The 69,739-nt window shown below is 40.3% G+C and overlaps 2 protein-coding genes across 4 annotated transcripts in view; both read left to right on the forward strand.

Annotated features, from left to right (window-relative positions):
* Positions 1-33,823: 33,823 nt before the first annotated feature.
* Positions 33,824-59,148, forward strand: paxbp1 (PAX3 and PAX7 binding protein 1). Of its 2 annotated transcripts, none has more exons than XM_061962494.1 (18): positions 33,824-34,255; positions 35,411-35,530; positions 40,178-40,390; positions 40,572-40,793; positions 40,875-40,975; positions 44,919-45,142; positions 45,373-45,562; positions 47,573-47,696; positions 48,248-48,350; positions 48,442-48,557; positions 48,637-48,836; positions 48,912-49,059; positions 54,769-54,890; positions 54,967-55,043; positions 55,104-55,170; positions 55,239-55,385; positions 55,461-55,615; positions 58,650-59,148. In XM_061962494.1, the coding sequence occupies exons 1-18, from the start codon at positions 33,946-33,948 to the stop codon at positions 58,768-58,770; spliced, it is 2,760 nt and encodes a 919-aa protein (XP_061818478.1). In that variant the 5' UTR covers positions 33,824-33,945; the 3' UTR covers positions 58,771-59,148. The 2 variants fall into 2 exon arrangements, with proteins under 2 accessions (XP_061818478.1, XP_061818479.1); XM_061962495.1 differs by having other exon boundaries at positions 35,414-35,530.
* A 4,032-nt stretch (positions 59,149-63,180) lies between these two features.
* slc7a1a (solute carrier family 7 member 1a) overlaps positions 63,181-69,739 on the forward strand; it is a 51,857-nt gene continuing 45,298 nt past the window's right edge. The window contains exons 1-3 of one of the 2 annotated variants that reach the window (XM_061962492.2): positions 63,181-63,373; positions 66,956-67,039; positions 67,359-67,412. The gene's annotated coding sequence lies outside the window, so the exon portion shown is untranslated. The remainder of the gene's footprint in view (positions 63,374-66,955; positions 67,040-67,358; positions 67,413-69,739) is intronic. The other variant, XM_061962491.2, reaches the window with a different exon arrangement.

A 69,739-nucleotide genomic window follows, 5' to 3' on the forward strand; every position in this document is an offset into this window, starting at 1 on the left:
CATGTTAGAATTTGGTGTTTGACTACGACTAAGGCGAGAATAGTGGAACTCCCCGCTGGATTCTTTATCAGGGTACATATTTTAATGAGGCGTGCACAGACGGAGACAGGAAGCGAGGTCAGCTTTAAACACGGCGATTAGCAGTTCAAAGAGAACAAGCGGGAGTTTCATCTACCTCTCCTCCTCTCGGCCTTCCCTCCGCTCGCGCTCGCTTCCTCTCATCTTCAAACGAGCTGGGTGGAGGGTGACGGATCGCCTCTCCTGGGTCCACCTACAGGGAGCATTGAAGACAGGAGGTGTAAGGCTTGAGGAAAGCTTTGTTGCCTGCTTGCTCGCTCCTCTCGCGGGGCGCTGATTAAATCAAGGGCCTGGTGTGAGGCCTTCTGCGCATCCTACGCCATGTGTGGACCCCCGCTTGGCCAGGAGCTGTTCTGGAGAGACTATAAAATGTCATCAATTTTAATTCTAGTTTCCCCCCCAGGGCACATTTTCTCCTTATGCAGGACAAATAAATCCTTCAAAGAAATCTGGTACCTGCCCTGAATCCTAAGCAGGCGCTGTTAGCCATGCTGCATATCAAGTGTAACATCAGCATGGAGTGTGATGCTCTGCTACAGTTAGACATGAGCTCAGGGCCGCCGCAAGGATGAAGGAAGGAAAAAGGGAATTCATTTTAATGAAATTGATGTCATTAAATGATGATAAATAAATGGAAGACATCGCTTGGTCTCGTTGCAATTTGCATACATGTTTCTGCTGTTGAAGTGATTGTTAGAGACTCGACCTGCGTCAGAGGTCTGTTCGTCTGGAAGATTTCACAAGCATTTATTAAAACAGGTAAATGTCACAGCCTTGGTGTCACTCCTGCAAACAGTCTGCCGATTGCCTACGTACAGGGGGGGGGGGCTTGACCGATTCGTGGGGGGCTAAGAAAATAATTGATTTTCATGACTTCGGTTCTCATTTTTCCAATAAAATCAGTTATGATACACCGCACAAGCATGTTCGATAAAAAGTAGTTTTCACTGAATTTGACCAAAATAATATTTTAAGAAAATAGGTAAGCCTTGCGCAAGCGACAATGGCAAAAAGGTTTCACGTGCAAAGGTGACACATACAGTGCCTGCTAATAATCAGACAATACATCCAAAACGTGACAAAAAAAAATAGTTATCATAAAAAAATTTAAAAAAAGTTATCATCACGCATATATGTATTGTTGCATTTGAAACAATTGTATTGTTGATAATAGAGGTAATTATTGTTATTATTCATTATCTATAGTGCTATTTCTATTGGTATTTGTATTTCTCTATTTGTAGTGTAATATTGCTCATTGTCATTTCTGTATTATTAATATTTATTTCACTCACTGATTCTTTGCTATCACTTTTACTATCATATTTGTAAATATCCTATTTGCTGATGTACTGTTGTTGTTGTTGTTGTTATTGTTGTGTTTGCTGTTGTTGTTGTCTCTCTGTCTTATCCCCCTCTTGTCCCCACAATTTCCCCCTCTGTCTTCCTTTTTTTCTCTTTCTATCCCTCTTGCTCCGGCCCGGCTGCACCAAATATGTTATGGTCTTGGTCAAGGGGGGGTGACCCCAGGATGCAGAGACGGGAGACAAGGTGGAATTACAAAAATGAAAACATTTAATTAGACAAAAGGAATAACTAAGGGCGATGGGGCAGAAGCGCACACCATGTAACCTGGACAAAATAGGTTCCTCAGAGGTCGGCAGGAGAAAAGGCCAGGGTGTACTGAGCAGGGCAAGAGTCCAACAAAAGAATCCCCTTTACCTCAGGGGGGCTAGGAAACAAACACAGAAGAGGTTAGGGAATTCAGGACTAAGTAGCGACAACGTACCAGGTCTGGTGAGGTGAAGCAGACGCATGCACGAAAGAGGTTCAGGATACATTAACCGGCAAGGCCAAGCTGTCAGTGACGAGACTAAATACTGGCGGGCTAATTGCGAGCAGGTGTGCCTCAATGTCCGCCCCTCACCGAAGACGAATCACTGAATACACAGGTGCAGACAAAGGAGAAGGCAGGATAAAACTAAAACACAACAAAATATTAATATAAATCTATTTAATAAAGTCAAATACAAATAAGGCAACAAGAGAAGTATCCCACACTTTTATTTTGTAAAGTAAATCTGTACAGCCGATATGGGCATTCACATCAACTATATGATTTGCCTGAGAAGCTGGACAGGACAAAAAATAAATAAAAAATTAAAAAACGTGACATCAAGTGTCTTTATCAAAATACATAATTAATGAAAACAGACAACTATGCATTGACAATATTGTTTCGGATCACAATATAATACGTATTAATAGTGACATTATTATTAGACCTGTAGGCTAAAATGCTGGGAGGGCTCAACTGGGGCTAAACAGATTTCTAACAGGCTGAAACCACCCCCTTGCCCCGGTGTAGCGCCGCCCCTGCTTAAGTAAGCAGGTGCTTCCAAAGGCAAATCTTTGTAAAAGTGAGCCCTGATCAAGGATTCTTTACTCGCTTTATAGTAAAAGAACAGATAAGTCCAATCGGTCAAGAGTTCACGAAGGTGCGGGCCAGGCCAGCCAGGGCTATCAAGGAGAGGAATTTGTGTCAAAAGCATGTCTAGCTAACTAGAATTAATACTATAATTCAAAAATATTAATATCTGAGGACAGTTCCCTCTTTTTAAGAATTTAACGTTTGTACAATTAGAGGAGAGCTTGAACTTTGAGTTGCACAGTCATCATTCTTTCGTCTGCCCAGGTGATTAGAAATAACCAAAACATGCATCATTGTCTCCAAAACAATAGATAGCAATAGTAGGCAGAGTAAGGTGGAATACTTAAGCCAAATTAAGTTTAAAACAAAAGGGTGAACTTGGACTTAAGTGAACCCTTTTGTTTTAAACTTGCTTTAACATTCTAACATGATCATTTTTGGTTTTAGATATTCAGAGGCCTTGTAATGGCCGAGAAGGGTCACAACAACCTACAGCCACAACACCACAACACAAAGGCACAGCACAACGACATAATGTTGGCAGCGGGGCTCAGGTGGTTAGGTTGTGGGTTTGATCCTCAGTCCCACTGTGACCATGTCGAAGTATCCTTGAGCCAGATACTGAAACCCCAGTTGCTCATGATGCTACGTCTTAGTAGGTGAATGCGGTAATACTGTCAAAGTGCTTTGAGTACCTCAAAGGTAGAAAAGCTCGATACAAGGAAAAATAATTTAGCATAAAGCCTCTAGCATAAAGGCACAACACATAAACATTAGGCCACAATACAACAACATTAAGCAACAACATTAGGTGACAACATTAAGCGACAACGGAAGTGACAGTGGACCAAGTTTTGAAGAGGGGCTGAGTGGCTGAGGCAGAAAATTCAGGAAGTTTTGATGGACCAAGTTGGAAAAGTAAATGAAAGTAAACTGTTGTGATCTATGGGGGTATTCCAGAAAGCAAGCTAACTAAAAACTCTGAGGACGTAAACACTGAGATGAGCAGTGACGTGCGGTGAGGTTGATGGCTGGTGAGGCACTGACTTCATCACAGTCAGATTTACAAACATATGAACCCTAAAGAGTATCTTATTCACCGTTTGATTGGCAGCAGTTAACGGGTTATGTTTAAAAGCTCATACCAGCATTCTGTCCTGCTTGGCACTCAGCATCAAGGGTTGGAATTGGGGGTTAAATCACCAAAAATTATTCCCGGGCGCGGCGCCGCTGCTGCCCACTGCTCCCCTCACCTCCCAGGGGGTGAGCAAGGGGATGGGTCAAATGCAGAGGACAAATTTCACCACACCTAGTGTGTTTGTGACAATCATTGGTACTTTAACTAAACTTAAAATTTACACATACAAACTGTAGCACACAAAAAAGCACATTTAATTAAAAAAACTTTATTATGGTCTTACCTTTACTTATAAGTGCGGGAACAGTGGTGTTCGTGTTAGAGGAGTTGTGAATGAATGAAATATGAAATCCGTGCTGCAGTCTGCAGGTGTACCTAATGTTGTGTCCCTGCAGTCGTTCACGGTTCCTCCGGCGCGAGCATTGTTGTTTTTGCACTTTTTGGCTTCTTGTTAAGTGACTTTTTTTGGGTGGATTCGGTCTTGCACGTGGAGGGTTTGTGTGTGGGCTTTGGTTGGTGTGGCGCTCTCGTCGGGGGGTGCATTCTGCGGCGGGGGTGCATTAACCGGCACCAGGAGGCGGGATTACTGCGAGCCTCACACAGTGCGTCTTCGCAGCAGTTTTATGATTGCTAAGCACAAGAAATACGTTACACACATACAGTTGTTGACAAAATACACTGTACATTATATACCTCAGCTAACTAAACTATGGAAATGTATAATATAATTCATATAGCAATACGGTCTCACTGCACAGCAGGCCAGCAGTTAGCCGAGTCCACAATCCATGTTGAGGCACAACTCAGTGACGTGCCTCAACTGGCTGCTGATCACCGCACCGTCTCTTCTCAGTATTTGAACGGCAAATGTGAAAATTCAGCGATTTTGAATAAAAATAATCTAAAACTGGGGAAGTTAAATGGAAAATAACTTTATAGTATAATCACTGAATACATACAACAATTTAATTAATTTTTTTTCTTTTTACATTTTTTTTCTTTCCATGATGGCAGGTGAGGCTTTCCTCAAGCCAGTGACCGCACGTCACTAGAGATGAGAGTAGGTCAAACTCAACACAATATTCCAACTACTTCCATTCTCGTGTATTACATACAATTGTTTGAGCAAAACAACGTCAATAGGACACAATTGGCTAAAGAAAAGCAAAAACTACTACTCATTTCAATTCTTCTGTGTCCAGGGAATTATTCCCTCAGTTTGCAAACATAACAAAAACCACAACAAAAATGATTTAAAAAAAAAACAACAAAAAAAACAATATCGACCTGATCCCCCTAGTATTGATCATATACTGACACTACCTTTGGTGTCTACACCACAAATTTATGAATCGAACCACCATTACAAGTTATGTAGACCACAAGGAAGTGTATTCAATTTCGAAAAAAAAGATAATAATATGACCCCTTTATGCGCCCTATAATCCGGTGCGCCTTTTGTATAAAAAAAAAAAGACCTGACTATACAGAGCATCTATGAGCAGGCAGTTAGGAAAAAAGCTAAGAAAATTATTTCCAACTCACAACACCCACTCTTCCCTGAATATGGAACCATGCCATCAGGGAGAAGACTCCGGGTCCCACTATGCAAATCTTACCGCCTTAAATTATCATTTGTCCCAGCCTCCATTAAGCTGACCAACAATGTGCAATAGAATGTTAATACATAGGTTAGCACTTTTTTAGCACATAGCACTTTAGCACATAGCACTTTAGAACTAAGCACTTTAGCACACAACACTTTATCCATGAGCTCTAGTGCAATGCACACTGGTACTTTATCTTTATCTCCATACTGTAGATTGTATGCCTACATCAAAGTGCCACCTATGTCTATCAAGCTCCATGTTCTGATGTTTAAATGTTAGTTGTATGGTTGTGGTTGTGTCTGTGCTTGTGTTTTTGTTCTGTTGTTTTTGGGTATGTTAAGAAAGCAATGATGCACTGTGCCCAAGACAAATTTCCCTGCGGGGACAATAAAGTTGAACCTTGAACCTTGAACCTTGACTAGACCGGCTCATCGGCAGTGCGCCTTATAATCCGGTGCGCCCTATGGTTCGGAAAATATGGTACTATTAAACACACCCATTGCCATATAATTCTGCAAAGTGTAAAAGATGGAGAGATTTCTTTGTACGTAATTATTTTACATTAGACATGCACAGAATGTACTTGATTATTTCTCAGAGGCTAAATAAATAAAAAAGCATCTTTAAGTTGATCAAAATTGCTTTTCCTTTTACCTTTTTTCTTTGAGAGCCTCTTGAGTAATCCCCAGTTGTCAGGTTGCTCTTGGCAACTCCCTGCTTGTGCTCTTTATATGCGGCAGAGTGTACCGCAGTATGGTGCAGGAAGCTGGCATGAGGGCCCTGCAAAAATGTAAAAAAAAAATTTAAAAAAAAGATTTAAAAAGTAAAACATCAGGTGAGGGCGGGGGGGACTATTGTGCACATTTTAAGTCTTGCAGAGCAGCAGCAAGTGATTGCAAAGCCAGAGGTGTCGTTGTAGTGGACTTGACATGAGGGGGTAACATATTCAAGGAGTTATTCTTCTGTAATTACTCTTAAATCAAGGGTGGGAGGCTTTTGGCTAGTTTTGGGAGAAGACAACTCCCTCCTGTGAGTGATTGCTGGGCCACAGGTCCTCATTGAATGCATTCAGAACATTTATCTTTGAATGTAATCAAGCATGTGAAGCATCTAAACTTAGACTGAGTGGGGAGGGAAAGAAAAAAAAACCCTGAAGGAATGTCTGAAGAGAGAGACGCACTGGGAAGAGTCAGCACGGCGAAGCAAAGTTGGAGCGAAAAGTCGATACAAGGTCAAGCCTGTATCTTTTTTTGTACATGTGATACACTAATGAGCAGTCAGATGCAATCATAAATTAGAGGAAACTTGCTGAAAGTGTGGAAAAACGTTCATTTTAATGTGCTCTCATGAGGATTAAGTAGAAAATATTTCAAAAAGTTATTACTCTACATCGCTTTTTATTCATCCGTTCCAAAGTAGAGGTGTCCCGATACAAACTTTTTCACTTTCATACCGGATATTGGAGCCTTGAGTATTGGCCGATACCGATATTCATCGATATTAGCACAAATATTATTACATACTTTTATCATTGTGTAGTGTTCAATGTTAGAAAATGTTTAATCAAGTGAAATTACTCAGAGAACAATGGTAGTTATACAAAAACACTAACCTTATGACAGACGTATGCCGTCCTCAAATTGAAGTGGAGTGGTAATTTGTTTTTGGCAGCACCTGGTGGTCACAATAATTAATTACATTAAGCTCATGCATATGTTTTGTATTTCTATTATTGATGTTATTGTTAATATTGCTATTAATACTGTTGTTGTTGTTATTTTTCAGGTTTTCTGTATGTCTTCTCAATTGCTCTGTAAATTTAGTATTGCAAAACTGGGATTGAGTTGTTCTACATTTTTATTAGACCGATTAACATCCTGTGTGGTTAATGTAAAGTATAAAAAAGGTTAAAAATAAAAATAACCAGATACATTGATAATTATGCTCATGACGCATTAAGTTGAATGATGCGGACACAATTGTTACTGGATACATTCTAATATGCTTCTGCATTGGAGACTTTGTATGTGTAAGTAATATGCAACTATATTTATTTGATGCTTGTTTATATTGAACAATGTCGTGTTTTAGACTGCAATATTGTTCAATTAATATGTTTAGCACGTGTGCTATTGTGTGCTTAGCTGTGGTGTAGCAGCTAGCTCATAGCCTACCACGTTTATCTTTTGTAAATGACTTCACTGAAATACAACAAAAGAGCAACTTTGTGTGCTTATTGGAAGCATACTTGCCAACCTTGAGACCTCCGATTTCGGGAGATGGGGGTGGGGGGGTATTTGAGGTGTGGGGGGGCGGGTTTGGTGGTAGCGGGGGTGTATATTATAGCCCGGAAGAGTTAGGGCTGCAAGGGATTTTGGATATTTGTTCTGTTGTGTTACGGTGCGGATGTTCTCCCGAAATGTGTTTGTCATTCTTGTTTGGTGTGAGTTCACAGTGTGGCGCATATTTGTAACAGTGTTGAAGTTATTTATACGGCCACCCTCAGTGTGACCTGTATGGTTGTTGATCAAGTATGTCTTGCAGTCACTTCCGTGTGTATTTGGAAGCCGCATACAACATGCGACTGGGCCGGCACGCTGTTTGTATGAAGAAAAAGCGGACGCTAAAGACAGTGCCATCACGGCACGCCCTTAATATTGTTGTCCGGTTGAAAATCGGGAGAATGGTTGCCCCGGGAGATTTTCGGGAGGGGCACCGAAATTTGGGAGTCTCCCGGAAAAATCGTGAGGGTTGGCAAGTATGATTGGAAGACATGTAGATGTTATCTGACTGCCCATTTTTCCACAAGTAAACACGCTGCAGGGCTGCTTGTATCGGAGCTTGTTTCTGAGGTTTTACGACATCATCCCATTAGGGGTGGGTATCGAATTCGTTACTTTTAAAGGTACCGACCGAAGTCCGTCGGTACTACTGGGTATGAATTCATGTAAAATTAAAAGGTGCCATATTTCGATACCTTTGTTGCACGAGACGTCACGTCCATTTGCAAACTCACATTGGCTCAAGCACCTCAAGCATTCAGAGTGGAGTCAGCCAGATTGCCTAGAGGCAATGTTACAATTTTGAGCAAAGCAAGAAGAAGGTGCTCAAAAGTAGTACGGCGCCCCTTTTCAAAATGCGCTAGCTCGATGCTAATTTACATTGGATTTGCCATAGACATTTGCTTTAACGAATTTACATGGCGTCACAAAACCTCCAGATAGGATTGCATACTTTTTGCTAATATTGAACTTATGTCCGATATCAATATTGAATTGGGGCACCACTATAAAACTGAATCGCATAAAAACCAAAACATTTCCCATAAAAAAACTATGTAAATTCAACTACACCGTTCCAGTCAGACACCCCAGAATTAAAACAAAGCACATTTTATAAAAAAAATATTTTTGTAACAATGTGAAACGCATTTAAATGACGAATGAAATTGATAAAATAACATTCAACTTAATTTTTACTTTTATCGAAGATTTTTGACAACGATGAACAGCAATTGGTACGGTCGGTAAGCACTATATTAAAGTGTTTGGCTAAATTTAATGGCAGTGTGGTGCGTTCAGTGACACTCTGGAAACACAGACGCTAAGGCTCTCATTGACTATTACTGTATGCTACAACTTTGTTTCTATGGTGGGTTGTTTACAGCCGTACTCAGTTTAAAAAAGCGCAGAGACTGAGTCACTAACGCGATTCATCGAAAACAAAGACATTTGTGGGGTGAAATATTTGCGTAAAATCGAATCACACTAAAACTGGGGCATATGAAAAATAAGGTACCACTCTGTATTAGCTTTATACAGTAACAAGGCATTTTCTTCTACTATTATACAAGAGTATATATCAATAAAAGAGACACATTTTTAAGGCCTCCAGTGCAAAAATAAAACCTGTAATATCTGCAAATGCAAAGAATCAGAAAAATATATTGTGTTTACTTTAAATATTAAGGGATATGAATTCAACTATAAAATATGTTTTTCCAAATGATTTATTTATGATTTGTTTATTTATTTTTATGTTGCTACTGTATAAAATGTATTATTTTATATGTTTTATTTTGTAGTTATTTACTTAATTAATTATTTAAATATATGTCTTAGCTTTCAATGGTTTAGCATCAGAATAATTTCAGGTTTTTGATTCTAACAATAAAGTGAGCTCAGATGTACCGGTAACTGAAATACATTTGAATGAAATTGAATCAAATAAGCGCTGCTTCTTCCTTCTCCTTTTTATTACATTGTGGAAAATGTTAAAATTGTGCAAACGTGATGTTTGACTTAAAATAATAATATTAATAATGATAACAACAATAATAATAATAACTACAATTTGCAATCCGGTAGAAATTGCGTGTGAATGCCCCGCCAATACGGGTGAGTGAAACTGAAATGCTTGAATGTCCAGGGTGAGTGGAGTGTGTGGATGTTGGAACGGATCGATTGGGTTGAGAAATGTGGGATATAGAGAGGTTTTGTATTTTGCCCATTCATTTTCAATGGGGGAAAATCCTGGTAATTTCGGGTAATCAGGGAAATTTCAGAAACGGGAAACATGCTGACTTGATAGTCCAGGGTGAGTGGAGTGTGTGGATGTTGGAACGGTTCAAATAGGATGAGAAATGTGGGATGTGCAGTCGATTGTATATTTCCCATTAAATGTTAACGGGGAGAAAATTACTGGAAAATGCAGGAAAACCGGGAATTTGGGGAAAGGGAAAACAAGTTTTGCGTTCGATATATGGGAAGAGTAATGTGGGTGGATGGTTTAAAGGTCGGAATCGGGTTTAAAAAATGCTAAACTTTTTGAGAATATAGGGCATTGTATAACTATGAATACATCCAGTCATTTGAATTGGAAGTTCCTGGAAATTTAGGAATTCCGTGAAAATCTGAATTTTTTTAAGATATTGATACTAGCACAATTGTCCTAGACCAGGGGTCGGCAACACAAAATGTTGAAAGGGCCATATTGGACCAAAAATACAAAAAACTAATCAGTCTGGAGCCGCAAAAAAATAAAAGCCATATTACATACAGATAGTGTGTCATGAGATATAAATTGAATTAAGAGGACTTAAAGGAAACTAAATGAGCTCAAATATAGCTACAAATGAGGCATAATGATGCAATATGTACATATAGCTAGCCTAAATAGCATATTAGCATCGATTAGCTTGCAGTCATGCAGTGACCAAATATGCCCGATTAGCACTCCACATAAGTCAATAACATCAACAAAACTCACCTTTGTGCATTCATGCACAACGTTAAAAGTTTGGTGGACAAAATGAGACAGAAAAAGAAGTGGCATAAAACATGTCCTAGAAAGTCGGAGAAAGTTATATAAGTAAACAAACTACAGTGAGTTCAAAGACCGCCAAAATTAGTAAGACAAAACGGCGCTCGCCAAATACTTGAATCAGTGAAGCATGTTTAATATAAACAGTGTGATTTATAACAATTAGGGAGGTTTGTGTCATGTTTGTCCTCCTACAGAAACCATATTAAAACCAAAAATATTTTTTTTCCCCCTCATCTTTTTCCATTTTTCATACATTTTTTAAAAAGCTCCAGAGAGCCACTAGGGCGGCGCTCTAGAGCCGCCTCTAGAGCCGCGGGTTGCCGACCCCCGTCCTAGACGATATGAACAGGTTGGTGTTGGAATTTTTGGAATCGGTTGAAAAATGTTGACGTAATAACAGTTTGAATTGAGAATGGGTATTTCGGAATTCGTGGAATTTCTGGAAAACCGGGAATTTGTACAAAAAGAAAATAGGGAAATGTTTTGTCCGAACTAAAAGGAATGTTTTGAAGGTGGAATGATCAAAAACGGTTGAAAAATGTTGACTGCGAAAACTTTCCAGGAAGAGGTGAAAATATGGCTCTGAGAAACCGGGAATTCTGGGGATTCCTGGAATTTTTTTGAAATTGGAAAAAGATAGTTTGATTGTCCAAGGTGAGTGGAGTGTGTGAATGGTTGAACGGTTCGAAACGGTTGAGAAAGGTGGGAACTGCGCAAGTTCGAAAAAAGGCCTATTCATTTTCAATGGGAAAAATGACGTGGAAAAAACAGGAATTCTGGGTAATCCCGGTTGCGTCCGTACGTTTTGAAACTCTAACGATTTAGATTGGATGAAAACTGTGACGGAATAATAACAATAATAATAATAAATAAATAGTTTTTTGGGTGTAGAATTTTATAATAATAATAAATAAATGAAAATAGAATAAATTGTCTAAAAAAGAGGGGTCATGTCATATTTTATACACACGAACCAACAGGTGGCACCACAACTGAGAAAGGCAAAGCTTTTCTTCCTGTCACTCACACACATCATGGACCTGGAGAGCTGCAGCTGTGACACAAAGACCTGACGGAGAAAAATGGTCTCAAAGGCAAAAAAAAAGCGAGGCGTTCTAATGCTAATTTTAAGATAATAGTCATCAATGATGTGATTGCCATGTTGCTCAGAAATATGATCTACCTTTTTAGTGCAATCTGCTATTTCACTCTTATTGAAAACCTGATTCAGTTTGTTTTAAAGAATAATTCCGCAGAAGAGGAGTGGTCTTATAATCAGGTCACTGGGATACAACTAGATTGTGTCAATACCAAGCTGTTCTGCGAATGAAGTCAAATGTATGAATAATATTAGAATACATGAAATTGAATACGATTGACAATGAAGCTTAATTGGAATTCATCGGTTGGTAATTTTTGCATTTAGCTATTGAACTATGTCGCCTGGTGTGCTGGGGGGGGGGGGGTGTAGAAGTCTACAATAATACGCTAATTAGTTTGGCTCATGCTGGAACTCTGCTAGACTTCCTCCTTGTTCATATTCCAACCATCCACATTAAAAAAAAATTTTTTTTTCCCATTTTCTCTCGGAGTAATTCTCTCCAACAAGTGTCTCTTTCGGTGAAGCAGCCCCCGCTCCCCCGTGCTGCCGAATGAGAGCTAACTCCTTCAGCGCTAATCTCAAGGCCATTATGAACATTGGCGGGATGAAAGGACGGTAAGGGAGTGGATGAAAAAAAGCAGGGAGGCCCCCCCCCCCCCGCTCCCTTTGCTGATGAAGGAGTTTCGAGGATGTTTGTGGTGATCATCAAGGATAAAACAAACCCTCCTCTCTGCTGTGCTCTCCAAGACGACAACAGTTGGCGAGCAGCTCGTTGCCATTCACACCGGTCTCTCTTACACACAAACACGCGCTCCTACAGACGTTTGAGTATGGCAGGAAATGAATATTTAAGCACGGTGCCGCAGGTGGAGAGAGCCGCAGCCATTTCACCAGGCTTCTTCTTGAGCGCATCATTTATTTACCAGTTCAAGAGACTTCAAAGTGGGTTTTAACGTCATCGGGGCGGGTTTTTCCTTTTTGTTTTTTTGTGTTTACCTCCACTAGGTTCTTTTCTAAAACATGCACTTAATCGGCTTTGGTGAGCGAACTGATGCAATCATTTAGTCGACTTGAAACAAACCGGATTTTATACAGCTATACACTAATTTCAGTAATCCATACCCAAGATTAGTGATGGGTAAATGGCGCCTCAGTGAGTGTATTGTCCACTCACTAACTGTATTGACGCTGCACGGATACTGTGTTTCATAATGGTCTTCTGCCATCTGCTAGGATTAAAAATCGGCATTACATTTGACATGCAAATAAAATAAATAGGGCAGCACGGTGGAGGAGGGGTTAATGCATACTTGCCAACCCTCTCGGATTTTCCGGGAGACTCCCGAAATTCAGCGCCTCTCCCGAAAACCTCCCGGGACAAATTTTCTCCCGAAAATCTCCCGATTGAGTCCGCTAACCCACAATATAAACAGTGTACCTGCCCAATCACGTTATAACTGTAGAATGATGGAGGGCGAGTTCTTGGTTTCTTATTTGGGTTTATTGTTGGGCAGTTTCATTAACGTCCTCCCAGCGCGGCAACAACACACAACAGCAGTCACGTTTTTGTCTACCGTAAAGCAGTTCGTCTGCCGTAAACAGCAATGTTGTGACACTCTTAAACAGGACAATACTGCCATCTAGTGCATTTGATGAAAGCACTTTTGTGTGTCCCACACAGCAATGCATCATCAGAGAGGGTGTTCAGCATGGTTAGAAAAATAGTGACAGAGAATAGAACAAGGATGGACAATTCAACCCTTAACTCAACAATGAGTAGATGAGTGTTATGTGTGTGTATATGTGTAAATAAATGAACATTGAAATTCAAGTATTTCTTTTATATATATATATATATATATATATATATATATATATATATATATATATATATATATATATATATATATATATATATATATATATATAATAAAATAAATATACATTTATAGCTAGAATTCACTGAAAGTCAAGTATTTCTTATATATATATATATATATATATATATATATATATATATATATATATATATATATATATATATATATATATATATAAGAAATACTTGACTTAGTATTTCGTCAAGTATTTCTTGACGAAATACTTGAAATACTACATCTCCCGAAATCGGAGGTCTCAAGGTTGGCAAGTAGGGTTAATGTGTCTGCCTCACAATACAAAGGTCTTGGGTTCGATCCTGCGCTCGGGATCTTTCTGTGTGTAATTTGCATGTCCTCCCCGTGACTGCGTGGGTTCCCTCCGGGTACTCCGGCTTCCTCCCACCTCCAAAGACATGCACCTGGGGATAGGTTGATTGGCAACACTAAATTGGCCCTAGTGTGTGAATGTGAGTGTGAATGTTGTCTGTCTATCTGTGTTGGCCCTGTGATGAGGTGGCGACTTGTCCAGGGTGTAACCCGATTGTAGCTGAGATAGGCTCCAGCACTCCCCGCAACCCCGAAGGGAATAAGTGGTAGAAAATGGATGGATGTATGGATAAAATTAATAATTAGCAAATAGTTTGTTGGTTTTTTCAGACAACCTCAACAAATATAAAATGAGCAGCTCTGCTCAATGAGTCAAACAATAAACAGAAAAAGAACATTTACCTTATTTGTAGGGATGTCCGATAATGGCTTTTTGCCGATATCCAATATTATTCCAATAATATTCCAATATTGTCCAACTCTTTAATTATCGATACCGATATCAACCGATACCGATATCAACCGATATATACAGTGGTGGAATTAACACATTATTATGCCTAATATAGACAACCAGGTATGGTGAAGATAAGGTACTTTAAAAAAAAAATTTTAATAAAGTAGAATAAGATAAATAAATTAAGAACATTTTCTTGAATAAAAAAGAAAGTAAAACAATACAAAAACAGTTACATTGAAACTAGTAATTAATGAAAATTAGTAAAATTAACTGTTAAAGGTTAGTACTATTAGTGGACTAGCAGCACGCACAATCATGTGTGCTTACGGACTGTATCCCTTGCAGACTGTATTGATATATATTGATATATAATGTAGGAACCAGAATATTAATAACAGAAAGAAACAACCCTTTTGTGTGAATAAATGTGTGAATGAGTGTAAATGGGGGAGGGAGGTTGTTTGGGTTGGTGCACTAATTGTAAGTGTATCTTGTGTTTTTTATGTTGATTTAATTAAAAAAAATTTAAAAAAAATTAGAAAATTAAAAAAACAATACCTATAATACAAAAAACGATACCGATAATTTCCGATATTACATTTTAACGCACAGGCCGATATTATCGGACATCTCTACTTATTTGGCAATATTGCATCAAAGGCGATGAGGTGGCGACTTGTCCAGGGTGTACACCGCCTACCGCCCGAATGCAGCTGAGATAGGCTCCAGCACCCCCCGCGACCCTGAAAGGGACAAGCGGTAGAAAAATGGATGGATGGATTCATCAAAGGTTTCCCAGAAATATAATAATTTTTCTTAGTTCCGTCATCCCCCTTGCAAGTCTTGTGGGTGGTTATGTGTCCTCCATCCCATCCATTTTCTACCGCTTATTCCCTTTGGGGTCGCGGGGGGCGCTGGAGCCTATCTCAGCTACAATAACATGTGTATATTACTATATACTGTATATATAATATGTAAATATTACATATATGTTGTATTTTATATTGCTACTATGGTACTATATTAGTATACTTAATACCTGCATTATCCTTTCCATCCGTACCCTTTCCATCCTTTGAAACTGAGCTACTGCGTGGAACAATTTCCCTTGTGGATCAATAAAGTTTGTCTAAGTCTAAGTCTAAGTCTAAGTAAGGATCCTAACATCAAATTGTGGCTGTTTTCTCCTCATAACTGCAAAAGGACTTTAATCTAATGACTCACAGTATTTCTTCATCATATCAAAGCAGGTGCAAAGTTATTTTCCACTGAATACAGTAGTTAGAAAATATCACACTTTATATATATTACTATATCACAACATAACAGATCTATTCAACTGGCAGCCCGCGGGCAACATTTGGCCCGCTAAGCTTATAAGTTGACCCGCCGAACATCACCTAAATAGGCTTGATGAAACCATTCAAAACAATGTTGCTCATGAATGCAGTACTCCCACCACCCCGCAGGGGGCGACAGCAAAGCATATGTGTCACAATGAAGCAGCAGTAGGTGAATAGAACAAGATGGCACTATCGATCTTAAAAAAATAAAAATAAATCCGGAAAATCTTACTTTTAACAGTGACTGGACAACAAAGTATGAATGTATTGAAATTGCCGACTTAAATATGTCTTTTGTATTCGTGGTCGTGTTGATTTTGGCTGTTTATCTCTGGTAATCATAACTGGTTAAATGCATGTAGCGCTGAATTTGACCAGCAGAGAGCGGTAAAGCTACACCTTAGGTTTAATTGGGTTGAGCCACATGTGCGCAATTTTTGCTGTGTGCATTAACACTAAAGCTTCTATTTTATTTATGTAACTGTGGAGGGGGGCGTGGCCTGCCGGCCTGCCGTAGAACGGGGTGTGCCAAAACCGGCCTCGAAGACAGCGACGGGTGAGTACATGGCCCAGGTGGGCCTTGTTATTTAATCACCTTTCGCCTTTCTTAGCAGCAGCCGGATTGAGACACGGTTGGAGTTGGAGTGGGAGCCAGAGAGAGAGAGAGACACGAACACAGAGAAAGATATTCTGCTGGAAAGCAAAAGCCTCTCCACATTGATGAAAATAAAACAGTGTTATACCCTGAATTACGGGCTCTCGTGACAGTGCGTGGTGGTCTGAAGAATCCACTAGAGGGCAACCTCTACAGTAACAAACACAATGGACATTACTAATGTAAATTCACAATGGATGTTATACTTTTGTAAAATTTATATTTTCAGTCATACAAAGTCTTACAACGCTCAATAAAGAAAGACATATCAAGAAATAAAACTGAGTGAGAAAAATAATTCAAAAGAAAGAACAATAATCATCAACAAAACGTAGCTTCTGTTTATTCATGCTGTCAACTATCTGTCTAGCTGCACATGCTGGAAATCAATAGCAAGGGCAAAATAATTATTTTTTTTACACTGCAGTGCGAAAGCTAATGTGTTTACTTTGTAAATAAATAAACTCAGTCTCAAAAGAATATAACCTGCGGAGGCACTTTCTAAAGAAACTTTGATGTTCGGCCCCTAAGACCTTGGGCTCTAAAAACTGCGGCCCACTTCATTATGTAGTTGAATAGCCCTGCTATGTAAATATATAGTGCTTTCGTAAACAATGACTCAGCAAAAAAGAAAGCCTACCAACACATACCACAAAGTATCCCACAACGCATTGTGGGATACTTTGGCAAAACCATTGACTACACTGTTAGCTGACTTTTATTTACAAGATGGAATGCATAAAAAACAAAAATTTAGTTTCCCTTTAAATAAAGTCCAAAACCAAAGGGAATAGGGAGGAAATGGGAAAATCATATCAATTCCCATCCCGAATGAACAGTGAGTAAAAAGCGGAGCAATTAGAGGATCTGAATATCTGAATATGCGGGACATTGAGACAAAAACGGAAATGTAATGACTTAGTGGGGGGTCGCCAATCCGTCCATTGAATAGCCACTTTTTGTTTTAAAACCACTCATCATGCAAGCTTGCTAACATAGCTGTAATGTGTATATTTTTGGTAAAGATTTTCACCGAAAACCAAAACGAAATAAAACCGGAGCGGATGAGGCCCCAAGTACTTCTGTATATGTCAAAGTTGTACAGCACATGCTTGTTGGATACAAATATCTGGTGTAGTCGTTCAGGAAAGGTTAGAGCATTAGACTTAGGCCATGTCTACACTAAGTCGTTTAACCCCTTAAAGGAATAATTATTTAGCCCCAGCCCCGTTTCAGCCACACTAAACCACGTTTAAGGTCCCTCTCCTCGGACAAATTTTTACACGGGTAAATCAGCCGTGTAATTCTTGAATCTCCGGCTCTTAGCTTTGTATGGACTCATTGATCGTTTACAAACTGAGTTTGGAGAGGAAGTGACGCCAGAAAGACCACGCCCACACAGGAAGTGACGTCAGAAAGAATGCGCCACAGCCAGCTTCATAATAAAGCGGTTTCGTAACTCGAAGCTAACCACTGGAAGTATGAAGGCGAGTCATCCAGACATTCCCGTGTTTCTTCTTCTTCTACGTGTACAGACGCTTGTGGAAATCACACATGAATACCTTAAGAGAAAGCGATTGCAGCTATTTCGCATACAACACTTCTCAGACGGCAAGACAACTTTCCAATGTCTGGCCAAGTCAGCTGTGATGCTACTTAGCGAAAAATTCCGTCCATTTGTCGAAGGAGAGACAATGAGAATGCGAGCTCCTGTGGATGTGATAAAAAAGGTAACGTGTGCTTTGTATTACCTGACCGTCGAGGAAAACGGCGAATGCATTTGTACTGGCAAAGCAGACTGCATCAGTTATTGTCAACCATGTATGTCGCAGACTCAATGTCTCGGTCCAGAGTATATAAAGTCAAAAAAAACTAATGGACAATGAAGGTGAAGGCAAAAGAGTGAGGAGTGTCCTGACCAGATATCTAGATCCCGAGATTGGTTGTTGTAAAATGTTCTTTATCACATTGTTTACGTGTCTAATAAAGATTTGATTAATTAATGATGTCTCAGGTGTGATTCACTACAATAGGGCCCCACAGCACACTGGATTCCAGTTCATTGAAATACCACAACACTGGATATTGTTCAGATAAGTTACATTTAAAAACGTGCACACAAAGCAACACTGGAGGTGACTACGACGTGTGCATTTTCCGCGCATGCGTATTAGGTCACGTTGCGCCGGAGGACGGAGAGGGGAGGGGGTCTTAAACGGTGGCATTGTTGTGTGTGGACACAGATAAGGTTAGGTGTGATTTACCCTGCATAACCTTATCCGGCTTAGTGCCGTTTATTGTCATTCAAATTATAACTTCACAGTACAGATAAGAATGAAATTGTGTTGCATTAGCTCATTGTAGTGCAGGATAAAAGAGCAGCATCAGGTATTTACAGAAGGAATGTTGCATTTACCAAAATAAGGTGCAGAATAGCATGAGAAATAATGTCTAAATTGTAGAAACTTCTGCACAATAGATGTACAATATAAGTTAAAGTAAAAAAGTTAAAGTACCAATGATTGTCACACACACACTAGCTGTGGCGAAATTACCCTCTGCATTTGACCCATCACCCTTGATCACCCCCTGGGAGGTGAGGGGAGCAGTGGGCAGCAGCGGTGGCTGCGCCCGGGAATATTTTTTGGTGATTTAACCCCCAATTCCAAACCTTGATGCTGAGTGCCAAGCAGGGAGGTAATGGGTCCCATTTTTATAGTCTTTGGTATGTCTCAGCGGGGTTTGAACTCACAACCTACCGATCTCAGGGCGGACACTCGAACAACTAGGCCCCTGAGTAGGAAGCACGCATTTTGACAAGCAGGTTGAAAAAGATCCACATGTGACTCTCTCTCCTCAGTGTCCTTTTGCATTGTTCAAGAGAGCTCTGACACAACATGCTCATTTTCCATAGAGAGAGGACACACAGAAGTAGCCCAGACGACCGCTGTGCAAGCCCTTTTTATTTTTTCTATCCCAATGTTTCCTTTGCTCGTGTGTACAGTGTGAGCTATCAGCGTCCTTGCTGGACCCATATTTCTCTTTCTGCGGGACTCCTTCACTGGGCGAGATGTGCAAGAAATGTGGCTCCTGGTGATTAGACTTTGATGCCACCTTGACTGATAGTTGAGGGAGGAAGGTGAGGAGCTATAGGACAGTGGAGGGGCTCTTGCTGACACAGTCCTTTACTAACACAACTTTCTTATAAAGTCTTTGCTCACTCTCATGGCCACAAAAGCAGTGTTTTCCCATTTGGCTTTGAAGCACAAGTGACTGTGCTTCAGGAATTCTCTCTTCATACAGTCATTGGCCGGTCAACTACAGTCAGTGTATATTTTTACACTGCTTTGTGGCCAGCGTTCTTTGTTTTAGTCCTGCAAAAATCTACCTCCGTTGGCATATCACACAGTGTCTAGCGTTTTCTTCTAAGCCCAGCCTTCAGAAATTCCAGAATCTTAAACCTCATTGGTCATCTTTCCAGTCACTGCTCATCCTTGTCCACATAAAGTCTACCACAGTCTGTGTATATTTACATTGTGCTGAGGCTCGAGTTTCTGTTCAAGTTTCTGCATGGTAAGAGCATAGAGCTAAAACCATTGGTCGTCTTTTCAGTCCCTATTCATGCAGCCATTGGTCGGTCTACAAGGACCACAGACAGTTTTATCTCTGTCTGTGTGTAGTCTTACATTGAGCTATACCTTGTCTTTCAGTTGTAGTCGCACCCTCTTACAAAGTCTGAGGGTAGAGAGTCTCTACAACCATTGGTCAGATTTTCATGCACTGTTCATGCAGTCACTGACCAGTCTACTGGTAAGGTCTACCGCAGTCAGTTAATTCCTACATTGCCCGGTGGGTTTTGTTTCAGTTTTTGTCCACACCTCCTGCGTAGTCAAGCTGATATTATATATCCCTTATTGGCCGGCTTTACAGTCACTATTCATCAAGTCATTGGCCTGTCTACGTATATAGTCTTACATTAAAGGTGTGGCTTGCATTTCCGTTTTTGTCTCAATGTCCCGCTTATTCAGAGACAAGAGACTCTCTCCTCTAATTGGTCCGACTTTTAGTCACTGTTTATTCGGGGTGGGAATGGATAAGATTTTCCCATTTACAATTCCACTTTCGAGTCTGCTTAACGATTCGGTTCTTTAACGGTTCTCTTATCGATTCTTATTTAGAAAAAAAGAGAACAAAAAGGTGGATTAGCATCAAATGTATTTTATTTAGAGGTAACATGACCTTACAAAGCAGCACGGTGATACAGTGGTTAGTGCATGTGCCTCACAATGCGAAGGTCCTGAGTTCGATCCTGGGCTCGGGATCTTTCTGTGTGGAGTTTGCATGTTCTCCCCGTGACTGCATGGGTTCCCTCCGGGTTCTCCGGCTTCCTCCCACCTCCAAAGACATGCACCTGGGGATAGGTTGACTGGGAACACTAAATTGGCCCTAGTGTGTGAATGTGAGTGTGAATGTTGTCTATCTGTGTTGGCCCTGTGATGAGGTGGCGACTTGTCAAGGGTGTACCCCGCCTTCCACCTGAATGCAGCTAAAATAGGCTCAAGCACCCCCCGTGACCCCAAAAGGGACAAGCGGTAGAAAATGGATGGATGGATGACCTTATAAAGCCAACAGTGAGGTCTTAAAGGCCTACTGAAACCCACTACTACCGACCACGCAGTCTAATAGTTTATATATCAATGATGAAATCTTAACATTGCAACACATGCCAATACGGCTTAGCTTACTAAAGTGCAATTTTAAATTTTGCGCGGAATATCCTGCTGAAAACGTCTCGGTATGATGACGCCTGCGCGTGACGTCACGGATTGTAGAGGACATTTTGGGACAGCATGGTGGCCAGCTATTAAGTCGTCTGTTTTCATCGCAAAATTCCACAGTATTCTGGACATCTGTGTTGGTGAATCTTTTGCAATTTGTTCAATGAACAATGGAGACAGCAAAGAAGAAAGCTGTAGGTGGGAAGCGGTGTATTGCGGCAGGTGTTGTGCCGGATAACGCACCCCCACCGTAGAATGCACCCCCTGACTGTTGTGCCGGATAACACAGCCGGTGTTTCATTGTTTACATTCCCGGAAGATGACAGTCAAGCTTTACCATTGGCCTGTGGAGAACTGGGACAACAGAGACTCTTACCAGGAGGACTTTGAGTTGGATGCGCAGACGCGGTACCGTGAGTACGCATGCAGCTGCGGCTTCCAAACATTTGCCCGTACGTGCGTGCCGCTATGTGTATGTCACGTACGTAACTTTGGGGACTTTGGGGAAATATATGTGCTGTATGAACTTTGGGGAGGTGAACGGTACTTTGGGCTTTGGGATTGAGTGTGTTGTGCAGGTGTTTGAGTTGTATTGGCGGGTTTTATGGACGGGAGGGGGGAGGTGTTTGTTATGCGGAATTAATTTGTGGCATTATAATTATAAGCCTGGTTGTGTTGTGGCTAATAGAGTATATATATGTCTTGTGTTTATTTACTGTTTTAGTCATTCCCAGCTGAATATCAGGTGCCCCCCGCCTCTCACAGCGTGAATCGCTCCCACTGCCCTCTAGTCCTTCACTCTCACTTTCCTCATCCACAAATCTTTCATCCTCGCTCAAATTAATGGTAACATCTACATTAAAATATTTAACAATAGTTTGTCATCTTCCTAGAAAATATAATGGTGAAACTCAAAGTATTAGAAATGTTTGTTTTGATTTACAAGGTGAAACTATAATAAACATAACATGCAACCAGGGCCGGCCCGTGGCATAGGCCGTATGTTGTGAAAAAACTACTCAAGTACTGAGTAACTGATGAGTAACATACACACACATATCATATATATATATATATATATATATATAATATATATATATACATACAGGGCCGGCCCGTGGCATAGGCCGTATAGGCAAATGCTAAGGGCGCCGTCCATCAGGGGGCGCCACGCCAGTGCCACAAATGTTGGAGAAAAAAAAAAAAGTTGGTATTATTATTTCTAAATACGGTGCGCCCCCTCCCTTCCCGTATCATGACTCTTTTTGGACGTCACCACATCAAAAAATCAACACAAGATGTCTAAACGGCCAAAACTGTCAGGTGCCCAGGGAAGAAAAAAGAGAAAAGAAGAGGAGGAGAAACGAGAAAAGACAGAGGTAGCAAGTAGGTAACGTTAGCCTACATGAAATTATTTGTCTGTTACAGAATGTGATAGTAACCTGGCTTTTTAGCATTAAGCTAATGTTACATGAGTCGGCAATTGCTAATCAATAAATAGCTAGTTCTGTTTTAACGTCGGGTTAATATTGTGGAGGGGGCTAAATTGTTATGGAAAATAATAATGTAACGTTAGGTAATTACAGTACTCCCACCTTACATTCCTCTGGGACATTTGTATTAGATATTTTAAGCAGGTGTTTTTTGTTTACATTGTTATTGCCTTCTGGTTAGCTAATGTTTGCCCTGCAGGTAATAGTCACTTTTCCACCCCTTTATATATTAGGTATAGTTGTAAGTAAAAAAAAAAGGTCAAAGACAAAGCTATTCGGTTTCTTGTGAGTATTTACACTTCACTGCCGATGTGGGGGGGGGGCGCCACCTAAAATCTTGCCTAGGGCGCCAGATTGGTTAGGGCCGGGCCTGCATGCAACTCAAGATATTTCTTACTTCTTCTTTTGATGTACTTTTGATGATTATGGCGCACAGCTTATGAAAACCTTGAATTTAAAATCTCAGAAAATGTTGGGTTTTTAAAAACTACAAGCTACGATCATCAAAATTATGACAAATAAAGGCTTGACATATCACTTTGCATGTAATGAGTTAATATCACATATTAGTTTTTAACGGGAAGTTGATTTGCTGATATGAAAGGACTTTTACACAAAATGTAAATGTTATGAGTTTCACATGCATAATGGAAATGGCTAAGTGACAATGTGGTTGCAGGAAAACATGCAACTTTTCTCTGACTATAATTACATATTCACCTCTTAAAAGTCAGGAGCACTGTGTTAAATGGGTGCAAGCTTTTGACCACAAACTTATTCTCTGCTTGTGTGTCCTGTGTGTACTGTTCCCTGCCGTGGTGAAAGGAGAAGCTATAGCCCTGGGTGGCAAATGGAGCTAGTACTTACTGCCCACCTTGAAGCCAGTCAGAATCTGTCTCTCGTCTTGCTCATCTGAATGCGAAGGCATTCATTTAAATTTAACAAATAATAGCGCTAACATTATACATAGTGAGTTAGTACTTGTTGCATTTACAGCAGATTACGTGCTAGTGTTACTTACGCTGCGATGAGATCGGTTTAAAAACGCATTCATTTATAATTATTTGCATTCATTTACAGTGTTGGGACTAACGCGTTACAAAGTAACGCGTTACTGTAACGCCGTTAGTTTCGGCGGTAACTAGTAATCTAACGCGTTATTTTTTATATTCAGTAACTCAGTTACCGTTACTACATGATGCGTTACTGCGTTATTTTACGTTATTTTTTATGTAGTATCGGCTAGAAACTGAGGATCTGATCGTGTTTTATGGCAGCGAAGCAGAGACGTGCTTCTGATTCTTCCTCTGCGCTCTCTGTGTGTGTGTGCGGGTGTGGGGAGGTGAGGGGAGGAGAGGGGGGTGCGCAATACAATGTAAACCGTTGGCCAACAAAAAAGTAACCACAGAACACTATACGACTATACGGTATAGTGTTCTGTGGTTACTTTTTGGTTGGCCAAGCGGACGTGACGGCAGGCTGTCCTCACTCCGGTCCGCACGGAACTGGAGGGGCGTGCCTTAAGTCCGGCTGGAAATCGGGAGAAATTTGGGAGAATGGTTGTCCCGGGGAGAGGCAAGTATGAGATATTCTCACTTCTTTTCTTTTGTCGAGCACAAAGAAAATAACATTTTAGTTAAATGTAAGTTGTGTCTTGGATCAAAGATCCCGTCTACTGCCCAAAACAACAATTCAAATCTGCCTGGTTCGGCTTTGTGTATGTCACGTGTGCCTTCCTTAGGTGAAGCCAGCTTTACAGCTATGTTGTTGATTGATTGATTGAAACTTTTATTAGTATGTTGCACAGTACAGTACATATTCCGTACAATTGACCACTAAATGGTAACACCCCAGTAAGTTTTTCAACTTGTTTAAGTCGGGGTCCACTGATTCATGATACAGATATATACTATCAAATATATACTAACATCATAATACAGTCATCACACAAGATAATCATCAGGGTATATACATTGAATTATTTACAATCCGGGGTGTGGGATATGGAGGACGGGGGGGGGGGGGTTAGGTGTGGTTCTGTCATCAACAATCAGCATCAACAATTGCATCATCAGAGAAATGGACATTGAAACAGTGTAGGACTGACTTGGTAGGATATGTATAGCAAGTAGTGGACACAGAAAAAATGTCTACATTTGATTATTTACAATCCGAAGAGGTATTATGTGGAAGGGAGGGTGTTAGTTTAAGGTTGTAGTTGCCTGGAGATGTTCTTTTAGTGCGGTTTTGAAGGAGGATAGAGATGCCCTTTATTTTACACCTGTTGGGAGTGGATTCCATATTGAAGTGGCATAGAAAGACAATGAGTTAAGACCTTTGTTAGTTTGGAATCTGGGTTTAACGTGGTTAGTGTTAGTGTTAGTGTTATTATGCTGTTTGTTACTTATGTATGTTATGTTGCAGCTATTTAAAATAGTTTTGTCAATTTGTTCTGGCCTGAAATAAATTGGCCCTTTAAAACATATCTTTGTCTTTGTGTGTTGTATGTAGAGCACATTGCTTAGCAGAGTTCAGTGATGCAAATGCATGTCAAGTTGATCAACAGATTGTATTATTCTCCAGTGCAATAACAGTACTGAAATGAAGGCTAAAAGGGCATTAATGGGAGCTTTAAAAACTAAAAGTAGAAGAAGTAACTAAATAGTTACTTTTCACAGTAACGCATTACTTTTTGGTGTAAGTAACTGAGTTAGTAACTGAGTTATTTTTGAAATAAAGTAACTAGTAACTGTAACTAGTTACTGGTTTTCAGTAACTAACCCAACACTGTTCATTTATAATTATTGCATGCTGTGTTCAAATGTTTCAGCGTATTGCTCGTATGTCCTCCTCTTGATGAAATAGCAATCTTGCAATTAGAAGTAGTGCTGTTGCAATCTTTTGTTGTAAGATAAATAACCATACTCTAGAGCAGGGGTGCGTGCCCACACTTTTTCAGCAGCCGAGCTGCTTTTCACATTTTTTCAAGTTTTTCTGTCTTGCCTCTGGTGAGGGTGGTCACATTTTTTCCGCTCCCTTCTTCTCCCTGCTTGCTCTCTTTGTTTTGTTGTCCTGTCTACACTTTTTTGAAGCCTCTTTCTTTGCGCTGTCCTCCAAATCTAAACAACAGACATGGAAATGATCAGCTGGAATCTCGACTCAATTGACAAAATCTTTTCGACGAGGAAAAGAGGTTCTGGGGAGCCTGGCTGCCCTGATGGAACCATTGTTGCGGGGTATGTGATAGATTCCTGGGATAAATGGAGAATCATGTGCCTCTCAGTCCTTTCCATCGAGGACGTGGAAGACATCTACCTGTTTGGAACCGTGATCGCGGGGCACCTGCTGATTGGGCTGGTGTATCATTAAATTCGTAAGACGATGGCAGCCACTCAAGGAGCCCAAAGGCTGTTCGTCGCAATGGAAGGACTGGGTTGGGCTGTGGGATTACAGTCTGAGGCGATTTCTGAACTGAATCGCAAGATGGATCACATCATGGAAAAGCTGGTTGAAAGGGAAAAATTGGATATGAGGGCCGGCCTGGAATAGAACAGACAAGCCATTGTAATGTCTGTTCACGGAAAAACAAAATCCTAATCTACGATTTGACTCCCTCGAATGACCTTGATGCAACAACAGGAGCAGGCTGTTCTGAAAACATCCCCCCGAGGACTTCTCAATGATGGACGCTTTTGACCTCCCTCCCTCCTCAACGACACCTGGAGTCAAACTTTTGCTTGCATGCAGAACGGCCCCAGGCCTATGGACACACCCAAGACAATGGGCATACACACACACACACCTAACCCCACCCCACGCCTTCACCACCGCTTGATTCCCCTTCGGGGTGATGGACAGCTGGCAGCGCTTTATAGCAGCAGTCAACCTCCAGGGTCCCAACTCCCCCTTCCCATCATGTACACATGTATCATGTTGTAATTGTATGCATGTTCGAAATAAACTCAAACCATAACCATAACCTACAGATTCCATTCTTTCATGAAGACATAAATATAAGTTGGTGTGTTACCTTGTTCTGATGACTTGCATTGATTAGAATCAGACAGGATTCACAGCTGTGCTGATAACTTCCACATTTTCGAATTTACATTGTGGAGGAGAAAATAAGTCCTCCTTTCTGTCCAAAAGCACATGAAAGTGGTTGGTTTTTGCATTTTATTTGTCCAGCTTCCATACTCGTTTTGAAACACTTTACAAGAAATATATTGACGGCAATCTCCGTAGCTTGCTAGCTTGTGTGCGCTCAATCAATCAATCAATCAATCAAAGTTTACTTATATAGCTCTAAATCCTGAGTGTCTCAAAGGGCTGCACAAGCCACAACGACATCCTCGACTCAGATCCCACACACTATCTTTCTGAGACTCTTATTTTGTTAGGTAAGGTGAGGTAATGGGTCCCATTTTTATAGTCTTTGGTATGACTCGGCCGGGGTTTGAACTCACGACCTACCGATCTCAGGGCGGACACTCTAACCACAAGACTGAGCATGTAGCGTCATCTACAAACATGCAAATAATTGCTATTGCGACATCTAGTGGACACATTTAGAACAGCAGTTTCTTTCATTCAAAAATGTTGGCTCATTTTTAAACCTGGCCAAAATCCGGCCGTACGTTTGACACCCCTGCTCTATAGCAAATCACATTCAGTCTTCGAGTGAATTTTAAGGTCTAAAAAGAATGACTTGAAGGGTGATTTGTACACCCTGCCATGTGTGCTTGTATTTCCTCCTCAGACAGAGGACTAAAATGATCTCTCACCTAAGCAATTTCTGATCCGCTGTTGGAGATAAGAATAGTAATTAATCCGCAGTGGTCATACATTTTTTCACATGGCCATTTGTATGATGAGAGCAATGTTCTGCCTTCAAAGGACGGCACTACCCCGGGAGCAGTGGGACATGATAATTCCAATTTTACTTCTTTTAAAAACAGCTTGTAGGCTATGAAAACATGACCGCTTTAATACTTCAACAAAAAATAAGAAAGACTAATTAATTGGTTTTGGCATCGTCATTTTCTCTAAGCTAGCTAACATAACCTTGCATTAATGAAAGTCTTTGGTAAAGGTGAGAGGTTCAGATCTTGTTGCCCTTCAATTAGGGTGCCACTTACCAAAAAAATTGAATTCCATCTTCATTACTTCCTGTCATGCACTTGTTGTATTTAATAAGCCAGGATAGCCAACCCTGATGTTGGCTCCATCAGTCCAATTGAAACCTTTGCTTTATTACATTTACTGTATCACATTACGGTGGCTGACAACGACATCAATACGACCGTTACCACCAAATCTCCTATACAAATGAAGTTGATGAAAGGATAACAAAAAGACAGCTTCCTGCAAACTTGATGACTGTGACGAACTTTGGATTGAACTTCTTGATGCAATCTACATTTATGCTGGCCTGCTACAGACACAGACTGGTTCAGAAAATGTCATTGTATTTCATTAGCATTCATACAAGGCTGAGTGAAATGTGAGTGCCGCCTTCAAACAACATGACTGTCAATTACAAGGCGCAACAGTGCCCCCAAGTGGCTGTTACTGTATTAACAAGACAACGACCTTCTAGGACTGGTGGTCATATAATACCTACCGGTACATATAAAAAAAAACAGAAATCACCCAGGTTTTAATATTTAACATAATGTTAATACTAATTTCATTTTATATTATTATGATTCGGAAAAGTCCAATGATTAATGCCATGACCTATTGAACTAAAGCCAAATACATATCAACTGTAGCTGCTGACAGAAGCAACATGTATATTTGTTATATAATTTCATAGTTGGTGAGAATAAATAAATACAATGCATAAAAATGAGTTCATATTGTACACATAATGTGATTAAATAGGTATTCCCTTGGGTTAATTCATGCAAGTTTATGTTTTGTTTATTTTTGTTACAGACCCCATGGAAATTGAGAGGGGAACATATGTTTTGTTCCGGTTTGGTCACATTGTTGGGGGGACATTTAATATGTGACGGAAACAAGGAAGCAGCAGGAGACAACAAGTTTGTTTTTTGTTTTTTGTTATTATTGATCAAACATACATTTATAATTCACACAAAAGTCAATGCACTTTCAACATCAAGAAAAGAAAACAAAAGCAAATACAGATAGAGTAATAATACTAAAAATTATGGAAAAAAAGAAAAAAAAAAAGACAAAAAGGGCTACCTAAATCACTTTTTAACAAGGATATCAATTTAAGGGCTTTTGTCCCCCTAATTATTCTCCAAGATTTTGTTGATAATTGTATGAGATCGGCGGGTTGTGAGTTCAAACCCCGGCCGAGTCATACCAAAGACTATAAAAATAGGACCCATTACCTCCCTGCTTGGAACTCAGCATCAAAGGTTGGTATTGGGGGTTAAATCACCAAAAAATATTCCGGGGCGCGGCAACCGCTGCTGCTCACTGCTCCCCTCACCTCCCAGGGGGTGATCAAGGGTGATGGGTCAAAGGCAGAGAATAATTTCGCCACACCTAGTGTGTGTGACAATCATTGGTACTTTAGCTTTAACTCTAACCCATTAAGCCAATTAAAAAATGTAGGCCTTACTTTCATAAATCGACATTTATGTAAGCATGAGACAACGAGTGTTTGATGGAGAAGACGTCAATGGAGTCTCGGAGTGAAAATAAACTTTATTCCCTTGGAGTTTATGAGGCCAATGAGGTATGATTCTTTCTGATATGTATGTGAAATCAATGTGTTTTATTTCATTGGATGACAGACTAATTGTAAGTTCTGTTTGCTTATTTTATTAGTTCTGATGGCGTTATATTTGACATTGTCGGTAGCGTGAAGAAGGCGTGGCTGAAATAAATGTCTGTGAGCAAAACGAACGACTTGAGCCTTGATTAAGACCTCGGAGGGAGTAGCATCAACATTGTATTTTGAAAGAATTATACTGAAATATCCAGGTTTTAATATTCCATGCCTTATTTAAATGTATTTCATTTCATATGTATTAATATTTTTGAAAGTCGAATAATCGATTTCATGTTTTATCAACATGCAACTGCATAAAACAGAACATTGTGTGAAATATAAGTAATAATTAACATGCAAATTATTTTTATATAAAAATAAATAGATACATAAATTCAAACATTAAAAAATGTCAATGTATTCTTTTTTTGAACAAATACATACACATTCAAATTATAAAGTAATACCTAAAGTGCAGCACTCCAAATTCAGACTATTTTGCAGTTGATTTAAAGCTTTACTAATGAACATCTTACAGAGAGCTAAAAAATTGCAATAGTACCAAAAATTTGGAGGACATTGCAGCAAGTCATTTATACCCAATTATTGTTATAATGGAAAGGGGGTCATCCTAATTCTAATTAATCACAACAAATCACTCCAGCTTCCTCTGTGATGACACTTTTCATTTCGCCAGTTATTATCCCCCGCCACTGCGTTGAGTAATGGCTCTGTAATGACCTCACTAAACTGCATCTTTGCATGTCTGGCATTTAATAAAGCAAGAGGACAATGTCAGAAGTGCAAAATGCATGATTATCTGATCAGCAGGGACAACCTTTTGACTAGCAATAACGTGTTGAACATGGTAACATGCATCAAGCAATCGGCAATCAGCTGATGGCATTCATCTTTCATCTTCTGCTGTTATTAAATATGCAGAACTACTCAATTCTAATGTGTATGCAATGACAAAGTACTACTCTAAGGGCAATTTACAGTCTCCAATTAACCAAGTCCTTCTCAAGTAGTGGGGTGGGGCGGTCCCCTAAGGGGGTGCGGTGCGATGCCGCGTTTGAGCTCGAGGAACATGCTTTTTTTGCCCTACCAGAATATGATGAAAATATGTAGCACTAGGCTTCACTGTAACCTTTGAGACCTCCGATTTCGGGAGGTGGGGGGTGGGGGCGGGGGCGTGGTCGGGTGGGTGGCGGGGGGCATGGTTGGGGGCGTGGTTAAGATATATATATATATATATATATATATATAAGAAATACTTGACTTTCAGTGAATTCTAGCTATATATATATATATATATATATATATATATATATATATATATATATATATATATATATATATATATATATATATATATATATATATAAATAAAATAAATACTTGAATTTCAGTGTTCATTTACAAACTACAACTCACAAACACTTTAGAGTTAGGCTCCACCATCAGAATGTGTACTTAAACTTATAAAGATCACATGGATATTATTCAGTGAGTTGATTCACCAAAACTAACCTGTTATACAGGAGGAAAAAGCACACAGGACGTTCCAATTGTTCACAGACTGGTCGCGCTCATCAGAATGACAAGCCACTTCCGGTCTGCAGGTGATAGCATTCAATTGGGAAGAAACGCCCTACTGCCCCCTACTGACCAATGTGAATACTGATAAATGTGTAATGACAGCTCCAAAAACGAATTCAAACCACAAAATAAAATAAATAAATCAACACAAAAATGTGACACATTATGGGTGGGTCACATATGCATGTACAGTAGATGGCAGTATTGTCCTGTTTAAAAGTGTCACAACATTGCTGTTTACAGCAGACGAACTGCTTTACGGTAGACACTGTTGTTGTGTGTTGTCAACACGTCACTCAGGTCCGCCTGAATTTCGGGAGTTTTTCGGGAGAAAATTTGTCCCGGGAGGTTTTCGGGAGAGGCGCTGAATTTCGGGAGTCTCCCGGAAAATCCGGGAGGGTTGGCAAGTATGCATGGTGGGAGACGAGGAAAGACCTGTGTGTTGTTTCCTTGATTGTTAATAAGCATACAATGTTTTAGTTAAAACATTTTTATAGCGTAACAGAAAATATTTGAGAAGCACTGAATTAACCTAACATGCTAAACCCGTAGGACCTGAAGAAATCCTACACCTGCAGAGGAGAACCTGCAAGATGTTCCAACCAAACCGGGACCACCTGAATGTGTAAACCACTAGGTTAGTGATTCTCAAACTGTGGTGTAGTGCGTTACACTCGTACAGGAGTCGGCAACCCGTGGCTCTGGAGCCGCATGCGGCTCTTTGATCACTCTGATGCGGCTCAGCTGCATACTTGCTGACCCTCCCGATTTTTCTGGGAGACTTCCGAATTTTAACGCCTCTCCCGACAATCTCCCGGGGCATCAATATTGAGGGCATATCGTGTTGGCAGTGCCTTTAACGCCCGATTTTACACTATCTACGTGCAGGCCCAGTCACATGATGTATACGGGCTCTGCCCTAAACACTTACGTGACTGCAAGGCATACTTAGTCAACAGCCATACAGTTCACACTGAGGGTGACTGTATAAAACAACTTTAACACTCTTACTAATATGCGCCACACTGTGAACCCAACCCCGCCCACCTCAACCAACGCACGGAGGGGAGTGGGGGTGCGGGGGTTTGCTGGTAGCGGGGGTGTATAATGTAGGCCGGAAGAGTTAGTGCTGCATGGGATTCTGGGTATTTGTTCTGTTGTGTTTATGTTGTCTCACGGTGCGGATGTTCTCCCGAAATGTGTTTGTCATTATTTTTTGGTGTGGGTTCACAGTGTGGCGCATATTAGTAACAGTGTTAAAGTTGTTTTATACGGCCACCTTCAGTGTGACCTGTATGGCTGTTGACTACGTATGCCTTGCAGTCACTCATGTGTGTCTGCAGAAGCCTCATACAACATGTACCTGGGCTGGCACGCTCTTAGTACAGGCTGTAGAGGGCACTAAAGGCAGTGCCATCACGACACACCCTTATTCTTGTTGTTAGGGTGGAAATCAGCAGACATCCAATAAAATGGTTTCCCTGAATTTCGGGAGTCACCCGGAAAAATCGGGAGGGTTGGCAAGTATGATGCTGTTAAGCGCCATTCATATAAAACTAGCGGGCCGCGCTAACATACAATTTTTATATTGAGGTGCGGGCCGCAAAATAACGTCTCGTGGGCCGCGTGTCTGGTTTATACATAGCGCAAAGCAAAAAAAACAACTTTGTATTCAGCGTTATTTCATTTTAAATTTCAAAAGACTTTTTTGGCTCCCATTGTTTTCTTGAATTTGTGAAACGGGTCAGAATGGCTCTTTGAGTAGTAAAGGTTGCCGACCCCTGCACTAGTAGTAGGCCATGAAATCACTTTATTAAATATTCAAACAAAGTGTTACTGTTCAAACAGCGTGTCACGATACAGTAGCCAAACATCTTAAATATACTTGTTAAATAAAACCTCTGCCTGCCTTGTTTTTGATGAATATTTAGGTCTACTAGGCTATTGTGTTTTAATGGTGGTTATTATGGTGGTACATGGAGAGCCAGGGTTTTCTGAGGTGAAAAAAGTTGGAGAATAATTGCACTAGGCCATCGTGCAGACCTTCTAAAAAAAAAAAAAAAAGATCTCACTGCCACTTTGGTTCTCAGTATTCTTCTTCCATTCAAAGTACCTTGTGAACACCATATTCTTGAATTATTGCCGAAGCAATTCAATATTTTTATTTGACATACTGATAGATTAATAGAATTTAAAGTTTAGTTAGAGTCCAATGTTTTCCTTGAAGTCATAAATATCCTTTCTTGATATAAAAAAAAATTAAAAAAAATAATGTTGTGCATTATCGAGAAGTAGGTTGGGATATTTTGTTTTGTTTTTTGTTTTATGAACACAAGGAATCAATATGTACCTGGCAGCTAAATTAATTTGTAGTCCTTAATTTGACACCACCTGACATTAAATAAACACGGAGAAAACAACAACAACTAAGAAACAATACAATGACGGTTTACCTTTAGCATGATTTTTGCTGTTTGAGATTGATTGATTGATTGAAACTTTTATTAGTAGATTGCACAGTACAGTACATATTCCGTACAATTGACCACTAAATGGAATACGTTTTTCAACTTGTCGGGGTCAACGTTAATCAATTCATGGTAAATTGGCGAGAATTGGCGAATATTAGCATTTAAATATAAAAATAAATAAATAAACTGATTTTTTTTTTCTAATAAATGTTTTTATATATTCCCTTAATTTAATAATGCAAAACATTTTTAGAATAGACTGTCACATTTTCACTTTAATATCAAGTCCCTTCTTTATGTGATTGATGCACATACTAATTTTGAGCAGTAGAGGTCAGTAGTGAGCCCTTGAACTAATACGCATTCGCATTTAAAAAACGAAGAAGAAAGTCTCTCCGGTAGAAAATGGCTCTCGTGGAGAACGGGTGTCATGTCACTCCTATCTGACTGCGGTTTATCAGTATTTATCGGCATGCGTGATCGTAGTTAATTTAACCAAAAATGTTCAAAAAGGCCAAACGAGCTAACTTCCGACGAAGGAATGCGTCCGACGAGGAAGAGCATGAGGAGAAGGTGCAGCCGATGCTGGCGCCGACGTTGTTCGGGCCTGTTTTGGAGGAAGTGCCGTTCCTGGAGGCGTCCAACAACAACAACAACAGCTACAACGTCAGCTTAGCCCCCAGTAGTAACGGTTTTACGGGCGGTTTTAACAGCAGCAGAGCCTCCAAGAAGGACAAGAAGCCGAAAGAAAGCAGCGCGGTGGTGTTTGGACCCACCAAAGCTAGCCTGCTGAGTTTCGACGATGAAGAAGGTACCCGGACGGCCTGGCGTCTATGTAGCTATCCATGATAGCATGCTGGGCCGCCATCTTTTACACTCGTGTATTACTTTTCCATTATTTGAGACTTTTTTTATGCTCTAATTCAGGCCTGGGCAATTATTTTGACACGGGGGCTACATTTAGAGAAAAAAATGTGTCTGGGGGCCGGTATATCTATTTTTAGGAACACTAATACAAAACCTCACAATAATGTCTGATTGAATGCTAAAAACGTTGTGACAGACCGCCTTAAAAAACGTAATGGGATTTTACATTTTTCTATGAACGATAAAACACTGATTATTGACCAATTATGAACGTCACATCCCCTTTCGATCGACATATTTTACAATCAAGTGAAACTCAATAAAAATGCAACAAACAGAGAAATATGCATGCATATGGAACAAAATAAACCCACAATCTGATATTTGCTAAATTCCCCCCAGGGATCAATAAAGTACTTTCTATTCTATATATCACTAAGCTTTAGAACTTTGTTGTAAAAAATCTCCTTCCGCGTCTGTGGAAACGCTTCCCGTCCACACTGCTTGGTGCCTCGTCTGAGCTGCTGTGATGTAGATGACCATAGTAACTTATTAGATTACCATAGTAACTGGTATATCATCCATAAGCGCAGATTCCAACCATTGAAATACTTTGTATAGTTGAAGACTTACGGCCATTAGAAAACATGACTGCACATCATATTGGCAGCTACACTTTCCATCTTAAAGATCTAAAAAAATTATTTGGGAATGTCCGGCGGGCCAGATTGAAAAGCTCAACGGGCTGCATGTGGCCCCCGGGCCTTACTTTGCCCAGGTCTGCTCTAATTCCTTCTAATGCAAAGTCGGGTTGCTAATTATTGACCACGTGACAGCGTATGCATTATAGGTCATTGAAATTGAGACCCCCTAAAAAGTGGCATTTGTTTGCATTCAAGCATCGTGGTGGGGGAAACATTACTCCAAAATGTAGTTTTGTGCAATGTCGTTTTGTAGTGGACTGTTCACTCCACTCATCCATTATATTTTCTATTTTTTGATGAGTGCAACAACCCTTGAGTTACGACGCAAATGCAGTTTATCGTAGCTCTTATTGCCTTTTTCTAAAGCATGTCTCTCACTGTGTCATGGCTTCTAGAAGAAGAAGGAATCTTCGATGTCTTCAGAGTGAAGAAGCCGACTCACAGCAAGAAAATAGTCAAGCAGCTGAAGAAGGAATATAAAGAGGATCTGGAGAAGGGTGGCGTTGCCAAATCAGGTGAGAAATATTAGACTATCGTCATTTATTTAGGGCAGTGGTTCTTAACCTGGGTTCGATCGAACCCAAGGGGTTCGGTGAGTCGGCCTCAGGGGTTCGGCGGAGGTCAAAACGCACCCGACTCATCGTGTAAATAAATACTTCTCCCTATCGGCATATTACGGATACGGCAACAGCTGACTGATTTGCAGGTGTGTAATTTGTTGTGAGTTTATGCACTGTGTTGGTTTTGTTGTTTGAACAAGGTGATGTTCATGCACAGTTCATTTTATGCACCAGTAAAAAAAAAACATGGTAACACTGTAGTATGGGGAACATATTCACCATTAGGGACGGCGTGGCGCAGTGGAGGAGTGGCCGTGCGCAACCCGAGGGTCCCTGGTTCAATCCCCACCTAGTACCAACCTCGTCATGTCCGCTGTGTCCTGAGCAAGACACTTCACCCTTGCTCCTGATGGGTGCTGGTTAGCGCCTTGCATGGCAGCTCCCGCCATCAGTGTGTGAATGGGTAAATGTGGAAGTAGTGTCAAAGCGCTTTGAGTACCTTGAAGGTAGAAAAGCGCTATACAAGTACAACCCATTTATCATTTATCATTTATTAATTAGTTGCTTATTAACATGCAAATTAGTAACATATTGACTCTTAACTAGTCATTATTAAGTACTTAATAATGCCTTATTTGGCATGGCCTTATTCTAACCCTGACCCTCTAACTCTAACCCTAACCAAATAACTCTAAATGAAGTCTTTATTACTTAGAATATGTTCCCCTAGTGTTCAAATAACTCTAAATTAAGTCTTTATGTTCCCCATACTTAAGTGTTACCATAAACATATAACTTTGTCTTGAATATGAAAAAAAACAAAACATTTTCTTTTTCACTAAAGAAGGGTTCGGTGAATGCGCATATGAAACTGGCAGGGTTTGGTTCCTCCAACAAGGTTAAGAACCACTGATTTAGAGTGTTTGTTAGAATAGAAGCAATAAGGAACCATGCACTAGTTAATTATCAAAGGTGACAACACTCACAGTGTAAAGAATACATGTATAGTTTTAACGATTTGGTTCTAAATTTGTGGTTGCCGATAAAATTCAGGGACAATATTTTTTGGGGGAACGATACGATCTGAAACGCTTCAGTGAGTCTAGAAATCAATTCAATAAAGTTTTCGCAAAAAAATCAATCAAGCAGTGTAGTGTGACCGTGAAATACATAGTGGATACTGGACACCGCAGTTGAAGTTTCCTATATTCCTGTTATGTCTTCTAAGGGAAACGGATATAAATTAATTATGAGTACAAGTAAACAGCAATTAATGACCAACGCATTCACTGCCTTTTTAAATAAAGTGCAACCAACACTTGAGGTTGAATTAACAAGAGGAAACTTTTTTTCTGATGACATTTTCAACTTTCAAGCAATTTCCAATAAAACTTCAGTCGCCAACATTTTAACAGTAGATTTACCTGCTAAATAAAGTCTCCCAACCAGGCCATACATTATCTATTCTCCGCCCTGGCATCGCTGATTAAGGACAGTGTCCCAGGTGGACGGAAGCATGTATGCCCCCTAATCCCTGTTGATGGCGTTAGCTCCTCACTTCCTAATTTCCATAACCTCCTTGGTCTCATCTCTTTTTTTCTTTGAATTCCGTTTCCTTGGCTGCCAGGTGTTGTATTCCGGAAGTGGGTGCGTCGCTGTAACTTGCTCCGGTGTCACTGCCGTTGTGTCGGTCGCATCTTTTGTGGCTTTAAGTTGTGTTGTGAAGATATACTATTGTTATTTCGTTTGTCTTTGTTGTTGCTTTTGCAATCGCGCTGTGGCTGAAAGTTTTTGTGTTGTAATTTATGATCTTGTCTTGTGGCATTTGTGTTATGACTTTTCTCGACCACCGTAGCTACCCACCATTATTGTTTTGATGACGCCACAGACGGGCAAATAGACTTAACGTTTAAAAGGGAACTGCACTTTTTGGTATTTTGCCTATCGTTCACATTTATTATGAGAGACAAGATGTATTTTTTTTTATGCATTCTAACTCGTAAATCAACATAAATAAAAGTCCACTTACAATAAAGTTATTGGGAGGTTCTCTATTCCGCCCATAAAACCCTATAGGTAACCATCCAAAAAGCGCCAACAACACTCTATTTACACTTTGTGACCTGAATATTAACAAAGTGTTAGTGTTATTGTTATTATAAACGCTAACGCAGACAAAATATTTTAGCGGCACATTGTCACAGAGGGCTGGCAGGCTTGTTGCTGCTATGTTGACATCATTGACTGGCCAGCTGCTTTCTCGCCTTAAAGCGTGTGAAAGATTATTTTAGATTATAAATAATGCCTCTCACCTTGATGGTAGAAGGATGAAGACACAATCCGACAACTTGGTCAACTTTGGCATTCAATTTATACCCAAAAATGGCAAGAAAGACACGAAAAGACGCTCTTTTCCACTTCCCTTTTTTCTTTACAAGGCTTATGAGTCCATCATCTAAATGGGAATGTATGAATGTCCGATCAGTCGGCATCCTAGTGAGAGCATATATTGTACAGTAAGAGAGGTTTTATCATGTTTGTTGGCTTTCATGAAGTCTACAGTTGGTAGTAATCAGTGATTCTGTCGAAGGAAAAAGCGAACGTTGTGATGCGTCTATTAAATTAATGCACCGCTGTATGCTTAAAATGATCAAAATACATAAATATTACATGTTGTTATGAATGTGCCTGTTTCTACATTATATATATATATATATATACTTACGGCATGTATATAAAACAATGATGGATTTCGGATGTTTTTTTAAGCACTTCATAGACAGAATAGAGCGACTAACATAGGTTCCATTGTAAGCAGACTTTTAATTGCACCTATTTACTAGTTAGAAGACATTAAAAAAAGAAAAACATGTGTACTTGTCTTGCATAAGAATTGGGAACGATAGGCAAAATTATTGAAGAAAGTGCAGTTCCCCTCTAACGTGCTTAACTTCATATAAAATCTTCCATTCTTAAATCCAATGTTTTCCTTTTTCTAACATTGATAAAATCGATAGACTCTATTTTAAAATACCTATCTTCTGGAAGGCAAACTTTCCAAGCACAGATCAATATACGGTCATTTAAATTTAGGAATATAAATCCATTTACCCAGGTATCGATCAATCGTTAACCCCCTAATGTATTCAGATTTAATCAAAGGCAGCTGTACTGAACTCAAAGCTCTGTACCAATTTACCACTCAGGAAGTGTACTTTCATTGTTGCAATGTCACTAAAACTGAATTGGAGAAAGCATTTTTAGCAAATTCCAGCTCCTTTTTTCATGCCTTATTTAAAGAATTGTTAATAATAATAATGACTTTTATTTATATTGCACTTTTCATTTGACATCAAATCTCAAAGTGCTACATATTAAAATACATAAAAACAAATAAGAGAGAAAAGTTGGATAAAAAAACATCACAAGATTTACAGGTTAAAATTATCTGTAGGCTTTTCTAAAAAGGTGAGTCTTAAGTCCTTTTTTAAAAGCATCTACCGTCTGTGGGGGCCCTGAGGTGGCAAGAAAGGGCGTTTTACAGACGGAGACCAGCAGTTTCAAATGAACTGTCCCCCATAGTCTTAAGCCGTGTCCTGGACGCGAGCTGACTGTGCTGTTTGCCTGACGAGGTTCTGGTTGAGGTTTGTGGCGTGAGCAGGTCCGCGAAGTAAGTGGGGGCATCACCGTGCAAACAATGGTGGGTGTGCAGGAGAACCTTGTATTCGATCCGGGCAGAGATGGGGGAGCCAGTGAAGGGTGCGGAGGATGGGGGTGATGTGATCGTACTTTTGCACCCTCATCTGGACCCTGGTAGCGCTGTTCTGAACAAACTGGAATTTTTGGACGCTCCTGCCAGGGATCCCGACGACAAGTGCGTTACAGTAATCTAACCTGGAAGAGATAAAGGCATGGACAAACTTCTCTGCAGCTGGGAGGGAGAGAAAAGGACAGACTTTCTAGATATTTCCCCTCAAGGAGGTTTTGCATTGTCGGAGACATGATTGTCGAAAGAGAGGTGAGGGTCAAACATGATCCCAAGGCTGGTAACAGATGCAGAGAGGGGAATGTTGTGGCCTGAGAGTAAAACCAAGATAATTGGGGAAGAGTAGAGTTGTTGAGTACCAATTCAGCTGCAGGAAGTTTTGGCTCATCCATGCGTCTATCTCCTCTAGGCAGGAGCTGAGACGAGCAACCGTGGCAGTGGGGGAACCAGAAGGGGAGACCTTGAGGTAGAGTTGTGTCGTCAGCATAGCAGTGGTAATTTATTCCATGCCTTCTTGCGACACACCCCAGGGGAAACATGATCCTCATGGTTTGATTTCAAATTTTTCCGGACTTATGCAGATCCCGAATACACAAACAGGTATCAATAGGTAAGAACAGTTAGTTCTGCATAAAAGGTTCCCTTTAAAATAGGTTTAACAGCCTCTGTCAGACACAAATTGGTAAAATTGCTGCATCACAGCTAGGCCTGGGCCAATAACAAATTTGGCTGGATGATATATTGTCGACTTTGTCCTCTCACAGGGGGAGAAAGCTTGAGAAATGCCAGTGAAAGGAGCAGCGAATGACAAAGATAAAATTGTTTGTTTTCCATAGACACTCCGCCTCAACCCGCTGTCACTGTCAAAGAGGAAGTCATCACCTCCAGCAATGTGGGCGGCGACCATGGCGAAGAAGAAATGGAGGTGGACAGCGCTGACGACCAGGGGGAAGATGTGAAAGATCAAGGAACGAGTCAGGTGTCCAAGAGCATCAGCAACCCAGGAGCGACATTCAATACTCTCTCCTCCCTCAGCACTCTCAGACCTGGTACCACACTGTTTGTCATTAATTTCACGTTAAAGCCTAAAAAAAGATGTTGTCTTATATTCAGGGTCTAGAGATTTTCTTGAAAAAGAAGGGCTCGTTTTACATTCTCGTTAATACAGGATTGATTTTTGTTTAATCACTACCATAACGCTCGGAATCAGCGTAACTTTTGTCGCTCTAGGTGAGATCCCTGACGCAGCCTTCATTCACGCTGCCAGAAAGAGGCGACAGCTAGCCAGAGAGCTGGGTGGAGACGCCCCCCTGGTCGAGACAGAAACCCCAAAGAAACGCATGACACAAGAAGACCAAGATGGCAGCGACGACGAAGACGAGGACGAGAAGAGGATTAGCTTTAGCGGCGTGAAGAGCAAAACGCAGAGGCAAAAGATCGCAGAGGAGATAGGTACCTCACGCCTTACGAGACTCGTTGGTCACCATGGCCATCATCACGGCCTGATAATTACCGCCTGCTGCACATGTGCAGGTATCGAGGGGAGTGATGACGAGGCACTGGATACGGGTGCTGACGAGGAAGTCAGTCGGTGGGAGCAGGAGCAGATTAGGAAAGGAATCAGCATACCTCAGGTAAGCAGCGTGATTCCTCCCAAAAGTTCAAACATTTTTGTAATTACTGATTGGCCAACTAAGTAAACACTGTGGGTAATTTAACATGGAATTATTTTAAGGTGTTGCAGATGTTATAAGCAGAATTCTGGTGCCAGAAAATCATATAGTGGTGTATACAGGTTAGGGATGTAACGATAAACCGTAGTAATAACTGCGGTAAAACTCCCGACGCTTAGTAATACCATTTTAAATTAAAATGATCGAAAACCGCGACTGATAACTGTACTTTGATAAACTGGCGCCAGTTCACTAGATTAAATGCTAACATGAAAACAAGAGACATTAACTTCTTTCCCCGTAAGAAACATACCTCAATCTAAACTTATATTAACATATGTGCACAATTAACCTACAAGCTGTGCTTTTTTTTAGTATCTTAGAGCAATAAATCTTTCTTCGAAGGAAAAGAGACTATGGGTTTTTTTTACGGTGCATTCAAGGACCGGTGAACAGAGTAGGACACAATGCCCGCCAGAAATAATAATAGTAGATCTTACTTGTTATGCATTTTTTATATTTAAATAAATATTAAAGTGCTACATTACAAACTAATATTTAAAACAATAAAAGGTTAGACATTAAAACAGATAAGATACTAAGACTAAAACACCATCAGTGATGCTGTTGCCATTTCTAATCTAAAGTAGTGTAAAGTTCTTCCGTATTTTCGCGACCATAGGGCGCACCTTATTAAAAGGCGCAGTCTCAGTTACGGGTGCTATTTCTATATTTAACGCATAAATAAGGCGCACCGTATTTTTGGGCGCAGGCATGGTAAAACATACGCTAGCTTAAAACATACGGTAGCATGCATGCACGCTGTTTTAAAAAGGCAGGAGGAGCAAAGCTGAGTTTGGTTGTACTTTATTTTTTGATCAATCCTCATCCACAAATCCATCAAAGTCCTCATTTTCTGTGTCCGAAATGTCAAGTGCTCTATCAAACACGCCAGATTCCCTCTCGTCATTTTCAGAGTCTGTCTCATTGCCGTGTGGCTCCTCAGAAATTATGCCAGCTTTTGCGAAAGCTCGAACAACAATGCAAGCAGACACGTTAGCCCAAGCATCCACAATCCATTCACAAATTGTGGCGTAACTCGCCCGACGCTGCCTCACAGTTTTCGTAATGCTGTTTGCCATCTGTCATCCATCGCTCCCATGACACTCACAACTTCACTTTGAACGCCCTGTTTACACCCATGTCCAGTGGTTGGAGTTCCTTCGTCATGGCGCCTCCTGGAATGATGGCAAGCTCACATTTCGTTTGCTGCACTTGGTTTTTCACAGCGGCTGCTAGATGAGCACGCATGGAGTCACAGATCAACAAGGACGGTGACGCGTGGAACAAAAACATCCGGTCTCTTTACGTAGACCTCACTCAGCCACTCTCTCATTTTCTCCTCGTCCATCCAGCCCTTTTGATTTGCCTTAATGATGACTCCAGGTGGAAACTTTTCTTTAGGCAGCGTCTTCCTCTTGAAAATCACCATAGGTGGCAGTTTCTGTCCATTAGCATGGCAAGCTAGCACAGCAGTAAAAGCTGACTTTTCGTACCCCGTTGTGCGTATCGCTACCGTGCTGGTCCCCAAGTTCTCGACATTGTGCTTCACCGAGATATCGAAAGTGAGCGGCACCTCGTCCATGTTGGTGATGTGGTTGGGCTAGATGTGTTTGTCGGTAATTAGTTTATTGCAGTAGGAGCGGAAGATGGCCAGCTTTTCCTTGTAATCCGCCGGACGTTGCTGAGCCACGGTAGTCTTTGCCTGAATAGATAGATGGCGCCGTTTCATAAAACAAAAGCACCAAGGCGGACCTCCTTGAAAATTATCCTGCAAGCTTTATTGCCCTCATTCGAATGGTGACTGTAGAGACGCTTCTCCGGGCTGTTCTTTGATCGTGACTCCATTGCTGGAGTTGGTCTTCCAAGTCCGGCCACCTCGCCTTGTTTCCGCGGAAACTCAGCTTTGTCTTCCTGACTTGGCGAAGCTCGTTTTTCTGCTTCCTCCACTTTCAAACCATAGATTAGTTGATTTTGAATTCTCTCGCGGCTGCTCGATTTCCATGTTTCTCCGCATAACTGATAGCTTGCAGTTTGAACTGTGCTTCGTACGCTTGTCTCTTCATAGGTGCCATTTTCGGTGGTCCTTTGCCGAACCGATGTTGTTTTGTACAACGCACATACCAGCACTACCGTATATACCCACTGGGGGCATGCCTTTAACGTCCACATGCTGTCCTCAGTCACGTCCGCCTTTCCTCGATATAAACAGCATTCCGGTCCAGTCACAACAGTCACACAACAACATCTACAGATTTTGGATATCAGTGCACACATAAGACACCCCGTCCATTTTGGAGAAAATGTAAGACTTTTAGGTGCGCCTTATGGTCGTGAAAATACGGTACTTATATTTGTCAGTAAACTCACCATGAAAGCGCTAAAATATACCGGTGTCGTGAGTTTACATTATTCACCCAAGGAACTTTAGTTATTAGAGAGTTCCGGTCTGACGATTTTTCACGGGACACATTTCCAGCCTAGTTATTGCACGAGTGAGCCACAGATGAGGAGCTGCTGCTCCGTTATTGATTTAAGTAAAGTCTGAATGTCATTAAAACAGTTAGCTCCATCTTTTGACACTTCTTCCACTCCCGTCCTTGCACGCTACACCGCTACAACAAAGATGACGGAGAAAAGGCGCTGACGAAGACCGCCCAAATACGGCACCATTACATGTTATGTAGATCACCAGGAAGTGTTTTCAATTTAGAAAAAAAAATATGACCCCTTTAATGCGCCCTATAATCCAGTGCGCCTTTTGTATGAAAATAGACCTGGCTAGACCGGTTCATCGGCAATGCGCCTTATAATCCGTAAAATACAGTATTTGGGATCTGCACAAGTCCTGAAAATTTGCGCGCGTCTGCATTTGTTGTCCGTGCCGATACCTTAGTGCGCCTTTTGTATGAAAAACCGCCTGACTTGCTAATCGGCAGTGCGCCTTACAATCCGGTAGAAATATACGAGACATATAAGTTTATTGCAATCTAAAGGATATCCATGCATTATTATGTATTATGATTACATCAGTGGTTAATTTGGTCTCAAACAAATAATGGCAATATCGTTTATCGGCAGTAATTAGTAGATCACCTACTCAGTGGCCTAGTGGTTAGAGTGTCCGCCCTGAGATCGGTAGGTTGTGAGTTCAAATCCCGGCCGAGTCATACCAAAGACTATAAAAATGGGACCCATTACCTCTCTGCTTGGCACTCAGCATCATTGTGAATTGGGGATTAAATCACCAAAAATGATTCCCGGGCGCGGCCACCGCTGCTGCTCACTGCTCCCCTCACCTCCCAGGGGGTGATCAAGGGTGATGGGTCAAATGCAGAGAATAATTTCGCCACACCTAGTGTGTGTGTGACAATCATTGGTACTTTAACTTTTAACTTTAACTTTATCAATAATATCATCGAGCAATTATCAGCCCAGGCTTATATTGAACATCTTGAAGTGCAGTTATTTCCCCAGTTAGAAAAACTGGTTTGGGGGGGGGGTGTTTGCCATCACTTTCCAACAATTTCCGCATATTGGTTCGTTCATCCGTGTTAATGGTCTTGTCTTGCTTATTAGCTTTGAAGCTAAAATATTCCCACACAGGGACATTTGGCTTTTTATTAGTGAGTAGAGGCTCTGTCTAGTGGCTGTGTAAGCTCGCAGCCCCGTTTTCGCCCACCAAGATAAAGATGGCAATTTATTAGTGCTTGCAAAGTTATCAAGTTAATTTTCATTTATCGTTAGAATAAGGGATTTATTAACTATTGGCCCAGGCTGACCAACAAGGATTCATGATTCAGTAATCGATAAACAATGCTCAAAATATCTATTTTCTGACCAGGTCCTAAGCAGCCAACCAGAGGACAGCACGGCCTACTATCAGAACAGCTACGGTGCTCAGCCTTATGGCGCTTCCTACAGCATGCCCTTCACATACAGCACCGCGCCCTCGCAGGCCTGCAAGACCCTTGGCCTGGCAGACAACAGTTCCGTTCACTTTGGCGTCTCTGTTAGTGACTTACCCCCAGTGTCCATTGATCTGGTAAAGAAACGCCTGCAGGATAGGTAGGTAAAGTAGAACTGCCGCCCTGTCATGTCGGCTGCTGTGTGCTAAGGTTGTGGAGACCCCATAAAAGCTACATACAGAGCTAACCACATGGGGGAGGGATGAATTATATGTTGTACTTCCTAAAACCACATTGTTGTCTCTACCTATACATTGTGAAGTCATTTGTCCACTTTTTGCACTTGACCTACTTCTTGCCCCTCCTCCTTTTCACGCCTTGTGTCCACAGGCTCAGCCACATGCGCGCAAGCCACGACGCCAATGCTAAACGCTACATTCAGATCCAAGAAGACTTAACTGCCTCAGAGAAGACCATTCAGCAGCTGGACGGCTCGTCCAATGACAATGCAGATCAATATAAATTCTTGCAAGAGATGCGAGGGTATGTTGGAGACTTGCTTGAGTGTTTCGGTGAAAAGGTAAGAGAGAATGTACCTGCTCTCTGATTAGCTGTTGTTTTGTGTCCATTTTCAGTGTTGACAACTTAAGATATTTAGGAAACATACAAATTAAATACAGGTATATATAATAATACTTGTGTAATGAATGCCGACTAAGATGGGTCCAATATATGCATACGTGATTTGTGTGCGACGACATGATGTAACCACAGTTAATATTTACATACAGTATGTGTTAGAATCGTTGCAAAAAATTGTGGTCTGCCTGTCAACACAAAGGATTCCTGGCAAATGATCCCTTTAAAAAAAAAAAGTTAAAACTGTAATTCACATTGTTGCATGTATAAAATTGAAAGTGCATCGATTTGAAAAAATACCATGTGTTTACTTATGCCATCACTTCATTACACTGCATTTTGGCAGTTTTGGGGCTTTTTTGAAGTTGTTAGGAGCCCATTCGCAGTCCCATATTTTCCCTATCATAAGTGGAGCACTAATTCCATGCCCTCCAAGACACTTATTTTATTTTCTATATATTTCTCAAAAAGTCGTTTAAGCGTACATTTAATAAATACCTTTTTAAGATACCAACTAAATAGTCGGGATGCACAATATTTTTTTTAAGCTGGTACCGATAACTTCCTACTTCTCCATATCTTATTTGCATGATATATGGTACTATTATTTTTTACATTTAGATTTAAGTGTAGTTTGTGCACACTTCGAGGTAAGAAAGACTTAAATGTGTACTTGACGAACTCTGCCCTGTAGATTTGTTCTGACCAAAGCCGGTATCTTCAACAATAGTAAAGAGCTGGTTGTCCAACACCATCATTTCCATGACAAATTACAGATCGTTTTAGCCTTTATGTCGTCTCTTGCAAACTTTTTTGCACTTTTCAAATGTCACAGCAATAGGAACAAGCCCTGACCAATTTTTTGCGGCAAACTTTGGGGAAGCTTTTTTAGCAACATGTGCCTTCATAAGCTTTCAAAATTCAGTTGTAGCAATGTCAGCATTTCAGGTGGTTTATCAGGTTTGCAGTTTAGAAGCGCAATTTTTTTCACTCCTTGCAGAATGTTAACACAACATCTGGCATAAATGTTACGCAAAAAGTCTTCATCTGAAACGATTAAGTCTCACACAATCGACGTCATGTTTGTTTGCTGTGAGGTCAGAGGAAATTTACAACAGGCCGTCAAAGTAGACGAGCAGGAGAAAAAAAGCATTGGATTTTCTTATTTTAACCCACCTTCAGTACGTGACGGGGAAGTATCGCCTCATTGGAGTTATTTTTTAATGTTATCGAATTTATTGGTATGATGTCATAATTCCTAATATCGACCCGATATTTATTGTGCACTCCTAATACAATCTAAATTGCATTGAATTATTTATCTTATTTACATGATGAAATGTCATTTCTGTCGCTGCAAGATGGGGCTTATACAATTATCCACACTTGTTGCGCACAGGAGGAGGACCGATCGCATTAATATTTATTGTATTAGGATGACTTACACAAAAATGGCAAGGAACACACATGTTAGTTTTTCTATTATTTGGCTACATTGCAGCTTAGGTGTGTGTTTCAGATAAATCAGTATTTTTATTTTTTTATAAAAACGGTGATGACAATTATTCTTGCTTTTGCTCTCTCATGCTTGACTGAACTAATAACGATTTTGGTCGCTCAGCAGCAATTCCATGGAGCAACCTGCATCCTGCAAAGTCATTAATTTTGTGACTCTTCCTGCATAAAATGATTAATTTAATTAAATCTCTCAAATGTGAAACATGAGCTAAATATTGTTTGTGTTGGGTAAAATGAACAACTATACATTTTCTGTCACTCTAGCTTCAAACTTTAGAAGTTAATATATTTTTACCCCACACTGGTAATATTCTAGCGCCACTCTTAATGTACTTCACAATCCTCTTCTTTCACGCCAGCAAGGCACTTCCTGTGACTTGGGAACCCTTCGTTTGTTTGGGTCAGAGGTCACAGAAGGCATCATATCTTTCAGGTGCCTGCTGTCCTGGAGCTGGAGGCTGCCATGCACCAGTTACTAAGGCAACGGGCCTCGCGACTGGTCCAGAGAAGACAGGATGATATAAAAGATGAATCAGCGGAGTTTGCAAGCCTTTCAAGTCAGTCCATCTTGAAGGTTTTTATGATTCATTCGAGCGGCCTCGTTAGTTCTGTGTGCGTGCGTTTGTACGGTTTTAGATTGAAGTAATGTTTGAGTGTGTGCGTGCATGTGTACAGTTTTGGATTGAAGTAATGTTTGTGTGTGTGTGTATGAGTGAGCATGTACACATGACAAGGTAGTTTTGTATGTCGGAGTCTCGCAGTGAGCGGGATGTCAAAGTCACTTAAGAGGTGACAATATCTATCAGTGTAACAATATCATGTTGCAGACGGTAAGTGACTAGGAATTTGGTACAGAACACAATGCTTGGACATAATCAATGATTGTGTGGAATTAACTGAGCCATTTTCCTCAGTATATCAGGGGGTTGATCAAATGTTGTAAAACAAACATTTAGTACCTTCTTGCTGGAACAAACAGCAGAAAAAGAGGCTGTTATATAGTAATATGACTCAAGACTATATCAAATGTTAGTTTTTAGTAATGTTAGTGTAAGGGTGATCTTCTAATAACACTACTGGCCCCTCACATCCCTCGTGTCTCTTGTAGATAAAGCCATCATGGCTCCCAATCTGGATACGTTTGGTCGCGACCGCACATTGTACCAAGAGAACAATCGTCAGAGGAGGATAGCAGAAAGAGAGGCGCGACGGTACGCTGAGGAAAATAAAAAAAAGTTAACCTGAATATGCCTTTAAAATTGGCACTAAATTCTCAACTTTGTTTTTAATCTTCCGCCTCAGAGCTCGCCGGCGTCAAGCTCGAGAGCAGAATGGAAAGTGGGCGGAGCACAAAGAAGGTCTGTCGTCTGATGATGAGGAGACGTCTACAGACATCACAAGCTTCGACATGGAGCACGGTATTAAAAAGTGTTGCAATTAGGAGATGAAACAAGCAATGATCAAACCTCAACTGACATGCAAATTCCTCTCTTCCAGATCGTATCGCAAAAGAATGTAAGAAAGTGTTTGAGGATGTGGTGGAAGACTTCCATTCCCTGGATTACATCAAATCCCAGTTTGAAGTTTGGAGGCGGGACTACGCCGACTGCTACAGAGATGCTTACATAGGCCTATGCCTACCCAAACTCTTCAGCCCTTTGGTTCGACTGCAGCTTATCACATGGAACCCTCTTGAGGTAAAAGTTTGCTTTACAAACGCTCTACTTTGAAATCAAACTCTGAAACCAGACTTTCTTGATGCACCACTGTAGGCGCAGTGTACAAACTTTGAGTACATGCTCTGGTTTGAGTCGCTGCTGTTCTATGGATTTGAGGAGAACAACACATTGCAGAAAGGAGATAGCGACATCGGCCTGCTGCCTGCTATTGTGGAAAAGGTCATACTCACCAAACTGACAGGTATGAAAACACATTAGTCACTAAAAGACAGTACACTTGGGGAATATCTTCCCTCTAAACCCCAACTAAAACTTAGTGGAATTATCTTCAAGTGTGTTTAGCGCTTTTTGGTTTTGTCACCAAAGAGCGGTGACAACATTAGAACCAATAATGAGACTTAAAGTTATGTAGCTGTGATGTACTGGCTGCTCAGTACACAATGGCCAAATCAACCATTAGTCGTCAATAGGATTCGATATGGTTCCTCATTTCCATTCTGAATCCCAAAGATCCTCGATTGTGATTATTTTAAGAGGCCTGGTCAAAACTGTAACTCACGGGGACTATTTTTAACAATAAATATCAGTCCTCTGAACTTGAATTTAAATGTTCTGAAGTTTATTTCTACAGGAGTACACTTTCACAAAAGTTTCACTCATAAAAGTTTCAACCTCATAAAGAACATTTACACATGTGTTGTTTGTGTTCGAGATAGGAATGTTCCGATCAGGGTTTTATGCTGCCGATACCTATCATTTATGAGTGAAATCGACCGATACTGATCGCATATATTAATTGAAAAAAAAAAATATATATTTATGGTGAGTGCATATTGCCCGTCCCATTAAAAGGGGTGGGGGAGTTGCACTCATACACAATAAAAACTTTAATCTTACCCCGAACCTAAATAATAAATATAACTCGTTTGAGGTGCTTACTATGAGGTTTGTCACACCGCTGCCTCTCCACCTGGCTGTTATCTACCGCCCCCCAGGACCCAATTCGGACTTCATCAGTGAATTTTCAGAGTTCGTTGCTGATTTAGTGACGCACGCTGACAATATAATCATAATGGGGGACTTTAATATCCATATGAATACCCCATCGGACCCTCAGTGCATGGCGCTCCAGACTATAATTGATAGCTGTGGTCTTACACAAATAATAAATGAACCTACGCATCGCAACGGTAATACGATAGATCTAGTGCTGGTCAGGGGTGTCACCACCTCCAAAGTTACGATACTCCCGTATACTAAAGTAATGTCCGATCATTACCTTATAAAATTTGAAGTCCTGACTCATTGTCAACAAACTAATAATAATAACTACTATAGCAGCCGCAACATTAATGCTGCCACAACGATGTCTCTTGCTGGCCTACTGCCTTCGGTAATGGCACCATTCCCAAATTATGTCGGCTCTATTGATAACCTCACTAACAACTTTAACGACGCCCTGCGCGACACCATTGATAGTATAGCACCGCTAAAGCTTAAAAGAGCCCCTAAAAGGCGCACCCCATGGTTTACAGAAGAAACTAGAGCCCATAAATTATCATGTAAAAAGCTGGAACGCAAATGGCGCGCTACTAAACTTGAGGTTTTCCATCAAGCATGGAGTGATAGTTTAATAACTTATAAACACATGCTTACCCTAGCTAAAGCTAAATATTACTCAAATCTCATCCACCTCAACAAAAATGATCCGAAATTTTTGTTTAGTACAGTAGCATCGCTAACCCAACAAGGGACTCCTCCCAGTAGCTCCACCCACTCAGCAGATGATTTTATGAATTTATTTAATAAGAAAATTGAATTCATTAGAAAGGAGATTAAAGACAATGCATCGCAGCTACAACTGGGTTCTATTAACACAGATACGACTGTATCTACGAAGGATACCGCCCTCCAAAATAGTTTCTCTCTCTTTGATGAAATAACATTAGAGGAATTGTTAAGATGTGTCAATGGGACAAAACAAACAACATGTTTACTTGACCCATTTCCTGGGAAACTTATTAAGGAGCTTTTTGTATTATTAGGTCCATCAGTGCTAAATATTATAAACTTATCACTTTCCTCTGGCACTGTTCCACTAGCATTCAAAAAAGCGGTTATTCATCCTTTGCTCAAAAGACCTAACATCGATCCTGACCTCATGGTAAACTACCGGCCGGTGTCCCACCTTCCGTTTATCTCGAAAATCCTCGAAAAAATTGTCGCACAGCAGCTAAATGAACACTTAGTGTCTAACAATCTCTGTGAACCTTTTCAATCCGGTTTCAGGGCAAATCACTCTACGGAGACAGCCCTCGCAAAAATGACTAATGATCTACTGCTAACGATGGATTCTGATGCGTCATCTATGTTGCTGCTTCTTGATCTTAGCGCTGCTTTCGATACCGTCGATCATAACATTTTATTAGAACGTATCAAAACACGTATTGGTATGTCAGACTTAGCCTTGTCGTGGGTTAACTCTTATCTTACTGACAGGATGCAGTGCGTCTCCCATAACAATGTGACCTCGGACTATGTTAAGGTAACGTGCGGAGTCCCCCAAGGTTCGGTTCTTGGCCCTGCACTCTTTAGTATTTACATGTTGCCGCTAGGCGACATCAATCAATCAATCAATCTTTATTTATATAGCCCTAAATCACAAGTGTCTCAAAGGGCTGCACAAGCCACAACGACATCCTCGGTACAAAGCCCACATACGGGCAAGGAAAAACTCACCCCAGTGGGACGTCGATGTGAATGACTATGAGAAACCTTGGAGAGGACCGCATATGTGGGTAACCCCCCCCCTCTAGGGGAGACCGAAAGCAATGGATGTCGAGTGGGTCTGACATAATATTGTGAGAGTCCAGTCCATAGTGGATCCAACATAATAGTAAGAGTCCAGTCCGTAGTGGGGCCAGCAGGACACCATCCCGAGCGGAGACGGACGGGTCAGCAGCGCAGAGATGTTCCCTGCCGATGCACAGGCGAGCGGTTCACCCCGGGTCCCGACTCTGGACAGCCAGCACTTCATCCATGGCCACCGGACCTGTGCCCCCCCCCCCCCCCTCAAGGAAAAGGGGAGCAGAGGAGAAAAGAAAAGAAACGGCAGATCAACTGGTCTAACAGGGGGGCTATTTAAAGGCTAGAGTATACAAATGAGTTTTAAGACATCATACACAAATACGGTGTTAGCTTTCATTGTTATGCTGATGACACCCAACTCTACATGCCCCTAAAGCTGACCAACACGCCGGATTGTAGTCAGCTGGAGGCGTGTCTTAATGAAATTAAACAATGGATGTCCGCTAACTTCTTGCAACTCAACACTAAGAAAACGGAAATGCTGATTATCGGTCCTGCTAAACACCGACATTTATTTGATAATACCACCTTAACATTTGACAACCAAACAATTACACAAAGCGACTCAGTAAAGAATCTGGGTATTATCTTCGACCCAACTCTCTCCTTTGAGTCACACATTAAGAGTGTTACTAAAACGGCCTTCTTTCATCTCCGTAATATCGCTAAAATTCGTTCCATTTTGTCCACTAGCGACGCTGAGATCATTATTCATGCGTTCGTTACGTCTCGTCTCGATTACTGTAACGTATTATTTTCGGGTCTCCCTATGTCTAGCATTAAAAGATTACAGTTGGTACAAAATGCGGCTGCTAGACTTTTGACAAGAACAAGAAAGTTTGATCATATTACGCCTATACTGGCTCACCTGCACTGGCTTCCTGTGCACTTAAGATGCGACTTTAAGGTTTTACTACTTACGTATAAAATACTACACGGTCTAGCTCCAGCCTATCTTGCCGATTGTATTGTACCATATGTCCCGGCAAGAAATCTGCGTTCAAAGAACTCCGGCTTATTAGTGATTCCCAGAGCCCAAAAAAAGTCTGCGGGCTGTAGAGCGTTTTCTATTCGGGCTCCAGCACTATGGAATGCCCTCCCGGTAACAGTTAGAGATGCTACCTCAGTAGAAACATTTAAGTCCCATCTCAAAACTCATTTGTATACTCTAGCCTTTGAATAGCCCCCCTTTTTTTAGACCAGTTGATCTGCCGTTTCTTTTCTTTTCTCCTCTGCTCCCCCCTATCCCTTGTGGAAGGGGAGACACAGATCCGGTGGCCATGGATGGGGTGCTGGCTGTCCGGGGTCGGGACCCGGGGTGGACCGCTCGCCTGTATATCGGTTGGGAACATCTCTGCGCTGCTGACCCGTCTCCGCTCGGGATGGTTTCCTGCTGACCCCACTGTGGACTGGACTCTTACTGTTATGCTGGATCCACTATGGACTGGACTCTCACAATATTATGTTAGACCCACTCGACATCCATTGCATTCGGTCTCTCTAGAGGGGGGGGGTTACCCACATAGGCGGTCCTCTCCAAGGTTTCTCATAGTCATTCACATCGACGTCCCACTGGGGTGAGTTTTTCCTTGCCCTTATGTGGGCTGTACCGAGGATGTCGTGGCTTGTGCAGCCCTTTGAGACACTTGTGATTCAGGGCTATATAAATAAACATTGATTGATTGATTGATTGATGGTTCCTCATTTCCAATCTGAATCCCAAAGATCCTCGATTGTGATTATTTTAAGAGGCCTGGTCAAAACTGTAACTCACGGGGACTATTTTTAACAATAAATATCAGTCCTCTGAACTTGAATTTAAATGTTCTGAAGTTTATTTCTACAGGAGTACACTTTCACAAAAGTTTCACTCATAAAAGTTTCAACCTCATAAAGAACATTTACACATGTGTTGTTTGTGTTCGAGATAGGAATGTTCCGATCAGGGTTTTATGCTGCCGATACCTATCATTTATGAGTGAAATCAACCGATACTGATCGCATGTATTAATTGAAAAATATATATATATATATTTATGGTGAGTGCTATTGACAGTGTAATATTGTCAAGATAATATTTAAACTACTACGTTATTACATACAGTTGTTTGATCAAAACAAAGTAAATAGCACAATAACTAAACAAAAGTTAAAACTACAATCTACTGCTCATTGAAATCCTTTGGTTTTTGCCTTTGGAGGCCTTCTGTGTACAGGGAAGTTATACCTGAATTTGTAAACATTAACAAAAATAACAAACTGATTATGTGAACATTTAAATATCGATCTAATCACTCTAGTATTTATCATATACTGATGCTACCTTTGGTATCAACAATACCGATTTATGGATTGATTCGTCTTCCTCTTACGTATGGCAGTGTTAGCTAAATGGCAACAGAACAGCTCTCTCTCTTTCTCTTCCTCCCCAGATAATATCTACTTACTTTCTGCTGTAACACGCTTCCATGTACACTTCTTAAACTTTATTAAGCCTTTATTTCTTGTTGTTTCAAGCTAGTTTAACTATATGCATGCTTGCTCCGGTTTGTTCTTGGTGTATAACATGTTTAGCCTCATCCTCCAGTCTTCTAGTGATTATAATACTTTAGAATTGCAGTTTATTTTTGTAATGAAAGATAATTGACTCCACACGGTGAATGGAGATACAGTTAGCATCTTGCCGCCTCTGTGGTAGCTAATTCTTCTGGTCAGCGGACTGATCATTGAAAACAGGAATCAACGTTTAAAAATTTGGATGATTCTGGGAGAAATGGAATATAAGACCCAGTTCCCATTGATACAGTATGGCCAACCCGAGTAATCAGTAACCGAACACTGGAGAGTCCAATGTGAAAACTTAGACACTGGCCTCTCATGCATGGTCATTAATGCATACGTATGGAGTTACGTAATTCTATTTACACTTAGAGCAAACCAGCCGTTCTGCATTTTTATATGTCATGTATCAAAGGTTGAGTAAACTTCTTTTTACACTTGTATGGCAGTTCATATCGTTATTGTCAGTTATAAATTTGTTACACTTTGTTTAATGGTACTACATGTGTGTTTGTGCTAACAGCGATCTCAGAACAAGTGTGGGACCCATTATCGAGCAGCCAGAGTGCCAGACTGGTGGCCTTCATTCGCAGACTGATAAAAAGCTACCCAACTGTGCTGCATGGGGACAACCAATACACACAGGTACTGCCTACTCTTGTCTCCTACATGTGGATCATGTTCTTGTCTTAACGGTGGTCCTTATTTCTTTGTCTATCAGGAGCTGTTGAAAACTATTGTCTTGCGGGTGCGGCGCACACTCGATGAAGATGTTTTCCAGCCCCTCTACCCCAAAAAGTACTAACATTAAAAAGTAATCTCCATTAGCTCAATTGTCTGACAGTTTGCTTTCTTTAGTTTGCTGGAAAACAAGAACAGCGGTCCTTACTTATTCTACCAGAGGCAATTCTGGACTTGTGTGAAGGTTTGTAGACCATCCTCAGAGAGTGCTACGATGCCAAGCAAGTCTAACGGTCTTTTCTCTGTGTGTAGCTGTTAGGAAACATTTTGCAATGGGAAGGGATTCTCTCGACTTCCTGCTTAAAGGACTTGGCTTTAGACAGCACTCTGAATAGATACATCCTCTCTGCACTGCAGACCACCGATACCAACGAGGACAATATTTACAAGTCTCAGAAGGCAAGAGTCCTTTTACAATAAAGTAGCTTGCTTCTTCGTTCATAAATGGGTTTTACACGTTTTTGCATTTTTCAGGTTGTGGAATATCTGCCAGCACATTGGTTCTCTGGGCTGAAGCACCAGCAGACGCTGCCTCAGCTGGAGCCTCTATGTCGCTACCTCGTGCATTTGGCCAACTCTTTGTACCGCAGCAGCCAGGGAGCGGCCGATACCCAACGGCGGGCGACAAAGTAAGACGATAAGCTTCCTTATTTATAATGCTTTACAGTTCGACGAATTTCCTCGCAAATGCGCCTAAAAATAGACCGTGGAACTTGAGGGGAGGGTGGGGGAACTGCCGCACATGTGGGACTTCAACCTATTCATCGCATGTATTTCCTTTAAATCTATCCAAATTTGATCAAACTAGAGTGACATTTTTTCTCATCTGTATAGCATATTAAATAACTTAAACCATAACCAAATGGACAAGTGAATGACGCGGAAATGTCATCGATCACTCTGTGTGCGTCCCTCCCTTCCTCCTGCGCCATTCAGAGGGGAGCCCCGCTTGTCTTAGTTCAAACACTTAGTCTTCCAACACAGAAGAAACAAGATCTTGGTTTGAGGAAATGGTCAGTAAAAGAAAACGTTTGTATTCCACCACCTTAAACCTTGACACAAACTGCTCTGTGCGCTAGTAACTACGAGTGTCTGAGGCAATATTGAACAACAAATCAATGGTTGAAGTGACAAACTTGCCATCCAAATAATAACCCGTTTGTTGACAAGATCATACAGCCATGGAAGCACATTCAATCTATTTATTAAGCAGAGGTAACACAAACCAGTGAAAGATTCAAAAGAGCTGCCTTCAGAGCTGACAAACTGCCTCTGCTAGCCTGCTAACCTACTCAGTGACTTAGTGGTTAGAGTGTCCGCCCTGAGATCGGTAGGTTGTGAGTTCAAAGCCCGGCCGAGTCATACCAAAGACTATAAAGATGGGACCCATTACCTCCCTGCTTGGCACTCAGCATCAAGGGTTGGAATTGGGGGTTAAATCACCAAAAATGATTCCCGGGCGCGGCGCCGCTGCTGCCCACTGCTCCCCTCACCTCCCAGAGGGTGATCAAGGGGATGGGTCAAATGCAGAAGACAAATTTCACCACACCTAGTGTGTGTGTGAAAATCATTGGTACTTTAACTTTAACTAAAATGGCTCAAGCTGAAATACCTGTGCGCCTTAGACTGAGCCTGGACTCGCTGACTTCACACATCACTAGGAAACCAGCACCGCCTTTTAAAGGCACACACCGCTCTCATATATATACACTTAATATGAAACATTGTCAACTGAATTATGCCAGAAATGTTCCTATTAGGGTTTAATGCTGCTGATTCCGATCAGTGAGATCGACCGATACCAATCACATGTATTAACTGTACATTTTTCGGTGGATGTATTGTGAGTGCTATTGACAGTGTAAAAATACCAACACAATATTTTATATTATGTTTTTTTGTATTACACACAATTGTCCTCCAGTGATAATTGTACCTGATAATGATACTAAGAAATGCAGTTTATTTCCGTAATGGAGGTGATTATTAGTTTAGCTTGAGCTGCATGTTTCTGGCCAAAACAGTAATAGATTGTTTTAATCAATATCGAAATCACAATTATTCATGATGTTAGGAAACAGTGTTGGGGGTGGGGGGTACGTGACGCCATCATATAATTTGTATCAGCTAACAAAAAGGCTATAAACATTATCCATGTCTTTGTTCATTAATAGTATCAACGTGTCAGCTTTTCCTCATTACATGATTTTTCTATTTTTGATAGATTTTTTAATGTGCATCTTCTGTATATTTACATGTACTATGTACATACAGTATAGGTCATATAGGAATTAACTATATACCGCAAAACATTCACATAACGCTATGTCACACATTAAGTGGTTTTTAAAGTAATAATTTTGACATGGGAAAAAAACCCACAAATGTATAACAAACATGGTCTTTACTTTTTGATATCAATATAAAACACAAAGCAGTTTGGCCAATGAATTAATAAGTCTTATAAACAGGCTTTGTTCTTCTCCAACATGCAACAGTTTGGCTAACATAAATAAATCTTGAGTAGTACCTCACACATCTAATACACAAGCTCTGTGCCTCTCTGACAACTCAGTGTGCTGTCACTCTACAGCCTGCAATCAATTCAATGAGAAACAAAATGACTGTGGACTGTACTCTCACAATATTATGTCAGACCCACTCGACATCCATTGCATTCGGTCTCCCCTAGAGGGGGGGGGGGGGGGTTACCCACATATGCAGTCCTCTCCAAGGTTTCTCATAGTCATTCACATCGACGTCCCACTGGGGTGAGTTTTTCCTTGCCCTTATGTGGGCTCTGTACCGAGGATGTCGTTGTGGCTTGTGCAGCCCTTTGAGACACTTGTGATTTAGGGCTGTATAAATAAACATTGATTGATTGATTGAAAACATTTTAGCTAGTGTTGACGTTATTGGGAACACTGACAAAGTTAGCAGGAAAAGGATGAGTGACCATCCCAGCAAACAAACTAATGATGTTTTAAACAAGTTGTGGCAATGTTCCCTACACATGTTTCCTTTCCTCCTTACTCAGTCAGAGCAGGTGAGTGAAGGACTGAGAAGTGACACCACGCTGTGTTGGGCTTTCATAATGAAAGCAAAATCAAATAGTTTTTCCACCGCTGTATACTTTTTGGGTGGGACAAATGTGTCTGTCTCCAATATTGTTCACACCTGTCGCCATCTAATACCAGCAGTGCGCTCTCAAACACACGCAAAGACTCCACGGAGGTGAAGCGAGTGAAACGAGACTCTGCAGCAGCAGTCTCGGGAAAAGTTTTTGAATGTTAATGTTTCAGTTCAGCATGACGATGGAGTTTGTTGCTCATACACAAACGTCACACGTGTGGGCGTTTGTTTTTACAGGGCTGTTCTCTCCCGCTGTGGTTGTTTTGATATAAAGCTGAGCCTGCTTTTTAAATGTTAATATTGCCAACCTCCCCCTCAATTAATTGTGATCACGATTAAAATCCGATTAATTGTTCAGCCCTACTCCACACTGGTGTTTGTAAATAGCCTTTTTAAATTGTTTTACTTTTTTTTTCAATAATCGTCCGATACTGATCGGTGACCAATGGATCGCCTCATCCTGAATATTATTTGGTCTTGTCATGCAGTTACGTAAACATTTTTTTCTCACAACCTCATTTGTGCCAATAGGGAGCAAGTGAAAGAGATTGTAAAGATGCTGGCCCACATGAAGGCGGTGGACCACATCATCACTCTGGCGGCAGAGCAAGGCATCAAGGACATCAAGCCTCTTTTGGAAGCCAAGTCATAGACCACCATCAGTATCAGTCATTCATTGTGGTGAACAACTCCTCACTCAACTACTGTGTAGACATTTTCATCTCTGCAGTCAGTTTGCCCGCGGAAGTGTAAATACTGTGAATAATGTACAGAAATGTTTGTTTTCTTTAATGCGCTCGTCTAACACTTTTCCTGTAAAGTCCACTTCCCTTCCTAATGCAGTTGGACTCATCAAGTGAAAAAGTAGATGAGTTGATGTAATAAGTGTCCAACTGTTTTTGCTTCAGCAACTCTTTACCATCTGTTCTTAGTGACTCCAGTTAGAAACAGCACACAGGACAAAGATTCATGTCTCACCATCAGCACTGATTGAACCTTTGTTTGGGAATAAAATATACATTTGAAAGTGTTTTGTGCATTGGAAACAAGTTTGTTGGTTTTTAATGAATATGTAGTGTGTGTGCTATACATTATTTATGATGTAAATCGACATTACAAACGTAATGCTCAGTTTTGATTGGCACAACCGTCAAAGGTCCTCTAGATGACAGGAACGCTTTTTAACTATGAGCATGCCTTTTATGAACCAACTGCTATCAGAGTAAAATACCCTCTAATGTGGCAGGAGTGCTGTGCCGGTTTTAAGACACATCTGCAAAAAACTTAGGTCAAAGGTAATCTATATGATCAAAATGCTGTTTTAGGCACCTGATAAAATACTGTACATGTCAAAGATCCTGGGTATGACAGGAGCACTGCTGTTTTTTAGGACCTGCTGCAAAAATGCAAGTCAAAGATCATTTGACAGGTACATAGCTTTTTTCAAGGACGCAAATATGAGGTATGATGGGATGCATGTTGTTTTTAAGGTCCCATTGGGGAAAAAACAAGTCAAAGATCTTCTATAAAACAGAAACACTGCTGTTTTAAGGAAGTAGTTCAAAAATGCAAGTACCGGTAAGAGATCTAAGTCGGAAATTCCTGCTATTTTTAAGGATATGTTGAAGAAAAACGGGAGTCAAAGATCCTTTATGATAGGAACAACTGCAAAAAAACAATTCAGAGATCCTCTGACAGGGATGCTGCGTTTTTAAACCTTACTGAAAAAACATAAATCAAAGATCTGCTGTTCTTAAAGAACAGCCAAATATGATCTATACGACAGGAATGCTGCTTGTAAAGACCAATAAGGTAAACACTATAGCAGGGGTCCCCAAACTCCGGCCCCCCAGCATTCAAAATCCGGCCCACGGGAAGTCCCAAGAAATGTTTTTTTTTTTTTTTTTTTTTAATCTTTCCTTTCTAATCTATTTTCTACCGCTTGTTACTCTTAGTGTCCCCTAGCCGCTCAGGCAAATCATATTGTCTAAAAATTCATTTTCCCATCGATAACGTGACAATGTTAAATGTTGATGAACATCAATGTTAATTGATGTTAAATGACAGAACGGATTAACTCACTGGAATATAAAAACAATGTATATATATATATATATACAGCCCGGCCCCCGGACAAATTTTTTTAACCCAATGCGGCCCCCGAGTCAAAAAGTTCGGGACCACTGCGCTATAGCTACGACAGAAACGCTATGGTGAAGGACCTGCTGCAAAAATGCAAATCAAAGATCCTCTGACAAGAGTCCGTGCTCTTTTTGAGGGTGTATTGGTGCGACTCAAAAGATCCTCTATATCAGTGTTTTTCAACCACTGTGACGCGGCCCACTAATGTGCCTTGAGATATTGTCTGGTGTGCCGTGGGAAATTATGCAACTTCACCTAATTGGTCCAAAAAACATTTTTTTGCAAATCAATAATTATAATAATGTGCCGTTGTCTCGTGCATGTGCTGTTTAGAGCTTGGCAGGGTAACCATGTAAAACTCCATATCAGCAGGTGGCAGCAGGTAGTTCATTGCTTTGTACATGTCGGAACATGTCGAGGATGGTTTGTCGTGATCCCAATATGCAGAGCACAGCGGGAGACAGTGTGCAGGTAAAAAGGTATGTAACGCTTCAACCAAAAATGAACAAAAGGCAAGTCCCGCTAGGAAAAGGCACTGAAGCATAGGGATGGCTATGCAAAACAAAAGTAAAACTGAACAGGCTACAAAGTAAACAAAAACAGAATGCTGGACGACAGCAAAAACTTACAGCGTGTGGAGCAGGTACATCCGTACGTGACTTGACAATCAACAATGTCCCCACAAAGAAAGATAGCGTACGCACAACTTAAATAGTCTTGATTGCAAAAACAAAGCAGGTGCGGGCAATAGCACTCGAAGGCAGGCGTAAAGCTGCTACAGGAGAACACCAACAAAATAGGAAAGGTCTCCAAAATAACAGCGCAAGACAGGAACTAAAGCACTACACACAGGAAACGACAACAAACTCAAAATAAGGCACGACAACCTGGTGGAGTTTCATTTTTTAACCTTTTCTGCTGGTGGTGTGCCCATACTCGCCAACCCTCCCGATTTTCAGTGCCCCACCGAAAATCTCCCGGGGCAACCGTTCTCCCGATTTCCACCCAGACAACAATATTGGGGGCGTGCCATAAAGGTACTGCCTTTAATGTCCTCTACAGCCTGTCGTCAGGTCCGCTTTTCCTCCATACAAACAGCGTGCCAGCCTACCCACATAACATATGCGGCTTTTACACACACTTAAGTGAATGCAAGACATACTTGATCAACAGCCATACAGGTCACACTGAGGGTGGCCGTTTAAACAACTTTAACACTTTTACAAATATGCGCCACCCTGTGAACCCACACCAAACAAGAAGGACAAACACATTTCGGGAGAACATCCGCACCGTAACACGATATAAACACAACTAGAGATGTCCGATAATATCGGCCTGCTGATATTATCGGCCGATAAATATTTTAAAATGTGATATCGGAAATTATCGGTATCGTTTTTTAAATTGTCTGTATCGTTTTTTTTATTTATTTATTTTTATTTTATTAAATCAACATAAAAAACACAAGATACACTTACAGTTAGTGCACCAATCCAAAAAACCTCCCTCCCCCATTTACACTCATTCACACAAAAGGGTTGTTTCTTTCTGTTATTAATATTCTGGTTCCTACATTATATATCAATATATATCAATACAGTCTGCAAGGGATACAGTCCGTAAGCACACATGATTGTGCGTGCTGCTGGTCCACTAATAGTAGTAACCTTTAACAGTTAATTTGACTCATTTTCATTAATTACTAGTTTCTATGTAACTGTTTTTATATTGTTTTACTTTCTTTTTTTATTCAAGAAAATGTTTTTAATTTATTTATCTTATTTTATTGTATTAATTAAAAAAAAAAGACCTTATCTTCACCATACCTGGTTGTCCAAATTAAGCATAATAATGTGTTAATTCCACGACTGTATATATCGGAATTAGTTAATATCGGTATCGGTAATTAAGAGTTGGACAATATCGGAATATCGGATATCGGCAAAAAGCCATCATCGGACATCCCTAAACACAACACAACAAATACCCAGAATCGCTTGCAGCACTAACTCTTCCGGGACGCTACAATATACACCCCCGCTACCACCAACACCAACACCCCATCTCCTGAATTTGGAGGTCTTAAGGTTGGCAAGTATGGGTGTGCCTCCGTATTTTTGTAATGAAAAAAATATGCCTTGCCTCAAAAAAGGTTGAAAAACACTGCTCTATATGCCAGGAAGACTGCTCCCCCCGCCCCCCACCCTACCCCCCCAAGGGTCTACTTTAAAAACGCTAGTAAGTGATCTTCTATGATGGTAATGCCCATTGAAAACACGGGAGTCAAAAATCCTCTATATCAGTGTGTGTGTGTGTGTGTTTAATTTTTTATTTATTTTTTGTCATAAAGAAATACAATCATGTGTGCTTACGGACTGTATTCCTGCAGACTGTATTGATCTATATTCATATATAATGTAGGAACCAGAAATATTAATAACAGAAAGAAACAACCCTTTAGTGTGAATGAGTGTGAATGAGTGTAAATGGGGGAGGGAGGTTTTTTGGGTTGGTGCACTAATTGTAAGTGTGTCTTGTGTTTTTTATGTTGATTTAATAAAAAAAAAAAAATTTTTATTTTTTATTTGGACCAATCGATCCACGGACCGGTACCGGGCCGCGGCCCGGTGGTTGGGGACCACTGCTCTATATGACGGGAACACTGCTATTTTTCAGCACCTACTGCAAAAAATCAGACAAAAAATCTTTCAAACTGCTTTTTAATTATATATTTGTTGTATAATAATATACATGAACTATGAGCACAATAATATAGGAATATTAAACCTAAATACATATCCGTGCCCTCGTAAAGACAATATAGTAAAACGGTAGTCACGTGGCAACATAGTGCAGCGCTAGTAAGCTTGATGGCTACCACATAACTACACGACTACAACATTGGGAAGCAGGCGGGGCCACTTTAAAGATATACGTGTGTGTCTGTGCGTGAATACGTTGAAAAAAAAGTGAGCTTGAAACCGAATCACTCGTTTCCTACCCGCCAAACGAGGTCGTAGTTTGGACTTTTTCATCCGTCGCTCGTGTGTTGTTTTCAAGGGGAAGCTAGCGGGAATTAGCCGCTGATGCTGCGGTGCTGCTCGGCAAAGGTAAGCAACGTGTTGCCTCACTACCATGTGCACGCCGACTACTCACTGCATGCACACAGGAGGATATTAGAGGAAATCATGCCTTTTTGGAACATTGTAACCTACTAAGTGGGCTTACACTAAAGGTGCAGGACTTTTAGGTGCACTTTTAAGTGTTATTGAGGATAAGAGCACAATGTTCTTGCTTGCAAACAACGCTCTTGTTCTTTAACATCATTTACATGTCAGCTCTTTAGAATTGATTGATTGATTGAGACTTTTATTAGTAGGTTGCACAGTGAAGTACATATTCCGTACAATTCACCACTAAATGGTAACACCCGAATAAGTTTTTCAACTTGTTTAAGTCAGGGTCATGATACAGATATATACTATCATCATAATACAGTCATCACACAAGATAATCATCAGGGTGTATACATTGGATTATTTACATTATTTACAATTCGAGGTGTGGGGGGGTTAGGTTTTGTTGTTATCATAAGTCATCAACAATTGAGAACAGAGAAATGGACATTGAAACAGTGTAGGTCTGACTTGGTACAATTTGTACAGCAAGTAGTGGACATAGAGAGAGAGAGAGAGATCAGAAGGCATAAGAAAAGTATCTACATTTGATTGTTTACATTTGATTTTTTACCATCCGGGGAGGGTGTTAGTTTAGGGTTGTAGTTACCTGGAGGTGTTCTTTTATTGCGGTTGTGAATAGATAGAGATGCCCTTTCTTTTATACCTGTTGGGAGCGCATTCCATATTGATGTGGCATAGAAAGAGAATGAGTTAAGACCTTTGTTAGATCGGAATCTGGGTTTAACATGGTTAGTGGAGCTCCCCCTGGTGTTGTGGTTATGGCGGTCATTTACGTTAAGGAAGTAGTTTGACACATACTTCAGTATCAGGGAGGTGTAGCGTATTTTATAGACTAGGCTCAGTGCAAGTTATTTTACTCTGTCCTCCACCCTGAGCCAGCCCACTTTGGAGAAGTGGGTAGGAGTGAGGTGTGATCTGGGGTGGAGGTCTAGAAGTAATCTGACTAGCTTGTTCTGGGATGTTTGGAGTTTAGATTTGAGGGTTTTGGAGGTGCTAGGGTACCAGGAGGTGCATGCGTAATCAAAAAAGGGTTGAACGAGAGTTCCCGCCAGAATCCTCATGGTGCTTTTGTTGACCAGAGAGGAGATTCTATAGAGAAATCTCGTTCGTTGGTTGACCTTTTTGATTACCTTGGTTGCCATTTTATCACAGGAAAGATTAGCCTCTAGAATGGAACCTAGGTAGGTGACCTCATCTTTCCTGGTGATAACAATGTCACCCACTTTTATAGTGAAGTCATTGACTTTCTTAAGGTTGATGTGGGACCCAAACAGGATCGATTCCGTTTTACCCAAGTGTATGTTGTCAGCGAGCCAGGTGTAAGTTCTACAGAGTTCAGCACTGAGGATTTTCTCCACCTGTGACTTGTCCTTGTCTGATACCAGCAGGGCCGAGTCATCCTGGGGGGGGGGGGGGGGTTACCCACATATGCGGTCCTCTCCAAGGTTTCTCATAGTCATTCACATCGACGTCCCACTGGGGTGAGTTTTTCCTTGCCCTTATGTGGGCTTTGTACCGAGGATGTCGTTGTGGCTTGTGCAGCCCTTTGAGACACTTGTGATTTAGGGCTATATAAATAAACATTGATTGATTGATTGATTGAAGAACAATTCACAGTCGCATGCTGATGACAAGTCGTTTATGTATATTAGGAACAGTATAGGCCCCAATATACTGCCTTAGGGGACTCCACAGCTCACTGAGAGGGGTGGGGGGAGACACGGTGCCGTTCACCTCTACCACCTGTTCCTTCCCCTCCAAGTAAGATTGCATCCAGCTCGATGAGGTTTTGTCAAATCCCATTGCTCTGAGCTTATCCAACAGTATAGTGTGGTCAACGGTGTCAAAGGCCTTCTGAAGATCCAGAACTTTATGAAGGGTACACATTATTTGTTTGCAAACTTTTAATACTCCAATTACTTCAAAAGTTGCATTTAAAGTCGAAATGCCAATTAAAAAAAATGAATAGCTGCAATAAATATTTCTAGATGTTAAATGAAAAGCATGCACCAGCAGGCACAATACATTGATACGTTGATTACACATAAATGTTCTTAAAACATGACTTTGAAATGTCGTTGCAAAATAGTTGTATTTTGTAAATTGAGTTTTTTTGATTGATTGAAACTTTCATTTGTAGATTGCACAGTGAAGTACATATTCCGTATAATTGACCACTAAATGGTAACACCCGAATACGTTTTTCAACTTGTTTAAGTCGAGGTCCACTTAAATTGCTACATGATACAGATATATACTATCAAATATATACTAACATCATAAAACAGTCATCACACAAGATAATCATCAGAGTATATACATTGAATTATTTACATTATTTACAATCCGGGGTGTGAGATATGGAGGGGGGGGGTAGGTTTGATTGGTATCAACACTTCAGTCATCAACAAACAGCATCAACAATTGCATCATCAGAGAAATGGATATTGAAACAGCATAGGACTGACTTGGTAGGATATGTACAGCAAGTAGTGGACATAGAGAGAGAGATCAGAAAGTAGAAGAAAAAGTGTCTACATTGTTTTATTGTTTACAATTGGTTATTTACAATCCAAAGCGGTATTATGTGGAAGGGAGGGTGTTAGTTTAGGGTTGTAGTTGCCTGGAGGTGTTCTTTTAGTGCGGTTTTGAAGGAGGATAGAGATGCCCTTTCTTTTACACCTGTTGGGAGTGCATTCCATATTGATGTGGCATAGAAAGACAACGTTGATCCAACGTTGGATCCACGTTGTTGGTTGGGAAATGACCAAATTTCAATGGTTAATCAACGTCACAACATTGAATAAGCGATGTCAAATAGCATGTTGTTTCAACGTTGTATTTGTATTGTAGAATATTGGTTGGGAAATGACCAAATTTCAATGGTCAAATCAACGTCACAACTAGACATTGAATAAACGTTGTCAAAAAGCATGTTGTTTCAACGTTGTGTTTGTATAGTAGAATATTGGTTGGGAAATGACCAAATTTCAATGGTCAAGTCAGCGTCACGGCATTGAATAAACGTTGTCAAAAAGCATGCTGTTTCAACGTTGTATTTGTATTGTAGAATATTGGTTGGGAAATGACCGAATTTCAATGGTCAAATCAGCGTCACAACATTGAATAAACGTTGTCAAAAAGCATGTTGTTTCAACGTTGTGTTTGTATTGTAGAATATTGGTTGGGAAATGACCCCTAAAATATTCTTAAGCCCCCCTAAATAATTTGGTGTTATATTTATTTTAGTTTTTTTAATTTTATTTTATTTACAAATACATGCCGACATATTCATTATAAAGTGGCCTGAATATGAGTTTAAATAAATAATCATAAAACCTGTCATTATTCACTCAGTTTCCCCTCACTTCATAGCGTAAGGTAGAGTGCCCCTTTAGTGCGTCGGTATCCAATCCATTCCACTTGTTCATATAGAAAATGCCCACATCACTCAAAATCCAGTCCGCATTTTCTCTGCGACCTTGCTTGCAGGTGTACGAAGCACATTAGCACACAGCACTGCAGAACAAGAACGTGAACGGATGCAAAATGGACATAAGAAACTTTTTCAAGAAAGTAAGTATTCATCACTGCTTGTAGTAAAATGTATTAGCTCCACTTTACACCAGGTCTGTGTTTGACAAAAAGTTATATTCCCGCTCTAAAACAATGCTGCTACTTAGTTAGCCTGAAATGTATCATGAATATCCTGGTTATTTATCAAGTTAAATGTGCACTCTTTTTTGCCATTTGCTATCTTTGGGGTTACTTCCTTTTGGAGCATCAGCTGTGTTTCTCACTTTACACATGGAGAACAGGTGCTGAGCTCATTCACATATGACTATCATCAGTAGATAATAATAATAATCACTCCACAACCCCTATTGACCTGTAGGAGTCAGGGCAGAGGAGCACAGAAAGTGAGAGGGGAGAGGCATCTACTGGAAAGGTGAGTAGGAGAATAATGATACATATAAATAAATATTAAAACATTTTTTTTTTTTAAATGGCTTATCAATAAGCCATTTGTTTTATTTATTTCTGGGTGGATCATGTTGACTATTGGTCCTCCTAATTGTCAATCATTCTGGTGATGTTACGTAAGGACATTATCTATCCATCTATATGCAGTATATATATATATATATATATATATATATATATATATATATATATATATATATATCAAATAAAACAAATGGCTTATCGATAAGCCATTTTTTATTTATTCATTTATTACAACGCCAAAATAGGCCTAAAAACGCCAATGGTTGTAATGCTGTAGCACTTTGAGATTTGGAATCAAATGTAAAGTAGATTACAAATATAATCTATTATATAAATATATATATATATATATATATATATATATATATATATATATATATATATATGAGTGATATATATTTATATAATATATATATATATATATATATATATATATATATATGAGTGATATATATTTATATAATAGATTATATTTGTAATCTACTTTACATTTGATTCCAAATCTCAAAGTGCTACAGCATTACAACCATTGGCGTTTTTAGGCCTATTTTGGCGTTGTAATAAATTAATAAATAAAAAATGGCTTATCGATAAGCCATTTGTTTTATTTGATATATATATATATATATATATATACTGTATATAGATGGATAGATAATGTCCTTACGTAACATCACCAGAATGATTGACAATTAGGAGGACCAATAGTCAACATGATCCACAACATCCTCTAGTATATCTTTAAGTCTTTCATATATATATATATATATATATATATATATATATATATATATATATATATATATATATATATATATATATATATATATATATATATATATATATAAAAATATATATATACATACAGTATATATATATATATATGTATATATATATATATATATATATATATATATATATATATATATATACACCATCTTTGTAGTCATTTTTCTCCTGCGTGGACTTCCATCTTCCTTTACAATGAGTGAAGCTGCACGAAACCTTGTGTCTGCAATTGTAAATAATTTAGTTTTTAAGTTTTGTGTTTCTTGTAGAATCTATATAAAGTAATATACATTAGCCTATTGTTAAAATAATGAAAAAAAACATAATTAAATATATTTGTTTTATTGTATTGTTACATTAATAGCTGTTGTGTTATTATAGGATGGCTTGTTAAACATTTCATAGGATTTTCAGAGGGAGGAAAAACCAAGACATTTAATATAAAATGTAAAATGAATAATTACATAAAAAGAAAAAGAAAAAAATGGTTAAAAGCCATCGTCCCGGGGAGCATTTCATTTTGTCCCGTGCATTTTTAAAAATAATAATAATAACAATGAATAATTTCTAAGTCTTTGTTAGCCGTTTGTGAAGTTTTGTGCTCGTGCGCTACGTTTGCTCGCATCCTGTGCATCTCCTAGGGGCTAAGCCCCCCCTGTCCTTAAAAGCTAGTGACGCCCCTGGTCAGAACCCAACACTGATTAAACGTTATCAGAAAGCATGTTGTTTCAACATTATGTTTGAGTTTGTGAAGTTTTGTGCTCGTGCGCTATGTTCGCTCGCATCCTCTGCATCTCCTAGGGGCTAAGACCCCCTGTCCTTAAAAGCTAGTGACGCCCCTGGTCAGAACCCAACACTGATTAAACGTTATCAGAAAGCATGTTGTTTCAACATTATTTTTGAGTTGCAGAACCTCAGGACCTAATTCAACAAGATCTCAACATTGTTTCAATGTCTTGTGCCTGCTGCGGACTTAAAAAAATAAAAATATTTTTTTTGTGATAAATTAAAAAAATGGTGACATGCAGTTTGTTTGCATGTATTTGTGTAACCCAAGGGTGTCCAAACTTTTTCCACTTAACGCTTCCATACGAAAAAGTTGGAAAAAGGTTAAAACTATTTTATATACCGTATATTAATTACAGAGGTTGATGTTATTATTAGTTAATAATATATGGAGTGAAATTACTATCCAAACTATTCCAAACACACACAAATGTATTTACTCACGCCCAACGATTTGCAAGTAAAAAACAGAATTTACTTTAATTAAAAAACAATACCAAAGTTGAAAAATAAATTTCTGCAGGTAAAACAAAATGATTCGCAAGTTCATCCATCCATCTCCTTCCGCTTATCCTAGGTCGGGTCGCGGGGGCAGCAGCCTAAGCAGGGAAGACCAGACTTCCCTCTCCCCAGCCATTTTGTCCAGCTCCTCCCGGGGGATCCCGAGGCGTTCCCAGGCCAGCCGGGAGACAT

Source organism: Nerophis lumbriciformis, linkage group LG09 (genome assembly GCF_033978685.3).
Source record: "Nerophis lumbriciformis linkage group LG09, RoL_Nlum_v2.1, whole genome shotgun sequence".
In the NCBI taxonomy this organism is placed as follows: Eukaryota; Metazoa; Chordata; class Actinopteri; order Syngnathiformes; family Syngnathidae; genus Nerophis; species Nerophis lumbriciformis.

Bases quoted from the DNA above. Each gene is read 5' to 3' on its own strand.
- paxbp1 (XM_061962494.1), top strand. From the start codon at position 33,946: ATGTTCAAAAAGGCCAAACGAGCTAACTTCCGACGAAGGAATGCGTCC. The intron at 40,391-40,571 runs GTACCACACTGT...TTGTCGCTCTAG, and splicing joins CCTCAGCACTCTCAGACCTG to GTGAGATCCCTGACGCAGCC. The intron at 48,351-48,441 runs GTACGCTGAGGA...CTTCCGCCTCAG, and splicing joins GCAGAAAGAGAGGCGCGACG to AGCTCGCCGGCGTCAAGCTC.